At 47.0% G+C, this 72,089-nt stretch overlaps 2 long non-coding RNA genes across 2 annotated transcripts; both read right to left on the bottom strand.

Annotated features, from left to right (window-relative positions):
• Window positions 1–6,495: 6,495 nt before the first annotated feature.
• On the bottom strand, window positions 6,496–13,238 carry LOC135008231 (uncharacterized). Its single transcript, XR_010208046.1, has 6 exons — window positions 11,575–13,238; window positions 10,883–11,407; window positions 10,260–10,802; window positions 10,051–10,173; window positions 7,355–9,976; window positions 6,496–6,718 (listed from the first exon to the last, which is right to left on the bottom strand). It is a non-coding gene; the product is annotated as an uncharacterized LOC135008231 (long non-coding RNA).
• A 4,402-nt stretch (window positions 13,239–17,640) lies between these two features.
• Window positions 17,641–42,131, bottom strand: LOC135008242 (uncharacterized). The gene is made up of 3 exons (XR_010208057.1): window positions 41,414–42,131; window positions 20,462–20,569; window positions 17,641–18,400 (listed from the first exon to the last, which is right to left on the bottom strand). It is a non-coding gene; the product is annotated as an uncharacterized LOC135008242 (long non-coding RNA).
• Between the last annotated feature and the right edge of the window lie 29,958 nt (window positions 42,132–72,089).

The raw sequence follows: 72,089 nt of genomic DNA on the forward strand, positions 1-72,089 counted from the left end.
AATGGTCAAAATGCGGCTTTTCGACAAAAGTATATTCAATTGAAGAATGTCGATTCGACAACAGTGCTTTCTCCGACGTCCTAGTGGATGCTGGGACTCCGTCAGGACCATGGGGAATAGCGGCTCCGCAGGAGACAGGGCACAAAAGTAAAAGCTTTAGGATCAGGTGGTGTGCACTGGCTCCTCCCCCTATGACCCTCCTCCAAGCCTCAGTTAGGTTTTTGTGCCTGTCCGAGCAGGGTGCAATCTAGGTGGCTCTCATAAAGAGCTGCTTAGAGTAAAAGTTTTGATAGGTTTCTTATTTTCTGTGAGTCCTGCTGGCAACAGGCTCACTGCAACGAGGGACCTAGGGGAGAAGAAGTGAACTCACCTGCGTGCAGGATGGATTTGCTTCTTAGGCTACTGGACACTAGCTCCAGAGGGACGATCACAGGTACAGCCTGGATGGGTCACCGGAGCCGCGCCGCCGACCCCCTTGCAGATGCCGAAGTATGAAGAGGTCCAGAAACCGGCGGCTGAAGGCTTTTCAGTCTTCATGAGGTAGCGCACAGCACTGCAGCTGTGCGCCATTGCTCTCAGCACACTTCACACCAACGGTCACTGAGGGTGCAGGGCGCTGGGGGGGGCGCCCTGGGCAGCAATGTTAATACCTTTTTTGGCTAAAAAGAATACATCACATATAGTCCCTGAGGCTATATGGATGTATTTCACCCCTGCCAGGTCTCAGAAAAACCGGGAGAAGAGCCCGCCGGAATAGGGGGCGGGGCCTATCTCCTCAGCACACAGCGCCATTTTCCCTCACAGAACTGCTGGTGGGAAGGCTCCCAGGCTCTCCCCTGCACTGCACTACAGAAACAGGGTTAAAACAGAGAGGGGGGGCACTTATTTGGCGATATGATTATATATTAAGATGCTATAAGGGAAAACACTTATATAAAGGTTGTCCCTGTATAATTATAGCGTTTTGGTGTGTGCTGGCAAACTCTCCCTCTGTCTCCCCAAAGGGCTAGTGGGGTCCTGTCCTCTATCAGAGCATTCCCTGTGTGTGTGCTGTGTGTCGGTACGTGTGTGTCGACATGTATGAGGACGATGTTGGTGAGGAGGCGGAGCAATTGCCTGTAATGGTGATGTCACTCTCTAGGGAGTCGACACCGGAACGGATGGCTTATTTAAGGAATTACGTGATAATGTCAACACGCTTCAAGGTCGGTTGACGACATGAGACGGCCGGCAAACAAATTAGTACCTGTCCAGGCGTCTCAAACACCGTCAGGGGCTTTAAAACGCCCATTTACCTCAGTCGGTCGACATAGACACAGACACGGACACTGACTCCAGTGTCGACGGTGAAGAAACAAACGTATTTTCCTTTAGGGCCACACGTTACATGTTAAGGGCAATGAAGGAGGTGTTACATATTTCTGATACTACAAGTACCACAAAAAAGGGTATTATGTGGGTGTGAAAAAACTACATGTAGTTTTTCCTGAATCAGATAAATTAAATGAAGTGTGTGATGATGCGTGGGTTTCCCCCGATAGAAAATTATTGGCGGTATACCCTTTCCCGCCAGAAGTTAGGGCGCGTTGGGAAACACCCCTTAGGGTGGATAAGGCACTCACACGCTTATCAAAACAAGTGGCGTTACCGTCTCCAGATACGGCCGCCCTCAAGGAGCCAGCTGATAGGAGGCTGGAAAATATCCTAAAAAGTATATACACACATACTGGTGTTATACTGCGACCAGCTATCGCCTCAGCCTGGATGTGCAGCGCTGGGGTGGCTTGGTCGGATTCCCTGACTGAAAATATTGATACCCTTGACAGGGACAGTATTTTATTGACTATAGAGCACAGAGAGATATTTGCACTCTGGCATCAAGAGTAAGTGCGATGTCCATATCTGCCAAAAGATGTTTATGGACACGACAGTGGTCAGGTGATGCAGATTCCAAACGGCACATGGAAGTATTGCCGTATAAAGGGGAGGAGTTATTTGGGGTCGGTCCATCGGACCTGGTGGCCACGGCAACAGCTGGAAAATCCACCTTTTTTACCCTAAGTCACATCTCAGCAGAAAAAGACACCGTCTTTTCAGCCTCAGTTCTTTCGTCCCCATAAGGGCAAGCGGGCAAAAGGCCAGTCATATCTGCCCAGGGATAGAGGAAAGGGAAGAAGACTGCAGCAGGCAGCCCATTCCCAGGAACAGAAGCCTTCCACCGCTTCTGCCAAGTCCTCAGCATGACGCTGGGGCCGTACAGGACCCCTGGATCCTACAAGTAGTATCCCAGGGGTAAAGATTGGAAATTCGAGACGTCTCCCCCTCGCAGGTTCCTGAAGTCTGCTTTACCAACGTTTCCCTCCGACAGGGAGGCAGTATTGGAAACAATTCACAAGCTGTATTCCCAGCAGGTGATAATCAAAGTACTCCTCCTACAACAAGGAAAGGGGTATTATTCCACACTATATTGTGGTACTGAAGCCAGACGGCTCGGTGAGACCTATTCTAAATCTGAAATATTTGAACACTTACATACAAAGGTTCAAATCAAGATGGAGTCACTCAGAGCAGTGATAGCGAACCAGGAAGAAGGGGACTATATGGTGTCCCGGGACATCAGGGATGCTTCCTTCATGTCCCAATTTGCCCTTCTCACTAAGGGTACCTCAGGTTCGTGGTACAGAACTGTCACTATCAGTTTCAGACGATGCCGGTTGGATTGTCCACGGCACCCCGGGTCTTTACCAAGGTAATGGCCGAAATGATGATTCTTCTTCAAAGAAAATGGACGATATCCTGATAAGGGCAAGGTCCAGAGAACAGTTGGAGGTCGGAGTAGCACTATCTCAAGTAGTTCTACGACAGCATGGGTGGATTCTAAATACTCCAAAACCGCAGCTGTTTCCGACGACAATTTGCTGTTCCTAGGGATGATTCTGGACACAGTCCAGAAAAGGGTGTTTCTCCCGGAGAAGAAAGCAAGGGAGTTATCCGAGCTAGTCAGGAACCTCCTAAAACCAGGAAAAGTGTCAGTGCATCATTGCACAAGGGTCCTGGGAAAAATGGTGGCTTCTTACGAAGCGATTCCATTCGGCAGATTTCACGCAAGAACTTTTCAGTGGGATCTGCTGGAAAAATGGTCCGGATCGCATCTTCAGATGCATCAGCGGATAACCCTGTCTCCAAGGACAAGGGTGTTTCTTCTGCGGTGGCTGCAGAGTGCTCATCTACTAAAGGGCCGCAGATTCGGCATTCAGGACTGGGTCCTGGTGACCACGGATGCCAGCCGGAGAGGCTGGGGAGCAGTCACACAGGGAAAAAATTTCCAGGGAGTGTGATCAAGTCTGGAGACTTCTCTCCACATAAAACAATGCTCTAAGCTTAGCAAGACCTCTGCTTCAAGGTCAGCCGGTATTGATCCAGTGGGACAACATCACGGCAGTCGCCCACGTAAACAGACAGGGCGGCACAAGAAGCAAGAGGGAAATGGCAGAAACTGCAAAGATTCTTCGCTGGGCGGAAAATCATGGGATAACACTGTCAGCAGTGTTCATTCCGGGAGTGGACAACTGGGAAGCAGACTTCCTCAGCAGGCACGACCTCCACCCGGGAGAGTGGGGACTTCATCGGGAAGTCTTCCACATGATTGTGAACCGTTGGGAAAGACCAAAGGTGGACATGATGGCGTCCCGCCTGAACACAAGAGACCCTCAGGCAATAGCTGTGGACGTTCTGGTAACACAGTGGGTGTACCAGTCGGTGTATGTGTTCCCTCCTCTGCTTATCATACCCAAGGTACTGAGAATTATAAGACGTAGAGGAGTAAGAACTATACTCGTGGCTCCGGATTGGCCAAGAAGGACTTGGTACCCGGAACTTCAAGAAATGCTCACAGAGGACTAATGGCCTCTGCCGCTAAGAAGGGACTTGCTTCAGCAAGTACCATGTCTGTTCCAAGACTTACCGCGGCTGCGTTTGACGGCATGGCGGTTGAACGCCGGATCCTAAGGGAAAAAGGCATTCCGGAAGAGGTCATTCCTACCCTGGTCAAAGCCAGGAAGGAGGTGACCGCACAACATTATCACCACATGTGGCAAAAATATGTTGCGTGGGGTGAGGCCAGGAAGGCCCCACGAAGAAATTTCAACTCGGTCGATTCCTGCATTTCCTGCAAACAGGAGTGTCTATGGGCCTCAAATTGGGGTCCATTAAGGTTCAAATTTCGGCCCTGTCAATTTTCTTCCAGAAAGAATTGGCTTCACTTCCTGAAGTCCAGAAGTTTGTCAATGGAGTACTGCATATACAACCCCCTTTTGTGCCTCCAGTGGCACTGTGGGATCTCAACGTAGTTCTGGGATTCCTCAAATCACATTTTAAACCGCTCGAATCTGTGGATTTGAAATATCTCACATGAAAAGTGACCATGCGGTTGGCCCTGGCCTCGGCCAGGCGAGTGTCAGAATTGGTGGCTTTGTCTCACAAAAGCCCATATCTGATTGTCCATTCGGACAGGGCAGAGCTGCGGACTCGTCCCCAGTTTCTCCCTAAGGTGGTGTCAGCGTTTCACCTGAACCAGTTTATTGTGGTACCTGCGGCTATTAGGGACTTGGAGGACTCCAAGTTGCTAGATGTTGTCAGGGCCCTGAAAATATAGGTTTCCAGGACGGCTGGAGTCAGGAAAACTGACTTGCTGTTATCCTGTATGCACCCAACAAACTGGGTGCTCTTGCTTCTAAGCAGACGATTGCTAGTTGGATGTGTAGTACACTTCAGCTTGCACATTCTGTGGCAGGCCTGCCACAGCCAAAATATGTAAATGCCCATTTCACAAGGAAGGTGGGCTCATCTTGGGCGGCTGCCCGAGGGGTCTCTGCTTTACAACTTTGCCGAGCTGCTACTTGGTCAGGAGCAAAACACGTTTGCAAAATTCTACAAATTTGATACCCTGGCTGAGGAGGACCTGGAGTTCTCTCATTCGGTGCTGCAGAGTCATCCGCACTCTCCCGCCCGTTTGGGAGCTTTGGTATAATCCCCATGGTCCTGACGGAGTCCCAGCATCCACTAGGACGTCAGAGAAAATAAGAATTTACTTACCGATAATTCTATTTCTCGTAGTCCGTAGTGGATGCTGGGCGCCCATCCCAAGTGCGGATTGTCTGCAATACTTGTACATAGTTATTGTTACAAAAATCGGGTTATTATTGTTGTGAGCCATCTTTTCAGAGGCTCCGCTGTTATCATGCTGTTAACTGGGTTCAGATCACAGGTTGTACAGTGTGATTGGTGTGGCTGGTATGAGTCTTACCCGGGATTCAAAATCCTTCCTTATTGTGTACGCTCGTCCGGGCACAGTATCCTAACTGAGGCTTGGAGGAGGGTCATAGGGGGAGGAGCCAGTGCACACCACCTGATCCTAAAGCTTTTACTTTTGTGCCCTGTCTCCTGCGGAGCCGCTATTCCCCATGGTCCTGACGGAGTCCCAGCATCCACTACGGACTACGAGAAATAGAATTATCGGTAAGTAAATTCTTATTTTTCGACAGTAATTTCGTCAATTTCATTCCGCATCACTTTGCTGGCGGAATCTAATAAAAAAAATTAAAAACATGTTTTTTTGTGTGTTTGTTTATTGCTAATAGCATATCTATTTTTATTAAAAGGGATTATGCACTTGGTTTGTCTATTTTTGACCCACAAGTATTTTTTAATAGATTTTTAAAAAGAATATTTTTTTTTATCACTCTGCTGAGGGGAATGTACCCATGCTTCAACAGTTTTACCCAGGATACACTTCTGCAAAACCACTCCAGTATTGGACCAGTTTACCCCACTCTACCATGGACGTCCTACTTGTGATGTGGACCTGAACCACTGCCATCACCCTTTCAGGTGAGATGTATTGGCCAAAACTCCCATCTTGTCTGAGTAACCTGTGTATATGCGCAGTGTTGCTGGGACCTTTTGTTCTTTCCCAGGGTGGAGGAAACACTCTCAAATTACCTCCTTATTGTCTTCCGCAGGTCTTGTGGAGTATCCTTCCCGATTTGCAGGAACCAGCCTGGATTTGAAGGGACCGGACAGTTCCCCTGCTGTACCATGGGTGACCTACTAGTGATGTGGACCTGAACCTCCGCCATGTTGCAGACAACCCCTCTCAGGTGAGATGTACAAAACTCCCTCTTGTCCAAGTCACCCCGGCATGTCTAAGGTGCAGCCCTCCAGCATTTGCAAAACTGCACATCCAATCATGCCCTGATACACCAATGCTTACGCTGTGTCAGGGAATGTTTGGATGTGTACTTTCTCAAGTGCCGGAGGGTTGCATTTGGGACAAAGGCCGCTGTTACCTGCTTGTGTCAAAGTGTTGCTTGTACCTTTTCTTTTCCTAGAAGGGTGACACTATTACCAATACCTGGAACCTCATACTATTCTCTTCCACAGGTCTTGCGGAGTATCCTTCCCAAGTTGCGTGGATGTGAAGAGACACGACATTTCCCCTGATGTACCATGGGCGACCTAACACAATACCACTGCATCTCTGAAATACCATATTTTACATTTTATTTGCTATTAATTTAAATAAAAACACACAAAACTTCTCATTTTAAAATTTCTTGAAGAAATATATTTGTATTTAATTTTGGATTAAAAAATAAAATGTAATAAAACAAAAAAAGTAATGTTTGTTCTTCTTTACATTCTTTTCTTGTGTAGATATCTGTGAAAAAACAACAACCATATTAAGTAAAGACACTAATGATGTCATGTTCATTCCTTTCCCAAGAACATTTGTGGAACCACACAGCCCAGCATGACCCATTGCTGGACTGTGTTGTCCCCCAAGTGCAGGCGGTCCAAAGTGGCAGAGTGGTGTCAGTGGTCAGCACTTTGACACGCCTGCATTTGGGGAACCACACAGCCCAGCATGACCCATTGCTGGACTGTGTTGTCCCCCAAGTGCAGGCAGTCCAAAGTGGCAGAGTGGTGTCAGTGGTCAGCACTTTGACACGCCTGCACTTGGGGAACCACACAGCCCAGCATGACCCATTGCTGGACTGTGTTGTTCCCCAAGTGCAGGCGGTCCAAAGTGGCAGAGTGGTGTCAGTGGTCAGCACTTTGATACGCCTGCACTTGGGGAACCACACAGCCCAGCATGACCCATTGCTGGACTGTGTTGTTCCCCAAGTGCAGGCGGTCCAAAGTGGCAGAGTGGTGTCAGTGGTCAGCACTTTGACACGCCTGCACTTGGGGAACCACACAGCCCAGCATGACCCATTGCTGGACTGTGTTGTCCCCCAAGTGCACGCGGTCCAAAGTTTCTTGAATATATACATTGAAACATGGCTTTACTCACCTTGGTACGCACAACACGAACTACGCCGTCCACTTCAATTTTCCAACCAATCCTATGAAGAAGCCAAAAATAAACACTAGTGAATAGTAAATTCATACAACAGTGAAAGCCTATTTTACACCAATACAAAAAGGATTTTGTTTAAAAAAAAAAAAGTGGTGTCAGAATACCTCTTTGGCCCATCATACATGTAACCACAAGGAGCTTTCATCAGTCACCACACGCGCCCGCATACATGCCCGCGCATGTATGCCTAGACCAGTGACGTGCGGTGATGTCAGGGGCTGGGGAGGCACTGCAGCTAAACCCCCCCCCCGGAAAAAAAAAAGTGCAGTCCCCCCACACCACTGAAACCAGCACCAGGCAGAACCAGCCGGGGGGGATAATGCCATAGCAGGGGAGACACTCAGTGTGGGGTCCCCCTGCCATGCCATTAAACAGCCCCAAACCAGTCAGCCCAGGGCTGGAATTCCTCGGAAAGTGGGGCCCCCAAAAAATCAAAATGGGGTCCCCCCTCCCAAGCAACAACCAGCACTGGGCTGATAGCCCAGTGCTATGCCCCACACCCCTGGTGGCGGTGGGTGCGGGGTTCATTGTATGCTAATACTGTTCTTTACAGGTGGCCTACAGATCCCAGCAAGCCTGCCCCAGCACGCTGGCACTTGGAGAAGCACAAGTGCCAGCATGCCCGGACATAAATGGCCCACTGGCACCTGTAGTCAACCTGCAAAGAATAGTAATATTGTTCTTTACATGTGGCCTACAGGTCCCAGCAAGCCTGCCCCAGCATGCTGGCACTTGGAGAACCACAAGTGCCAGCATGCCCGGACATAAAGGGCCCGCTGGTACCTGTAGTCCACCTGTAAAGAAAATATAAAAAAAAAACACTACACATTCTTTAAAAAAAACTTTATTAAACTGGGTCTTCACCTGGGGGCGGCGGCCTTTAAGCTCTTTTGCGTGGCCGCCGCCTTCCCAGGGCTTCCGGCGTCTTCACCTGGGGGGGCGCCACCTCCCCAGGGCTTCTGGCGTCTTCCTCCGGCGTCTTCACCTGGTGGGCGGCGGCTGCTAAGCTCTTTTGCATAGCCGCCGCCCATCCAGGACTTCCACGACGTATTCGATCTTCAGGAGCTCCTCTCTGCTCCTCCTCCGCCGTCGGACTGACAGCCGCTGCCTCGCGCTGACTTATATAAATCAGCGGGAGGGGGCGGGGCGATGACGCGGCGAGCCATGATTGGCTCGCGGCGGCCATCTTGAATTTAAAAAATGACGCTGAGGCGCCATTTTTGAAATGGGTACTGCTTCCGCTGCCAAACTCTGCACAGTGCACAATGGGCCTGAATGCCGCGTCCCGCCGCCGCCCGCATCTCCGCCGCCCGGCCCGCCGCATCCCGCACCTCCGCCGCCCACACAGTGATTGACAGCGAATCCAGTGACGGATCCGCTGGCCAATCACTGTGGCCTCACTCACAGGGACGTGCTTTCATAGGTTGAAAGCACGTCCCTGTAGGAAAGCGGCACCTCTAATGGTGCCGCTTTCCCATGTTATTTCAATTAGCTTTTCCTGCCCATTGCTAGGCCCCGCCCGCGCCCACCTCCCGCTCCCATATCTTTCCCCAATCACTACGGGAGGCACCACGATCGGTGCCTCCCAAACTGATTAGGAACACTTTAATGATGAGCAAAATAATAAAGAAGATACTTATGTGTCATAAGTATCTTCTTTGTATTATTTTACTCATTAATGACAGGGGAGGCACTGCCTCCCCTGACTGCACGCCCCTGGCCTAGACATAGCTCCTTGGTAGTATCCGGTCACGGGTGGGGGAGCCCAACACAAAAATTAAAACAATAGTATGGAAAAAAACAAACTAATGGGAGGGGGAGAAAGGGAAACATGAAAAACATAAATAGTATATAATAAAACAATACGACCGGGCTTATGGTGGTTGTCCATCTGGATCCTCTTCTTCCTCCTGATGGGGCGTCGATCGCCTGGGCGGCTGTGGAGTTCGTTGACTTGGCCTCGGTGGCCGTGCGGGTGTAGATGATGCGGTGTTGGAGGCATCTGGTGGGTGGGGTACATCCCTGTATATCCTTGGTACAGATGTGACCGTCCATACCAGGATGGTGGTGGAGGAAGGGCAGGAGGCGTCCATGTGGCATGTGATGGCGGATGTGGTGGTTCGCCAGCGTGTTGACGAGCTGGCTCTGGGAGCATATCGTACATCATCTGCAGTGTGGTTGCGATGATCTGGTGGCTGGATGCCGAATGACGTTGGCTCTCCGACATGTTGTCAACGCTGTGTGCCAGGCATGATGTGTTATCCACCAGCCGGTTGATGGATGTGGCCAGAACTTGAAGGATGTCCATAGTCTCCCTGTGATCTTCTCGTCTGGTCTTTTGCGTTTCTGCCGTGCTGTCGGCAAGAGCCTTTTGCATTTCAACCAGACCGTTTGCCATCTTCTCCATTGTCTTCTCAATGGCGTCCAGTCTGGTTTCAACGACATTCGTGTAGGTATCCTGGCGGGTGGTCATCTCTGCTGCCAGGGAGTGTACCCTCTGAACATTTGAGGGATCCTGCCCTTCCTGTACGTCTGCCACCAATTGCATTTGTGCAGCTGAAAAGAAAATTAGAAATTAGTATACACATTCATACATTTGTTTGAAGGCTCACAATTTGATAATTACTCACACAGGGATGTAGAAACAGCGGGCTGCTGCACTTCCACCTCGTCGTCCGACGAATCCTGTAGGAGATCCGGCCTGAAGAAGGGACCAATCCCCGACGCAAGTCAGCTGCTGGTCCGTGGCACCTCTGTTTGCAAAAGAAAAAAATAAAATAAAGTGAATAAACTATACAAAAATGTCGCCCCCCCAAACCCCCCCCCCCCAAATAAAAACCTTCTCCATCCTGTGGTGCCGCTGCTCCAGGAGCTTCACTTGTCCTCAATTCTGGAGACTTTTCAAGGGTATGACTGGATACGTCTGCACGGCTGTCTTCAAACCCAAGAAAAGTCTCGTCCGTTAACCCTGTAAACTCAAACAGTTCGGGTGATGGGTCCACAAGGGTAGTGTCTTGTTGAGGCTCTTCAGTCACTGTCCCAGTGCTCCTGGAGAGATGACGAGCTGGTGATGGCCTGCGCGCAGGAGATGTAGTTTGGTGCCCAGCTGGTGGTGTGGTCGCCGACGGTGTCTGGCCCGCAGGTGACGTTCTGCGCGCTGATGTCTGGCACGCAGGTGATGGTCTGCGCGCTGGCAATGTCTGGCGCGCAGGTGACTTTCTGCGTGCTGCCGATATGTGGTGCGCAAGTGATGATCTGCGCGCTCCTGATGCTTGCTGCGCAGGTGATGGTCCGCGCGCTGCTGCCGATGCCTGCTGCGCAGGTGATGGTCCGCGCGCTGCCGATGTCCTGCACGCAGGTGATGTCCTCTGGGCAGGCGTGTCTGGGGAAAAAGAACAAACACATTAGCAAATAAAAAATAAAAAAAAGATTTAAGTACAGCTCATCTGAATGTATTCTTACCATCAGGCCTCCTTTTGGACTGCTTGTCTCCCGCCGTCTTCCGTCTTCTGGGCGGTTCTTCCTCCTCGGGAAAGCCAGCAGGACGGCTAGAGTCCACACCTCCGCGAACTCCTTGGACCATAACAGGGTTCATGCGCCTTCTAATAACATTCTCCCAGGGTAGCTACTTCAGATTGAGAGCCGGACCACCTCCCGTAGCTGTCTCATGTCGGCGCTGAATCCCCATCTTCTTCTTGGTCTGTCTGCGGCAATCACTGTACCGCTTCATGCAGTTTCTGGTGCTCCGGCGGTTTCCAGATACTGCAGTGACTTGTCTCGCGATGGCATCCCAGATGTTTCGCTTGGTCTTAGCTGCTGTGGTCTGTGCCCTTGGTCCATACAGAATGTTGTAGGATCTGTCGACGCCATCCACTAGGGCATCGTTTTCCGCCTCAGTGTACAGTATCTGGGTCCACGCGGCTTCTTCTGTCCTGCATCTTCACCAGAGGCTTCCTCCTCCGACTGATCCTATGGCTGGCTTCTTGCCTTTAGGGATAAAAAAAACCATGCATTTAATAAGATCGGTATGTACCTATGAGTGAGTCAGTATCCCTGGCAGTGCGCAAAGATACCTGTAGGTGTGCATGGCAGTGCGCAAACTAGGGTGTGTCAAGTTGGATGCTATTGTGTCTACAGGTGTTGTCAGTATTTACCTGTCTAGGCCTTTTCTTTTTTTTTTTTGCTTCTGTCTTTGGTCCCTTGACGACCGCTGCTGGTCACTGCATGCCTGGTCGGTCGTATCCTCCTCCTGGGTCGGCTCCCACTCCTCATTGCTGTGCAGGGAAAATGCTTCTAAGGGGTGGGGGGAAGGGGGGGGGGATCGGGGCCGCTTGTCCCTGGACATCTCTGTTGAAAAAAGAAAAAAATATATTTTTACAAATTTAACACACATTACATAATTACATGCAACCACACATCATGCTGCTGGGACCCCAGTGCTCAAGCAGGACCAAACACAACAAAAATAAAATTGAAAACTTGAAAAAACCTCAGCCAAACAAGCCAAAACCACCGTGCAAGCATCCCTGCATATGCTGGAGGTCAACCAGTGCTAAAGTAGGAGCAAAAAACATGTTTTGGAAACAATCTACACCGCATGTCGGCCGCATGGCAGATACCGACACAGTCAAAGTCAGCCCATACAAGCCAATAATTAACTACAGCATGTGCAGGGATGCACCAGTGCTAAAATAGGAGCAAAAAAACATATTTTGGGAACAAACGACACATGTCGGCCACATGGCAGATACCGACACACTCTAAAATCACCCCAAACAAGCCAAAAACCATCCCTGCACATGCTGGAGGTCAACCAGTGCTAAAGTAGGAGCAAAAAACATGTTTTGCAAACAAACGACATCACATGTCGACCACATGGCTGATACAAACACAATGAAAATCACCCCAAACAAGCCAAAAAGTACCTCCAGCATGTGCAGGGATACACCAGTGCTAAAATAGGAGCAAAAAAACCATCTTTTGGAAACAAACCACATCACCTGTCGACCACATGGTGGATACCGACACGGTCTAAAATCACCCAAAACAAGCCAAAAATCATTCCTGCACATGCTGGAGGTACAGCAATGCAAAAGCATGACCCAAAAAACATTTTATGGGAAAAAAAAACGTGAAAAACTAGTCCCAAACACAAAACTCCCCCCCAAAAATGCAGCAATACAAGCAGGAGCTATATACACATACCTGCACACATATACATACCCCAAACACCCCAAAGCAACGCCACATGTACACCTCATGGCACCCCCCCACTACACAAACACATACAAGCAACGCCAGACCACATGTGGTACTTACCTAGAAATGTAGAAATAGCTCCAAAAACGACTCTCCTCCGGGGTAACAGGTATCCTCCTGTCCGTCCTGGATTAAAGCCTGCTGGGTGTACAAACGAAACCACAGCAAACAACCAATTTGCTAGCTCTGCACCTCCACACACCTCTCTGCAGGTTCACAAAATGGCTGCTGAGCACGCAGCAAACAAGCCCTATAAAGTCGACGATTGGTCCGTTATTCGACAAGGGGAGTGTCGAATGCGTTTTGTATTGAATATGTCGAATTCATGGTCCCGGGTGGAGGGTTTCGGCTGTCGAGAACAGTCGAATCCTAAAACGGTCGAAAAAAAGACGCAATTCGGCCAGAATTGCATATACCCCTTAAACTTTAGCCAATTTTGTTTTTTAAATTAACCTGTTGCCTGGGGTGGTCGCATCAGATGTGACCATGTCAGCAGGGCCGGTGCAAGGTTTCATGGCACCCTAGGCAAAACTTCTGCCTACTGCCCCTACCCCCTACCTACCCTTCAGATTAAAGGCGTGCTGCGGCTCTCCCCCACCCCCAGTTTGTTGCATTGCTGCTCTCTTCTCCCCATCTCCCCAGTCTGTGTGGGTGCCTGCTACTCTCACCCCCCCCCCCCCCCCCAACACTGTTAAAAGTCTGCTGTCCTATCCCCCCCACCAACTGTATGCAAGCTGCTGCTCATCCCCCCCAAACTGTGTGCATGCCTGCTGCTCATCTCCTTCCCCCCCGCCCCTCAGTGGACTCAAATGCAGAGAGTACACTGTGCAGCCACTACCTGCAGGCTGCGATGCAGAGTTGGGACTGAGTAGTCTGTGAAAGAGCCTGGAATGAAGAGCAGTGCTGCATGTCACCCCCAGCCAGGACTCCAGGAGCTGTCACAGTTACTGCCTGTGCCTTGTGGAGTTGGAGCTGGAGGCTGCAATACAGGAGCTTAGCAGTCATGGCTACTGTAAGATACGAGTCCTCGGAGGATTGCAGCGGCTGTGAAAGATAGGACCACGCTACCTTTTTCAGGCAGCTGTAGCAGGCCGCCCCCTCAGGTCCTGGTGCCCCTAGGCAGCTGCCTAAAGCTGCCTAGTGGAAGCTCCGGCCCTGCATGTCAGAGTTGCCCGCAGGGGCTGCTGGTAGGTATTCTTGAAGCTCTCGCTAGGCATCAGCCTTCCCCAAGCCTTCTCCTTGTGGCTGGGCTACAGAAGGGCATTCCTACTGGAGGCTGCTGGAAGGAAGGCAATCAACTTGCCAGCTGTTGGGATTCCGGCGGTCAGGATACCGACGCCAGAATCCCAACACCCGGTGAAATGTCAGCAGTTGGAATCCCAACCGCCGCCCAGATCCCCCACTTGGGTAGTGGTCCACGTCACCACCTAAGGGGCAATAGATTAGTGTGGTGACTAAAGGTCACCACCGGGCCCGAAGCGTGGCGAGTGCAGGGCACACGGTCCACTCACCGCCGGGATTCTGGTTGATGGAATATCATACTGATTCCTTTTGGAAGACAGTCCAAAGCAGCAAGAAGATAGTCTTCCTGCAGCCTGGGCTCAGGGGGATCAGTGAAGCAGCCACAGTTCCCCTGTTCTCTCCCCCTCCCAGTCAGCAGTGAGCCATGGGCGGTCCTTAGATCACCCACCCGCTGCTCCTTGCTGCTTATCTAGCAGGATCTTAAAGTTCTGCAAGGAGTGTAGGTAAACTATTTTCTGCAGCGGGGCACACTGGGGTTCCACAGGGAATAACATCGGGGGGTGGGGGGGGGTGTAGAGTAGGATCTTGATCAGAGGCACCAACAGGCTAAAAGCTTTGACTGTTCCCAAGATGCTCAGTGCTGCCTCCTATATAACCCTGCCTCCGTGCACAGGAGCTCAGTTTGTAAGTTGGTGCCCTGCAGGCAGGACACTAACAGGCAGGGCTGCTCCGGCAGCCCTGAAAAGATCTTTTTTAAAAGAAGATAGAAGACTTCAAGGGCTGCAGCAGAGGCACTCTTAGTGCTAGATGTCATTCTGACATCTCCTGCTGCAGCTCCATCACCTCCCCCGGAGGGGCTGTATACTCCCGCATCCCTGGTTGCCGGATACTTACAGCGGGGGCTTCAGGTCTTCACCTAGGGCACACACACTTGCCGCAGCCCTCCAGGAACACGTGGCCGCATCAAGGGAGGAGGTAAGAGGGTTCCCCAGGCGGAACCCGCTGAAAATCGCGATCCGGCGCGGCCATTAGAAGGCGGGCCGCATGCACTGGCGTGGACACTGCGTTGGTACAGGGACCCCACTAGACCACCAGGGCAGGGGCACAGGTCGGTTATATATAAAACCGTTTTATTATGGCCCACAGTACCCGGTGGTGAAGTCCAGCAAGGGGATAAGGCTCTGACCTGTAGCCCCAGCCCCTGGGCGCCATTTAGAGCAAATGTTCCCGCCCTGGAGCTGTATCTCTCTGTCTCCCTCACTCCCTGTCAGCGTTCGGGCGCCATTACACACAACGCTGACTCTGGGACTGGTGGGCAATGCCTCATCTGTAATGCCGCCTGCATCATCAGGACACTTAGGTATTCTACATGTCATCTAGACAGTGTTAGTTAAGAACAAGTGCATACATTCAGGGTTATTTAGCACAAGCACCCCGTGATATACAACCAGTCACTTCCATACACAGCCAAAATCCTCCAGGGCATTTTACCAAAACACCGACATATGACTGTCAGCACTCCTAAGGGGAACTATAACCAAGAGCTCCCACAGGGGGCCTTATAAAGGATTAATTATAATTATCTTTAAGGTAGTTTGTAAAAACACTGATATAGGACTGCCAGCATTCCTAAGAGGAACCACCAATTAAGATCCCATTAGGAGCTTGATAAGAGATTTAATTATCCTTATATTTAAGGTTATGGTCTTCCATATATAAACCTAGTGATGGCAAATAAGCCTGTCTTTTATATTTGTTACCCCTGATGAAGTCGATAAGACGAAACGCGTTGGGTTTTTCAGTCAGAAGTCCTCAACCTAGTTTGTGAAGATACTCCCTCTCGAGCTTGCACCTTGTAAAAGGTGAGGGAGTATCTAGAGTTAATATCATATAACAAATGTACTGGTTGTATTTTATTGACATTATTTTAGACACATTTCTTGTGAACATTACATGATGAACTATGTGTAAAATTCCATTTGTACAAATGTATGCTATTAAAATAATTTTTTACTAATTGGCCTTGGGCCTCTTGTTTGGGTGACTATTTGGTGAGGGGTGTCTGTTACAGGTCCCCAGATACAAACATTCTCCAGTATACAATCCATACCTATGAAAATAATGCTGGAAGAACCATTGTAAATACGCCTTATTTAGCGCACTTGGGAAATTGTTTTTATTATATATATATATATATATGTGTATGTATATGTATATATATATATATATATACATAGCTTTACTCAGTGGTATATTAGTTACTTAGTATTGCTGGTCCAGTGCAGTTTTATTGTTGGTAATAATCTCTGCATTGTATATGTGACTGAGTGTGTGCCAATGGCTGATGTGTGGTCTCTATTTCGTGTATCTCACACATATGGCTATCCCTATATTCTGTACCCTGAGGGGGCTCCATGCATCAGGGTTATTAGATAATATAGGTATTTCACAGGATATACGTATTTTGTATTTTTCTCTGTGTTTTTCAGTCACATTTTAACTCACATTTTACCTCAGAAATTCTCTGTTTGTGCTCTGCCTTGCAGTCACACCATACAGGGGATTTTTGTCAGGTAGTTTGCTTATCTTGTACTGTTACACCCTAGGGTTACGCTTACATGTCATGTCTACTACACAGGGTGGTAAATCCATGGCTGATCCTGCACCATGCAGTGTTGATGCCACGGATTTCTTGGAGGAAAACGTAGCAGCTGAGGGTTCAGGTACTGGGGGTTCTATATCCTATGGTCAGTCTGCAGCAACGGGGGCAAATCAAGACCCACCTTAGGCTGTTTTCTCTAATTTACTGACTACGCTAGTAATTAGACTTGCGACCCCTGTGGGACCTCCTGTGCCATTACAGTCACATATTGTCCCTGCAGTTAATCCGCCATGGGCAGATACTCTGTTCTCTCGGTTACAGCAATTACATCAGTCACTAGATAAGCAAAATCCTGACTCTCGCCCGCCTAAGACCAGGGGGTCATCTAAATGGGCCATTACTTCCTCACAATCCACACAGGTTTCGGATACCTCATCCAATGTAGATGGCACTTTCACTGACCCTTCAGAGTCTGATGCAGATGCTTCTGATGGGGAATTTCTGACACAGGTGGATGTTCCTGACCGCTGATAGGCTGATACTTCAAATCAATGATGATGAAGGGCTTCCAGCTACCTCTGCGAAACCAGATAAGTTTAAACGTCAGAAGGTTACTAAGTTGGTTTTACCTCATTCTGACCACTTGGTTGATATCAGCCAGGAATCCTGGGAAAACTGGGTAAGAAGTTTTCCTTGTCTATGAAGATGCTAGCTCTTTATCCCCTCGCAGCAGAGTTAAGTAACAATTAGGAAACACCGCCGCTGGTGGACTCACAAGTTGCGTGTCTGCTGGTCTCATCTGCTCTGCCTGTCACTACCGTCACCTCCCTGAGGGGACCGACAGATACGCGCGTGGAGGGTTGCTCGATGTCTATTTACACTCTTGCCTGAGTTATGGATAGAATTTTAAAAAAACAAATCAGGACAGAAGTCACCAATTGCTAAAATAGTGAATATTTCAATATAGGTAAGTGTTTATCAGCAGCTGAGTAAAAGCAACTTGCCAAGTTGCAAACAAATGGGAACTATTAGAGAAAAAATACTCTGCGCTAGAAATCACGGTATCAAACAAAAAGTGTGCAGTCTGTCATAGGGAGAAATTGACTCAGTGAGACTTGAATATAAATAAATCAATTTATATAATATCTGTTAAGAACAACATATATAACACACATTCAACATGCAGTTAATAGCAAATTGCTCATTCTAACACAGGAGCTGTGGTTAGTAGGGTAATAAGTAACATGTAACATGCAATTAAAACTGATTAATATAGGCTCTTTCAGATGGTGGCAATAAGAGTCAGAACACTGGCGTCCCAGTGTGTTAGCGTATAAATATCCCGCCATGAATAATCACAGTCTCATTTTGTGCAACAGTAGAAAGGTGCAACCTGTAATAGTTACCCACGTGCTGGTTCCTGTAATAAGATGCAGTCAGGGTCCTTTATGATGATGAAATACACGTGGTGTAGAAATAAATCGTCATATAACTGTTTAAGTAGCACTGAATGTATGCCGCTTTATTGAAAGATGATGCACCTCTCTGAAAGTGTAGTGAGCGCTGGTCACTGGCGGTGAGTGTGGCCGCCGGAGACCTTTCTCTTAATGACTGATGTTAGACCTCACAGCGGAGGTCAGGCGGAGTTCACCCGGCAAGTAGCAGAGATATCATGCGGCAATGAGTTGTAGCTATGAAAAGCTGTGAACTGTGCTGGTTTAGCGGGTAACACCAAATGGGGAGCCGAATAACAGAGAGTGGGCGTCAACGCGAAACGGAGACTTCCTCAAGACGGATACTCCCCCTCTCCGCGATCCAGAATGTATACCTGTCTAATGACTTGAATCAAGTCAGCCGTGTCTGCTTATTGATTCATGCTGTTATAACCATACATAAACAGATTTAACATCACTAAATATATTACAAAAGTAACAGTTCATTAAAACAACAATATTAATGCTTATAAAGTGTAGGATACAATGATCAAAAATGAAAGTATTGATTTAATTGGGACCAATTTAATTACAGAGTGATACATAATATTTCTTATGTTAAGCCCTTCTAAGTATTTTTATTACTTTGTTGCTAAATGCTATAAGGCAATTTGTTTCTAATCCAGGGCTTATAATTTAAAGTATTATACTCGTTCTTATTTTATTCCATTTGTTAATAAAGCAAACTATTGTATTTTTTATTAAAGGTTTTTTACTTTATAGAAAGATGACTATAACGATATCCTTCCATATATAAAATAAATGGATAAATATACAAAACAGAAAAACGAAGAGCTATAAATCTCCATCTGTTTGGCAAATCACAGCAGATATAAGAATATTATTATAGCAGAAAAACGGAAATTATATAAAAATAATTAGAATAAAAATATTAATAGTAACGATATTGCTAACAGAAAGAATAAATTCATATAAATATATATAATGCAAAGATCAAATTGATGTTTGGCATGAAAGAGATATTTGATCACAGAGAAATATATAATGATAAAAATGCAGATACTAATTATAATAATAATAATAATAATAATAATAATACTAACAATCACATAAATGCTAAACATATGCACTAGAGATAGACAAAATAATTTGACTTCCATGGTCAGAGGATTCTATCTATTAACCTTTATCTAATTAGTGACCATTCTTCAAGCTAATCTAAAAATCTAAACATTATTTTGATATACCCTACATGTATTTATACTATGCAAGCATGCATATTATTATGAACATAGATACATAAACACGCATAAGGCTCTCTATACTATGTAAATAATAACGTGCTAAACTGTGTATATTTAGTCTAAACATGAATAATCTAAGGCTTCGTTGAGACCATTAGGGTAAAGGGTATCTAACTTAAAAATCTATGAGGATTCCCCTATGCAGAGTTTCCGGAACCTATCTCCTCCTCTTTTTGTACTAGAAAATTGCTCTAAGCCTAGAATGGAAAGAGATGATGGGTCACCATTGTGTACCCTGGAGAAATGGCGGGATACACTATGAGTTTGGAGTTTCTTAATGATATTAAGTCTATGTTCTCTGAACCTTGATTTTATCGATCTGGTGGTTCTCCCTATGTATTGAAGGGAACAAGAGCATTGTAATAAGTAAACACAATATTCTGAATCGCAATTGATAAATTTTTTAATCTGAAATTTAATGCCATTAACTTTAGAATTAACACATGATACTTTGTTTTTAATATATTTACATGTTAAGCAGACCTGTTTATTACATCGGAAACTTCCTGATGGTTTCTTTGGTAACCAGGTGGAATTGGTGTCCATATCCATTGGTTTAAGGTAGCTGGGAGCTAACATCTCTTTTAAGTTGGTATTTCTTCTAAAAATAATCATAGGTTTATCTGATAGACTCTTATTCAAAATAGGGTCTTGTTTAATTAGCTATAGTTAGTTTGGACAATCTTTTTTATGTCACTTGATTTATTATTAAATTTAGAAATACATTTAATAGAGTCTACTGTAGGTGCATTGATTGCTTTAATTTTGGACTTTTGGATTCCAAAATTGGGATCCTTAGTTTTATTTGACATGTCAGAATTATTTTCTAAAAGTGAATTAGCGAACAGCTGAGAATCTTCTAATAAATGGGGTGGGTAACCCCTTTCACCGAACTGTTCCAAAAGGACCTTAATTTGAGAGAGAAATGCTGAGTCTTCAGAACAATTACGTCTAATTCTTATAATTTGATTCTTTGGGATGTTTTTTATCCACGGTCTATAGTGTCCACTTGAGTAATGGAGATAGTTACCAGCACCTACTGGTTTGATATAGTTAGTTGATATAATCCTATTATTACAAATTGAGAACGTGATTTCTAGAAAATGAGTAGTTAGTAGATCAAAATTATAAGTGGACTTTAAATTATAAGTCAAAAAATCAAATACTTATGATAAAATACCGTGCGCCAATAATGGCTGCCTCTGATTTCAGGAAATGGACAAAGAAGTGTCACCCCACACTCCAGAAATCGTTGTGGTCAAAAGAATGCCATTAGAATCCAGAGGCGCTAAAAAAAAAAACATAAACAAACATTCATAGTGCATTACGTATATATGTGTATGGAAAATTCAATTAATTTAAATTCTTTTGGTTGGTCTTGTACCTAAAGATAAATGATGGAGAGGAGTGATGGAGACAGGACAGACCTGGAAGAGGAGACAGGCCATAAGGGTAAATGGGACCCCTACTGCAGGCTAATACCCCTTTTCCACTAGCTTTAAAAACACAGGTAAATGCGCGCGGGCGCGCATTTACCCGTGTTTTTTCCTAGTGGAAACGGCCCCCCCTGCAAATTCCCGGATCAAGTGATCCGGGAATCCAACCCAGGTAGCTTGCCGGGTTGAACACCTGTTCAACCTGGTAAGCTGTGTAGTGTGAACAGAAGCCGTGTCGATGCGAGTGTATCACAGTGTATGGAAGGGCGGCACTGGGAGATTATGAGGAGCGAATTGCGGCAGTGCACAGTGGCGGGTTAAGCCGGTGGCTCTAGCTGCCTACCGCTGCTCTAGCTGCTTTCCGCGATTGGAGCTTTCAGCTCCGATCGGGTGACAGCGCATACATATGAACTGGCAGCTGCAAGAGCCGGCCCCTGGACATTGTGCGGAGGCAGCAGTGAGGGAAAGACTGCGTGGGGCAAGCGGCGGGTGGCATTATATGCACGCTGAGCCAAGCACAAAGTAGGGATGGACCTGTAGTGCCCAGACACGGTCCTCGCGCTATAACTGTATTCAGCCAGCAGCCAGCCACACATCTGAGGGCACAGGAGGGTTGATAGCAGGACCTGACCCTGACGTCATTCATCGGCTGCAGGACACATAGGGGCTTGTTCTCTCCTGGCCTCCTTCATCATACCCTGGCACTGGTGAGTCTACATTCTGAGCCACCTGATGTGAATAAGGTGAATATGGTGTAGTGTCATGTGAATAATGAGTGATACGTTGTCTCTCTCTCCCTGGCACTGTGTCTTTCCCTCTTTCTCTCTCCGTTATGTGTAAAAAGTAGTGATGAGCGGGTTCGGTTTCTCGGAAACCGAACACCCCCGAACTTCACCCTTTTTACACGGGTCCGAGCCATACTCGGATTCTCCCGTATGGCTCGGGTAACCCGAGCGCGCCCGAACGTCATCATCCCGCTGTCGGATTCTCGCGAGATTCGGATTCTATATAAGCAGCCGTGCGTCGCCGCCAGTTTCACTCGTGCATTGGAAATGTTAGGGAGAGGACGTGGCTGGCATCCTCTCCGTTATTGTTGAACTTGATTGTGCTGTGCACTATTGCTTAATTGTGGGGAGGGCTGGGGAGCAGCTGTATATAGGAGGAGTACAGTGCAGAGTTTTGCTGATCAGTGACCACCAGTTATCCGTTCTCTGCCTGAAAAAAACGCTCCATATCTGTGCTCACAGTGTGCTGGATATATCTGTGCTCACACTGCTTAATTGTGGGGACTGGGGAGCAGCTGTATTATATAGCAGGAGTACAGTGCAGAGTTTTGCTGACAGTGACCACCAGTATACGTTGTCTGCCTGAAAAACACTCCATATCTGTGCTCAGTGTGCTGCTGTATTGTGGGGACTGGGGACCACCAGTATAATATTATATAGGAGGAGTACAGTGCAGAGTTTTGCTGACCAGTGACCACCAGTATATAATATATAGCATTACGGTACAGTAGGCCACTGCTGTACCTACCTCTGTGTCGTCATTCATTAAGTATACTATCCATCTACATTCTATACCTGTGGTGCATTTTAGTTTTGCAGTTTGCTGACACAGTGACCACCAGTATACTATATATAGCAGTACGGTACGGAAGGCCACTGCTGTACCTACCTCTGTGTCGTCATTCATTAAGTATACTATCCATCTACATTCTATACCTGTGGTGCATTTTAGTTTTGCAGTTTGCTGACACAGTGACCACCAGTATACTATATATAGCAGTACGGAAGGCTACTGCTGTACCTACCTCTGTGTCGTCATTCATTAAGTATACTATCCATCTACATTCTATACCTGTGGTGCATTTTAGTTTTGCAGTTTGCTGACACAGTGACCACCAGTATACTATATATAGCAGTACGGAAGGCCACTGCTGTACCTAACTCTGTGTCGTCATTCATTAAGTATACTATCCATCTACATTCTATACCTGTGGTGCATGTTAGTTTTGCAGTTTGCTGACACAGTGACCACCAGTATACTATATATAGCAGTACGGAAGGCCACTGCTGCACCTACCTCTGTGTCATCATTCATTAAGTATACTATCCATCTACATTCTATACCTGTGGGGCATTTTACTTTTGCAGTTTGCTGATACAGTGACCACCAGTATACTATATATATAGCAGTACGGAAGGCCACTGCTGTACCTACCTCTGTGTCATCATTCATTAAGTATACTATCCATCTACATTCTATACCTGTGGTGCATTTTAGTTTTGCAGTTTGCTGACACAGTGACCACCAGTATACTATATATAGCAGTACAGAAGGCCACTGCTGTACCTACCTCTGTGTCGTCATTCATTAAGTATACTATCCATCTACATTCTATACCTGTGGTGCATTTTAGTTTTGCAGTTTGCTGATACAGTGACCACCAGTATACTATATATATAGCAGTACGGAAGGCCACTGCTGTACCTACCTCTGTGTCATCATTCATTAAGTATACTATCCATCTACATTCTATACCTGTGGTGCATTTTAGTTTTGCAGTTTGCTGACACAGTGACCACCAGTATACTATATATAGCAGTACGGAAGGCCACTGCTGTACCTACCTCTGTGTCGTCATTCATTAAGTATACTATCCATCTACATTCTATACCTGTGGTGCATTTTAGTTTTGCAGTTTGCTGACACAGTGACCACCAGTATATATAGCAGTACGGTACGGAAGGCCACTGCTGTACCTACCTCTGTGTCGTCATTCATTAAGTATACTAGCCATCTACATTCTATACCTGTGGTGCATTTTAGTTTTGCAGTTTGCTGACACAGTGACCACCAGTATACTATATATAGCAGTACGGTACGGAAGGCCACTGCTGTACCTACCTCTGTGTCGTCAAGTATACTATCCATCTATACCTGTGGTGCATTTCAGTTGTGCGCAGTAAATATAGTAGTAGGCCATTGCTATTGATACTGGCATATAATTCCACACATTAAAAAATGGAGAACAAAAATGTGGAGGTTAAAATAGGGAAAGATCAAGATCCACTTCCACCTCGTGCTGAAGCTGCTGCCACTAGTCATGGCCGAGAAGATGAAAAACCATCAACGTCGTCTGCCAAGGCCGATGCCCAATGTCATAGCAGAGAGCATGTAAAATAAAAAATAAAAAAGTTCAGTAAAATGACCCAAAAATCAAAATTGAAAGCATCTGATGAGAAGCGTAAACTTGCCAATATGCCATTTACGACACGGAGTGGCAAGGAACGGCTGAGGCCCTGGCCTATGTTCATGGCTAGTGGTTCAGATTCACTTGAGGATGGAAGCACTCATCCTCTCGCTAGAAAAATGAAAAGACTTAAGCTGGCAAAAGCACAGCAAAGAACTGTGCGTTCTTCTAAATCACAAATACCCAAGGAGAGTCCAATTGTGTCGTTTGCGATGCCTGACCTCGCCAACACTGGACGGGAAGAGCTTGCGCCTTCCACCATTTGCACGCCCCCTGCAAGTGCTGGAAGGAGCACCCGCAGTCCAGTTCCTGATAGTCAAATTGAAGATGTCACTGTTGAAGTACACCAGGATGAGGATATGGGTGTTGCTGGCGCTGGGGAGGAAATTGACAAGGAGGATTCTGATGGTGAGGTGGTTTGTTTAAGTCAGGCACCCGGGGAGACACCTGTTGTCCGTGGGACGAATATGGCCATTGACATGCCTGGTCAAAATACAAAAAAAAATCACCTCTTTGGTGTGGAATTATTTCAACACAAATGCGGACAACAGGTGTAAAGCCATGTGTTGCCTTTGTCAAGCTGTAATAAGTAGGGGTAAGGACGTTAACCACCTCGGAACATCCTCAATTAAACGTCACCTGCAGCGTATTCATCATAAGTCAGTGACAAGTTCAAAAACTTTGGGTGACAGCGGAAGCAGTCCACTGACTACTAAATCCCTTCCTCTTGTAACCAAGCTCCTGCAAACCACACCACCAACTCCCTCAGTGTCAATATCCTCCTTACCCAGGAAAGCCAATAGTCCTCCAGGCCATGTCACTGGCAAGTCTGACGAGTGCTCTCCTGCCTGGGATTCCTCCGATGCATCCTTGAGTGTAACGCCTACTGCTGCTGGTGCTGCTGTTGTAGCTGCTGGGAGTCGATCGTCATCCTAGAGGGGAAGTCGTAAGACCACTTGTACTACTTCCAGTAAGCAATTGACTGTCCAACAGTCCTTTGCGAGGAAGATGAAATATCACAGCAGTCATCCTGCTGCAAAGCAGATAACTCAGGCCTTGGCAGCCTGGGCGGTGATAAACGTGGTTCCGGTATCCACCGTTAATTCAGAGCCAACTAGAGACTTGATTGAGGTACTGTGTCCCCGGTACCAAATAACATCTAGGTTCCATTTCTCTAGGCAGGCGATACCGAAAATGTACACAGACCTCAGAAAAAGACTCACCAGTGTCCTAAAAAATGCAGTTGTACCCAATGTCCACTTAACCACGGACATGTGGACAAGTGGAGCAGGGCAGACTCAGGACTATATGACTGTGACAGCCCACTGGGTAGATGTATTGCCTACTGCAGCAAGAACAGCAGCGGCGGCACCAGTAGCAGCATCTCGCAAACGCCAACTCGTTCCTAGGCAGGCTACGCTTTGTATCACCGCTTTCCAGAATAGGCACACAGCTGACAACCTCTTACGGCAACTGAGGAAGATCATCGCAGAATGGCTTACCCCAATTGGACTCTCCTGGGGATTTATGACATCGGACAACGCCAGCAATATTGTGCATGCATTACATCTGGGCAAATTCCAGCACGTCCCATGTTTTGCACATACATTGAATTTGGTGGTGCAGAATTATTTAAAAAACGACAGGGGCGTGCAAGAGATGCTGTCGGTGGCCCGAAGAATTGCGGGCCACTTTCGGCATTCAGCCACCGCGTACAGAAGACTGGAGCACCACCAAACATTCCTGAACCTGCCCTGCCATCATCTGAAGCAAGAGGTGGTAACGAGGTGGAATTCAACCCTCTATATGCTTCAGAGGATGGAGGAGCAGCAAAAGGCCATTCAAGCCCATGATATAGGCAAAGGAGGGGGAATGCACCTGACTCAAGCGCAGTGGAGAATGATTTCAACGTTGTGCAAGGTTCTGCAACCCTTTGAACTTGCCACACGTGAAGTCAGTTCAGACACTGCCAGCCTGAGTCAGGTCATTCCCCTCATCAGGCTTTTGCAGAAGAAGCTGGAGACATTGAAGGAGGAGCTAAAACAGAGCGATTCCACTAGGCATGTGGGACTTGTGGATGGAGACCTTAATTCGCTTAACCAGGATTCACGGGTGGTCAATCTGTTGAAATCAGAGCACTACATTTTGGCCACCGTGCTCGATCCTAGATTTAAAACCTACGTTGTATCTCTCTTTCCGGCAGACACAAGTCTGCAGAGGTTCAAAGACCTGCTGGTGAGAAAATTGTTCAGTCAAGCGGAACGTGACCCGTCAACATCTCCTCCTTCACATTCTCCCGCAACTGGGGGTGCGAGGAAAAGGCTAAGAATTCCGAGCCCACCCGCTGGCGGTGATGCAGGGCAGTCTGGAGCGAGTGCTGACATCTGGTCCGGACTGAAGGACCTGCCAACGATTACTGACATGTCGTCTACTGTCACTGCATATGATTCTCTCACCATTGAAAGAATGGTGGAGGATTATATGAGTGATCGCATCCAAGTAGGCACGTCAGACAGTCCGTACGTATACTGGCAGGAAAAAGAGGCAATTTGGAGGCCCTTGCAGAAACTGGCTTTATTCTACCTAAGTTGCCCTCCCTCCAGTGTGTACTCCGAAAGAGTGTTTAGTGCAGCCGCTCACCTTGTCAGCAATCGGCGTACGAGGTTACTTCCAGAAACTGTGGAGAAGATGATGTTCATCAAAATGAATTATAATCAATTCCTCCGTGGAGACATTCACCAGCAGCAATTGCCTCCACAAAGTACACAGGGACCTGAGATGGTGGATTCCAGTGGGGACGAATTAATAATCTGTGAGGAGGGGGATGTACACAGTGAAAGGGGTGAGGAAACGGAGGATGATGATGAGGTGGACATCTTGCCTCTGTAGAGCCAGTTTGTGCAAGGAGAGATTGATTGCTTCTTTTTTTGGTGGGGGCCCAAACCAACCAGTCATTTCAGTCACAGTCATGTGGCAGACCCTGTCGCTGAAATGATGGGTTCGTTAAAGGGTGCATGTCCTGTTTATACAACATAAGGGTGGGTGGGAGGGCCCAAGGACAATTCCATCTCGCACCTCTTTTTTCTTTCATTTTTCTTTGCATCATGTGCTGTTTGGGGACTATTTTTTTGAAGTGCCATCCTGCCTGACACTGCAGTGCCACTCCTAGATGGGCCAGGTGTTTGTGTCGGCCACTTGTGTCGCTTAGCTTAGTCACACAGCGACCTTGGTGCGCCTCTTTTTTTCTTTGCATCATGTGCTGTTTGGGGACAATTTTTTTAAAGTGCCATCCTGCCTGACACTGCAGTGCCACTCCTAGATGGGCCAGGTGTTTGTGTCGGCCACTTGTGTCGCTTAGCTTAGTCACACAGCGACCTTGGTGCGCCTCTTTTTTTCTTTGCATAATGTGCTGTTTGGGGACAATTTTTTTGAACTGCCATCTTGCCTGACACTGCAGTGCCACTCCTAGATGGGCCAGGTGTTTGCGTCGGCCACTTGTGTCGCTTAGCTTAGCCATCCAGCGACCTCAGTGCAAATTTTAGGACTAAAAATAATATTGTGAGGTGTGAGGTGTTCAGAATAGACTGGAAATGAGTGGAGATTATGGTTATTGAGGTTAATAAAACTATGGGATCAAAATGACCCCCAAATTCTATGATTTAAGCTGTTTTCTAGGGTTTTTTGTAAAAAACACCCGAATCCAAAACACACCCGAATCCGACAAAAAATTTTTGGTGAGGTTTTGCCAAAACGCGTCCGAATCCAAAACACGGCCGCGGAACCGAATCCAAAACCAAAACACAAAACCCGAAAAATTTCCGGTGCACATCACTAGTAAAAAGGGGACGCTGTCTGCCGTTACGGTTAAAAAGGGGATGCTGTCTGCCGTAATGTGTAATAAGGGGGACGCTGTCTGCCGTAATGTGTAATAAGGGGGACGCTGTCTGCCGTAATGTGTAAAAAGGGGGGCGTTGTCTGCCATTATGTGTAAAAAGGAGGACGCTGTCTGCCGTAATGTGGAAAAAGGGGGACGCTGTCTGCCGTAATGTGTAAAAAGGGGACGCAGTCTGCCCTAATGTGTAAAAAGGGGATGCTGTCTGCCGTTATGTGTAAAAAGAGGGACACTGTCTGCCGTAATGTGTAAAAAGGGGGACGCTGTCTGCCGTTATGTGTAAAAACAGGGCGCTGACTGGCGTAATGTGTCAAAAGGGGACTCTGTCTGCCGTAATGTGTAAAAGGGGCTCTACCTGGTGTAGTGGCGCTACTGTGCTGCGTAATTTGAATAATGGAGACTACAGTGCACCGTTATATGAATTGGTATTATTTTGTGGCCACACCCTTACCCCACAAAGCCATGCCCCTATATTTTTTGAGCGCGCCTACGGCGCGCACTGTCCCATTTTACATGGAGGGGGGGCTCTGATGTTGTTTCTCGCACACAGCGCTAAAATGTCTAGCTACGGCACTGTTGCTAGGTATCCATTTTCCTGGCCCTGAGCAGGTCCCTCCTCACCAGATCCTCTCCAGGGGTGAGGGGGTGGACTTGGATGGAAAGGGGAGGGGGGGCCCAAAGCATTTTGTCGCACCTGGGCCCACCGCTCGCTAGTTCCGCCACTGAGCTGCAGGGTTCTGCTGGTGGGGGAGGGAGCAGATGCATTGGCGGGGGCAGCGGCAGTAGCGGCTATAGGATTCATCGGCGGTACTCGAAGAAAAATGCGGGCGTGGCTGGCCGAACGCAGGGCGTGTTTGTGACGTCAAAACAGGAACTAAATAGTCTGAAGTGATTGCAAGCTAGGAGTTGCTCTGGAGCTACTCAGAAACTGCTCGGAAATATTTTGTTGCCGTTCTACGATCCTTTCGTTCGCATTTCTGCTAAGCTAAGATACACTTCCAGAGGGCGGCGGCTTAGCGTTTGCACGGCTGCTAAAAGCAGCTAGCGAACGAACAACTCAGAATGAGGGCCATGGGTTTTTTCTTTGCCCTTTCTGTAACACTGTTTATTGTTTAAATTGGCTAGCTTGCCACATACAGTGTGTATCCTTAATTACATCTTGTGATGGCCCCATGCAATTTATGGATCTGACTCACTGTTAGGTGTGGTGGCAGATCCAAAACTGCGGAATTCACTATTGTGGGCCCTATAAGTGTTGATTCCGCTGTTATTAGTAGTTTTACATTGGCATGTTTGACCAGGCAGCGTTACTTTGCATTTGTTAAGTGAGGGCATAATTTCAATAAGGATCGCTATTAAGGCTGAAATAGCGACTGTCTCAAAACTGCTACTGCCAAAAATCACATGTGAAGTGCCATCCAGAAAGGAAAAAGATGCCTGCCGCTGAATTCGCAAACTTGCATATGCAGACGTATAACCGTGATCAGTGGTGTAACTAGAAATTTTTCTCCCCCAAGCCAAAAAATTATCCGGCGCCCCCCATCCCCCATAATTGCCACTAGTAAAGGGATGAACATGCGCGCGCCACAAAAAAGGGTGTGGCTTCGTTGAAATGGGCGTGGCTTCGCATAAAGGGGTGTGGCATTGCAGGAAAAGACTACCTTATACCCCAGTGTTGCAACCTGCACGCCCAGACGTTGGCCACCACAGGAAAGAAAAATAATCCTGATTCATGCCCCTTACATTAGTTGTCATTTTTCTGCCTTATAGTAATGCCCAGTATACATTATGCCACACACCGCAATGCCCGTTATACATTATGCCACACATTGCAATGCCCCTGAGACATTATACCACATACCACAATGCCCGTGATATAGTATACCACACACCGTAATGCCTGTGACACATTATGACACACACCGCAATGTCCGTGATACATTATGCCACACACCGCAATGCCCATTACACATTAAGTCCTACAGTAAGGCTTCTAATTACTTTTAAATTACTTGCTCGTTGCCAGGGGTTTCATGCTCTTGGTTCCATGCATGGTGCCAGAGGTTTTCATGCTCAGGGTGTCATGCTCGTTGCCAGGGGTTTCATGCGGTAGGTGTTATGCTTTTTGCCAGAGGTAGCATGTGCTGGGTTTCAAGCTTGTTGCCAGGGGGTAATATTCATTGCCAGGGTTTTCATGCACTGGGTGTCATGCTCGTTGCTAGGGGGTAATGCTTGTTGCCAGGGATTTCATAAGCTGGGTGCTGTGCTTGTAACCAGGGGGTAATGCTTGTTGCTAGGACTGTTCTCCCAGTGCCACATATGCCCCTAGTGCCAGATATTCCCCCACAGTGCCAGATACACATATGCCCCCAGTGCCCCATATGCCCCCCCCCCTAGTGCCAGCTACACACATACCCCCAGTGCTAAATATGCTCCCCCAGTGCCTGGTACACATATGCCAAATGTGCCCCCCCCAGTGCCAAATATGCCCCCCCCAGTGCCAAACATGCTTCCCCAGTGCCAGGTACACATATACCCTCAGTGCCAAACATACCTCCCCAGTGCCAGGTACATATATACCCCTAATGCCAAACATGCCCCCCCCAGTGCCAGGTAAAAACCCCCAGTGCCAAACATGCCTCCCCCCGCAGTGCCAGGTACAAACCCCCAGTGTCAAACATGCCCCCCGTGTCAGGTACAACCCCCCCAGTACCAAACATGCCCCCAGTGCTCCTCCCCCCTTCCCTTCCCCCGGGCTCCCCCACTGCTGTGCGTTTTGGGAAGGAGCCAATCAGAGCTCACGAACGGGCACTTCATTTAACAGACACGCCGCTGCCGCCAGAGACCCAGGTGGGACACACAGGAGAGGCGCTCGCTGTGCCCCCCATGTCCTCCTTCCCAAAACAGCCGCACTAGGGGGGCCGCAGACATTGTGGTCGCTTGGAGGTGCAGGGTGGTGCCCCCCACAGCCCTGCGCCTCCAAGCAACCGCAGTGGCTGCGGCCCCCTAGTTACGCCAGTGGATCGGTGGAGAGAGTATAGATACAATGAAACCAATTACTCTCATAACTATGGGAATACACATAAATGGATAAAAAATACTCAGAAGGATAGAGCCACATATAGAGGACGAGAGATCCAACATGAGGATGAAGGGAGACATAATGAACAAAACCATTTTCATACACCACAATATTATAGGAATAAGGCTATACAAGAAGTAGAGAAGAAAAGCCCACATTCATCTACTACCGTAATAGAGAGAACATCAATTTGAGAGACGATAATGTTAGACCGGATACCCCAAGACCAAATAGCAGAAGAGCCACAATAAGAAATTGTGACGATAGAGGGCGTTTTTTTAGGAAAGTAGTGGATGACCAGTTAAAAAAAAACTGGAACCCTAAAACAAGGGGGAAAAGGTGGGGGGCATCCACTTAAAACTTTCCAGTAAAAAATGAATTAAATTAAGAAAGAACAAGGAAGGTATTACGCAAGAAACCAATGTAGAAAAGAAAGAACAGGAAAGAAAAGATGGTAGAACTAGGATATACAATCTCAGTAATTACACCCTGACAGAGGATGAGAAAGATATTTTAGAAAGTGGTCTAAAGTTTGCGCCCTCTAGCAAAGTCGATAGCTTTGAGACCTTTGTGTTATGCACACCAGTGCCTGCAGGAAAGTACTGGTGTCAGGACTGTTATGCACTCCAGTGCCTGCAGGAATGTACTGGTGTTTGAACTGTTATGCAAAACACATGGACTCACAGACAGACTAGGGAATATGACATAACGTACACAGAAGGTGGAAGGGTAACAAAATACACACAACGTGAACAGAGAAGCCCAGAGGCTAAGGAACAGGGTATCTCCCTTGTATTAGAACTGCTCAGATGTGAAAAGCAAGATGTTGTGTTTTTAATACATAGAAAACCCGAAATGCTGTTGCTAAGGGCAACAGCAAAACCCTAAAGGGTTACCAACGGGTGTGGCAGTAAACTCCTTTGTCAGAGATGGAATGATAGACACAAGGAGATTCTCCACAATCCTAATTCTCACTTGCAGTGCACAGGTTCGGTTTACTGCCACTAAACTGACCCCTGACACCTAGCACAGTGAGACAGGATTAGACAGGCAAGTCTTAGAATACAGCCGCAAACTTGCTAAGTTCACAGAGTAGTAACAGAACCCCAGCAAGCTGAACGACTGACTCCAGTCTTACTGCTAGGTCTGGATTGGCAGAGTGTAATACCAAATCCCCAGGCCTATTTGCAGTAAGCAACAAACAAATACAAAGCTACACAGTACTGGCTAACTTTCAGAAACTGACTAACCAACAAAGATTCAGCAGCATCTGCTTACCCTGAAAAGAGGCCTTATAAAGCAGGTGCTGTCCACGCCCCACTCAGACCTCACAGACTGTGAGCACAAAAACCAGCACCGGATCCCCTGCCATGCACAGAGCCTATAACCACTGCACAGCAAAAGACCCGAACCGGAGTATCAGCTGCGCTCAGGTTACTCCGCTAGCACTTGTCTCCCGGTTGCCATGACGACGTGGCAGCACAGGGCAGGAGACCCTAACACTTTGTGGATCTTCAGAAATGTATTAGGAAGCTCACTTTGAAAAAGTTTTTCTCAGAACAATCCACTGAGAATAATGATATTTATGATCCCTCAGTCAAAGTATTTAAGAAAAAGTCTACCTTCTTTCCCCACCATAAAAAGGGGTGTTTCATAGACTCCTTTAAGAAATTAGTAAAAGAAGACCTTGAAAGGACGGTATTTAAACCTTGTAGGAATGTGAACTTGAATAAAAAACAAAGAGAGGCAATTAAAACGCTTAAAAATAATGATCAAATAATCATTAAACTGGCTGGTAAGGGGGAGGGGTAGTCATCTTAAATAGAGATGACTACCATATGGAAATAATGAACCAACTTGCAGATCTCAATACCTATAAGAGATTGCGAGGTGACCCCAGCAAAAGCGTATTAAGAAATTATAGGTTTTTTTAATATATATATACTACTAATAATGCCATCACTGAGGATATAGCATCATATATAAAAATAAATAATTCTTCCATACCGGTATTGTATGTATTAAGGTGCACAAAAGTCTAAGTAATCCCCGTGGGCGCCTGATAGTGGCAACAGTGAATTCCATCACCTCAAATTTGTCATATTATATTGACCACCAGTTACAACCCCTGGTGACAGGCACAAGATCCTATCTGAAGGATACTATATCCATTATTAATAAATTATCCAATATTAAGTGGGAGTCCAACTATTGGATACTAACAGCTGATGTAGCGGCATTATATACCAACATCCAACATGATCAGGGTTTAGAAGGTACAGAATTTTATTTGGAAAAGAGTGACTATACCATTCCATATAGACAGTTCATACTTGAAGGTATTTCAATGATTTTGAGAAATAACTTTTTTTGGTACAATGGTGACTTTTACCTACAGTGTAATGGCACGGTGATGAGCACCAGGCTGGCACCCAGTTACGCCAATTTAATTATGGCTCACTGGGAGGAGTTGGCAGGACCAATAAGCAAGTGCCAGTCTGGTGCTATATAGCCGGTATATAGATGACATTATATTCATCTGGAAGGGTGATAGACCTTCCTTGGACCTATTTTGTCAATGGTTAAATAACTAACAATAATCGTAATATACAACTTACCTTTCAGATCAGTGATGTTAGTGTACATTTTTTAGACTTGACAATATATGTGCATACCCAATAGTCAATTTCAAAGGCTACGCCATAATTGTACGGATATAGAGGTTTTTGATATCCAAGCAGTAGAAATGCAACAGCAATTCAGAAATAAGGGATACAATAAGCATCAAGTAGATCATACAATTGTTAAGCGTTGAAAAATGGATAGGTTGAATATACTTACAGCTAAAATGCCTGTTAGTGAAAGTAAACATGATATCCCCTTTATTACTCGGTATACCAACCAGGGACTGGGGAGTTCTATATGCGGAGCTTTGCTTAAACGAATTTATTTCTGGAACCCCGTGTTTTGTACACTGCTCAAAAAAATAAAGGGAGCACTTAAACAACACAATGTAGCTCCAAGTCAATCACACTTCTGTGAAATCAAACTGTCCACTTAGGAAGCAACACTGATTGACAATCAATTTCACATGCTGTTGTGAAAATGGAATAGACAACAGGTGGAAATTATAGGCAATTAGCAAGACACCCCCAATAAAGGAGTTGTTCTGCAGGTGGTGACCACAGACCACTTCTCAGCTCCTATGCTTTCTGGCTGATGTTTTCATCACTTTTGAAAGCTGGCGGTGCTTTCACTCTAGTGGTAGCATGAGATGGAGTCTACAACCCACACAAGTGGCTCAGGTAGTGCAGCTCATCCAGGATGGCACATCAATGCGAGCTGTGGCAAGTAGGTTTGCTGTGTCTGTCAGCGTAGTGTCTAGAGCATGGAGGCGCTACCAGGAGACAGGCCAGTACATCAGGAGATGTGGAGGAGGCCATAGGAGGGCAACAACCCAGCAGCAGGACCGCTACCTCCGCCTTTGTGCAAGGAGGAACAGGAGGAGCACTGCCAGAGCCCTGCAAAATGACCTCCAGCAGGCCACAAATGTGCATGTGTCTACTCAAACAATCAGAAACAGACTCCATGAGGGTGGTATGAGGGCACAACGTCCACAGGTGGGGGTTGTGCTTACAGCCCAACACCGTGCAGGACGTTTGGCATTTGCCAGAGAACACCAAGATTGGCAAATTCGCCACTGGCGCCATGTGCTCTTCACAGATGAAAGCAGGTTCTCACTGAGCACATGTGACAGACGTGACAGAGTCTGGAGACGCCAAGGAGAACGTTCTGCTGCCTGCAACATCCTCCAGCATGACCGGTTTGGCAGTGGGTCAGTAATGGTGCGGGGTAGCATTTCTTTGGGAGGCTGCACAGCCCTCCGTGTGCTCACCAAAGGTAGCCAGACTGCCATTAGGTACCGAGATGAGATCCTCAGACCCCTTGAGACCATAAGCTGGTGCGGTTGGCCCCCTTAACCCTTGCACACCCTTGTGGCATGCAGTATTTTTATTATATGGAGTATTACCTCCAATCATAATTGTGTGAGTGGTTAAGTATTGGACGGACAAAGGGTGTGCAATGGTTAAGGGGTCGAAGCCCCTTGCAACGGCATAAACAGCGCACACAGGGCCTGATGAATCACCTAGTAGGTGCTTAGGTTGGGGGAGTGGCGGGTGCGGGGAAGACGTGGATGGGATCGGGAGGTGCCGTGGGAGGGGGAGGGGGTGGTGCCGCGGGTGGGGGAGGGTCCGCGGGTGGGCGAGGAGCAGTTGCGGGGTGCCCCGGGTGGAGGAGGGGCAGATGCGGTGGTGTGGTGGGTGGGGGCGGGGCGGATGCGGGGGTGCTGCGGGTGGGGGAGGGGGTCCGGAGCTACCGCGGGTGCTGGAGGGTGTGTGTAGGAGTGACGCGGTTGGGGCCCGAGGTACTGCGAGTGGGGGAGGGGCGGGTAATGCTTCTCCTGCTTCTCCTCCTTTAAGCAGCTAAGCTGCTGTACTCCTTTTGGCAGTGGCTCTCCCAGAGGCTTGCACAGCAGCCAAGTAGCCAGTCACTATTGTTAGCCCCGGTGTCCCAACGTGCTGCATTACAGGAAAGAAGATGCATTCAATAAACTACAGCTCCCAGCAGCCCTAAGGGCCAGAATGCTTCGGTGCTAAGGGCTGCTTGGAGCTGTAGTTTATTTAGTGCGTCTACTTCCCTGTAATGCGGCGCGTTGGGTCACTGGTGCTAACAATAGTGACTGGTTGGCAGAAGTGACTGGCTGAATAAATGTAAAAGGTGCTGTGCAGTTTCAGGGACACTGCGCACAGGCCCGGCGCTAGGCGCTCAGCAAACGGATGCAGTGCAGGGAGGCGCCAGGAAGGAGAGGCGTTCTCCCTGCTCTGCATCACTGTGCTGAGCTGCTGCTGCTATCCCTGCTGCTGCCGGCTGCTGTCACACATGCAGCGGCGCCCGCAGCACAAAACCTCCTCTCCCCCTCGGTGCCGGCAGCACAAAGCCTCCTCTCCCCTGTGTGACATTCAGTGGCGGGTCGGGAGCCAAGGGGGGTGGAGCTAGATGGGAATAAGGGGCGGAGCTATACAGGACCATGCTGCAGCAGGAGGATGAGCTGCTACAGCTTCGGCCAGCCAGACTTCATTAGGTAAGTGTCTGGAAAGAGAGTGTGTGTGTGTGTGTGTGTGTGTGTGTGTGTGTGTGTATATACAGTGTCTGTGTATACTGTATATTTGTGTGACTGTGTATGTGTGTAATGTATACAGTATGTATGTGTGTGTGTTTGTTTGTGTGTGTATATATATATATATATATATATGTTGTGTATTTGTGTGTATGTGTGACTGCGGCATAATGTGTGTAAGCGGCACTGGTACAGTGGGCGTTACGTGTAAGCGTCACTGGTACAGGGGGCGTTACGCATGTAATCGTCACTGGTACAAGGGGCATTACGTGTGTAAGCGTCACTGGTACAGGGGGCATTACGTGTCTAAGCGGCACTGGTACAGGGGCGTTACGTGTCTAAGCGGCACTGGTACAGAGAGCATTACGTGTCTAATCAGGTACAGAGGGCGTTACGTGTGTAAGCGTCATTGCACCAGGGGGCATTATGTGTGTAAGCGGCACTGGTACAGGGGGCTTACGTGTCTAAGCGTCACTGGTACATGGGGCGTTATGTGTGTGTCACTTGTACAGTGGGGTGTTACGTGTGTAAGCGTCACTGGTACAGGGGGGCGTTATATGTGTAAGCGTCACTGGTTCAGGGTGCGTTACGTGTGGAAGCGTCTCTGGTACAGGGGCGTTACATGTGTAAGTGTCTCTACTACAGGGGGTATTATGTGCGCTGTCCCTTTGTAAAGTATGTGAGGGTGCAAATTTATAGTTTGCAGGGGGGCGCCAAACACCCTAGCACCGGCCCTGACTGCACACCCACTGCACTGCACAGCACTGTCACCTTTTACATTGATTTAGCGTCCATACATTACCCTTTGCAATATCACCCTCTCTATCCGTTACATTAGCCATCTCGGGGTTTCCAGGCCGGCAACCCAGGTGCTGTGTTGCGGAGTCAGGGCCTCTGGGGATCTGGGTGCGGCTGTGGCGGGGAGGCACTTCTGTGACATCACGCGCAGAGGTGGCTCTGGGGCTCAGAGAGTATGCGGTGCAGGGAGGGCTATGAAAGCCTTCCGCTGCGCTGCTTTCATACACATCTATGCCGGTGGCCGCAGCAGCTTTTGTTCCACCTGCGCTGCGGCTAGGGAGTGGATATTGTTGATGCTGGAGGGGGCAGGTGGACTGGCAGCAGGACATAGGATGTTGCAGTAAAAGTTTTTTTTTTCCCCTATCTACAGCGCAGAGACTTGCTGCAGATGCAGTGGCATACCCTCCAGCTGTACCTTTTTGACAGGTACAGGGCCTTTTTTTATGGTCTGTACCGATTTTTGACTCTCCAAACTTCCATTGAAAGTATAGGAAAAGGGGCGTGGCCACGCTGTTGTACCCGTGGCCAAGCCCCCTTTTCGAATTTGTAGCTATTTTTATGTGTAAATTGTTGGAGGGTATGTTGCTGCAGATGCAGTGGGCCTATTTTGGGGTGTGGGGCTGGAGCTGCAGCTCCATCAGTCCCATTGTTAATCCTGCTCTGGGAAAACACAGCAGCCAAAGGGCAGAGCCTCCCATTGGATGTAACCTGTGTGGGAGGGCATTTCTTGCCCAATCAGCTGTGGACTGGGTGTGATAGACCTGCCACTAACCCAATGAGAGCTCCTAGCCACGCCCAGCGTTAGAGACACAGGCACAGAGTCACAGATCTGGGCTATTATATAGGAGATATATTTTAGAATGTCAATGTGGTAAGCAATATATCGGAGGTACAATACGTCCATTAAAAGAAAGATTAGCAGAGCATGTGAGAAACATTAAGCGGGGTTATGAAAACCATAATGTCTCTATGAACTTTAAAAGTACACATAATTGTGACCCAAATTTTATTACATTTTTTGCTGGTATTAAAAAAGTCGAACCTAATTGGAGAACTAATCATAGGGCAGAAAAACTTGCCAAACTTGAGATGAGAACCATCTTTGAGATGAAAACATTGATGGCTGACAGGTTAAATAAAGATTTCGAGACCAAATGGTCACTTCCATGTTTGACACCTTTTGCGGCTCCTGCAAAAAAAATGGGCGTGGCTTCACGGGTGCCGTCAGAAGGGTGTGGCTTTGCGAGATGGGGGCGTGGTTGCGTTGCACATGAGCGTGGCTACGCTTCCAGACCCCCGTTTCCGTGACTAAGGGGGTGCGGGAGGTTCTGGCTGACCCCGGAGACTGCAGTGTCAGCTTCTTCACAGTGACTGAAGCCGAGCACTGCACGTAATGTTACAGTGCAGTACCCGACTCCTGTCACTTTTTTCTCTTTTTTTTCCAAAACCTTTCCATCATGGTGGCTGAATGAATGAATGTATGGACATTTGTATAACATTGAATGACTGTTCATTTAAGAATAGACTGTAGCCTGGTAGCATTCATTTGTGTCATATTGTACAACCATGTGTTTGTATTAATATATACATTGTCTCAGTGGCGTCAGAACGCTTTTTGGTTGGGGGGGCAAGATATAATTTCAGTTTGGCGCCCCTAAATATCTAAATGTCGCCCCCTCTGTTATACCTCATAACAAAAATGGAGAGAGAGATGTAGAGAGAGACATGGAGAGAAAGAGAGACCTGGAGACAGAGACACATGGAGAGAGAGAGATGGGGAGAGAGACACATGGATGAAGAGAGAGAGAGAGAGAGGTATATCATCAGCAGAATGTGTGCCCAGGAGAGTAGTTACCTGGAGGTCTTCGGGAGGAGGTTGCAAGGTCTCTCCGGCCAGGCAGAGGTTCTGCAGGGGCTCTGGCGGGCTCTGGCGGGCTCTCAGGGCGTCACTCACTTGTAGGCAGTGGTCCAGCAAAAATTTGGTGGCCGTGGGGGGAAGGGGGGGATGTAGGGAGGAGGAGGGGAGGATAGGCAGTGACAAAGCGGACGATGCAGGATGGTGTAAGGCAGGGCGTAATTACAACTTTGTGGTTTCCATAGAAAAATCTTGACAGGGTCTCTCCTACCCCCCGCCGTTGTCACTTCAATGCCCCTTAGGGGAGCAAGAGAGAGAGCGCGAGAGAGAAAGACAAAGCAGGTATCAGTGGTAGAGAGAAAGAGAGGTGCGAGAAAGAGAGGGAGGTCAGGGAGGGAGGGAGAGAGAGAGAGAGAGGGTTTCACGGAAAAGAGGGAATGAGCGAGAGAGAGGAGCGAGAAAGAGAGGGTGTAAAGGCAGGTACACACTAGGTGACGGGGAAATGCTGGCGATGAACAATATAGCGATCAACGATATAGTGCGTATACACTGATCATTATCGTTCAACGATAATGATCAGTGTCGTCACCGCCGGCATTCCCGACCATGCAGATCAGCCCAACATTGACAGGTTAAGCTACATGTCAGCTCAATATTGGTGATCGCTGAACGGTGTGCGGGAGCGCGCATCATTCATCGGTCACCGATATTGCCCACATAAACATTGGACGATATAAGTCTAAAAATAAACGATTAAGACTTTTATGTCGTTGTCGTTTATTTTTTAGGCTAAAATCATCTAGTGTGTACCCCCCTTAAGGGAGAAAGAAAGTGTCAGGGACAGAGAGAGAGAGTGTGTGTCAGAGGGAGAGCGGGTCAGAAAGAGCGACAGACGGAGGTAGAGAGAGAGACTGTCAGGGGGAGAGACAGTGTTAGGGAGTGAGGAAGAGACAGTGGCAAAAAGAGAGAGACCGAGAGACAGTGCCAGTAGGGAGAGAGAGAGAGCTAGACAGCATCAGGGAGGGACATTGTCACAGAGTGATAGAGTGCCAGGGAGAGAGAGACAGTGTCAGGATGAAAGTGAGGGAGACAGAGAGTGTGTGTCAGGAAGAGAATGAGGGAGATGATGTCAAAGAGAGAGAGAGTGTAGGGAGGGGACAGAGAGACAGTGTCAGGGAGAGAGTTGAGAGGGAGAGGGATGTAGGGAGAGCTAGAGAGGTGGGGCAGCCTGAGACACTACCTTTTTAGTCTACCGCACAGCACAGTTCTCTTATGGGGGCTGGCACTTCACGGCATTAGGCCCCGCTCCCTAAATACCAGCAAATTGCGGCACTGCCACCGGGAGCCTGCCAGAGCAGGTAGGTTAGTGGCAGAGTAGACCGTGCCAGGCTGGTCCCCCCCTCTCCCGTTACATACTCCATGGCTGCAGGCAGGACCGGCCCGAGCCTACTTTTTTTGGCAAGCAAAAATATATTTTGGTGCTCCTTAGTGGAATTTATAGGAGCGTGGTTTCATGGGGAAGAGACGTGGCCACAGAATAGTACCAATTCACATTTCACCTCACAGTAGCGTCAATTACGCATGTTACACCTCACAGCAGCGTCTGCTAGTCACATTACACCTCACAGCAGTGTCCGCTAGTCACATTACACAGCACAGCGGCGTCCGCTAGTCACATTACACAGCACAGCGGCCCCCGCTAGTCACATTACACAGCAAAGCGGCGTCCGCTAGTCACATTACACAGCACAGCGGCGTCCGCTAGTCATATTACAACTCACAGCAGCATCCGCTAGTCACATTACACAGCACAGCGGCATCCGCTAGTCACATTACTTAGCACAGCGCCGTCCGCTAGTCACATTACAACTCACAGCAGCATCCGCTAGTCACATTACACAGCACAGCAGCATCCGCTAGTCACATTACACAGCACAGCGGCGTCCGCTAGTCACATTACACAGCACAGCGGCATCCGCTAGTCACATTACACCTCACAGCAGCATCCGCTAGTCACATTACACCTCACAGCAGCATCCGCTAGTCACATTACACCTCACAGCAGTGTCCGCTAGTCACATTACACAGCACAGCGGCGTCCGCTAGTCACATTACACAGCACAGCGGCATCCGCTAGTCACATTACACCTCACAGCAGCATCCGCTAGTCACATTACACCTCACAGCAGCATCCGCTAGTCACATTACACCTCACAGCAGTGTCCGCTAGTCACATTACACAGCACAGCGGCGTCCGCTAGTCACATTACACAGCACAGCGGCGTCCGCTAGTCACATTACACAGCACAGCAGCATCCGCTAGTCACATTACACAGCACAGCGGCGTCCGCTAGTCACATTACACAGCACAGCGGCGTCCGCTAGTCACATTACACAGCACAGCAGCATCCGCTAGTCACATTACACCTCACAGCAGCATCCGCTAGTCACATTACACAGCACAGCGGCGTCCGCTAGTCACATTACACAGCACAGCGGCGTCCGCTAGTCACATTACACAGCACAGCAGCATCCGCTAGTCACATTACACCTCACAGCAGCATCCGCTAGTCACATTACACAGCACAGCGGCCCCCGCTAGTCACATTACACAGCACAGCGGCGTCCGTTACTCACATGGGAGAGAGAGCAGCCTGTATCCAAGGCGGGCGGCAGTGGCGCTGTACAGCGAGTGACGGTGATTCACTCACTGTCAGCAGCGGCAGGGATTTGGTGAAACCCGGAATGGACAAGTTTCTGGAGCACCTGACCGGATCAGCTCCCTGCAGTGACCTCTGCCGCTGGGGAGCATAAACAGTGGGTATGGGGTCACTTATTAATTATTAATTTATTTATGCATTAAAAACATTTGCCCCGTCCTATGCAGCCAGATTTATATAGATAGATAACTGCAGCACCAGCAGCTATCTCAGTGCTCACACTCCCTCTGTCTGGGAGCAGCAGCAGGGTAGGTAGGAGGCTGTCAGCCCTGCACAGTGTCACTCTGCCCGGGGGTAGCGGCAGCAGGATAGGTAGGAGGGCTGACAGTGCGGGAGCAGCAGCTTCGAGCTGGCAATTATCTCTCCCTCCCCGCTGACAGCCCGCCGCGTACACTCCCCTGGACACTTACATAGCTCCCCAGTGGCAGCGCTCGATACAGTGAGCTGATCCTGTCTGGCGCTCTACGTGGACGCCGTAGCCCGCAGCGTGTATGTGTCGGGCCGGCGCTGGCTGCAGAGGGTTTCAAGGTGGAGCCACTGTAGGGGAGGAGGTGGCACAATGGAGGTGTCCGTGACCGCCACGCTGAGGACGCCTGAGGAAGCAGGAAGTGCGGTAGCGGTATTTCACCTGACCGTCTGCCGCTCCTCTGCTGCAATTGCTAGGCGCCTCGCACATTGCCCCCCCCCCCATTCCGACGCCCCTGCATTGTCTGTATAATCCCGGATGACTGTTTATTTTAGAGCGGACTTAAAAAGCTTGGTAGCAATTTGTTGTAGTATAATGCACTGCATAGTTACGTGGATTTCTTTATACATATGATGTTTTATATATATTTATTTATCTTAGGAATCATTATGTAGTTATTTTTAGTAGATTCCTACATTTTGATTATAAAGATAGACACACTGTATGTGAATGGAGTAGCATGATTGAGGAGAGACACCTGTAGATCACCATCAAACCAATCATAGATTAGGAATGGGTATTTATATGGAAGACTGAATCAGCTGCAACAAATCTTGAGAAAGGAGGTGGACCCCCGAAACGCGTTGACGTTGCAAGACTTGGATTAGGATGGGACGTGAGGAGAACACTGCCAGCTCGTATGTCTGAGGCTGTTACCAGAACAGCATGCTGAGAAATTCCGGACATTCTCAGCTGGAGCGCACAGCCTCAACCAGGAGCGGGTACGATCTCCCCTATCCGCTGTTACTTTTTAACAAAGTTTGTTACTTTTTAACAAAATGATGTTTTAACATTATTAAAAACATTTTTAATGTTATTAAAATCCCTGGTGGGAACTGTTTTCATTTTCCATTCTCGTATGGTATCTGTATTGCTGCTGATATGATGAGCCGGGTCTTCACTGTGAAAGCATAATTGAAAAACCAGGGGAATTGAAAAGATACCTTTTGATGAACGTTACAAGTGGTTTAAAAGTGTCAGTTCATAGGGAAAGAGAAAGGCACTTTCATTTGCTAGGAACAACCTGAGGCTATTCACTCCCGATATTACGGAGATTGTAACATATTTTTAATGCTTGAAAACTAGAGCACTTTATTCCTATTGTAAAGTTCAGCGCTATGAGCGTAACCTCATTTGTTCTATTGTATATGTGGTTAATTGGTGCAGGTGTACACCACGAGGAAGGGACAAGCTGCTGACTTACAGGCGCTGTGAAAGGGGATACCTTTTGTATATACCTCCAGGAGCATGTCCAGTAGATCCGCGTACCAAGCCCATCTTGGCAAGTCCGGAGCAATGAGAATTGCTTGAACCCTTTCCCTTTTTATTCTTTTGAGAACTTTTGGGATCAATGGCAGTGGCGGAAACACATACACCATCTGGTTGATCCATGGGGACGCCAAAGCGTCCACCGCCACTGCCTGTGGGTCCCTCGAACAATACCACTGGAGCTTCTTGTTTAGACGAGAGGCCATCATGTCATTTTGAGGAATGCCCCACCGACGTGTCAAGCACCCGAACACCTCCAGATGGATGCCCCACTTTCTTGGGTGGAGGTTGTGTCTATTGAGGCAGTCTGCATCCCAGTTGTCTACTCCCACCACCGTGTGTCTTTCTGACCAGAGGAGAATTCTTGTCGCCTCAGACATTGCTGCTCTGCTCTGTAAAGTTCAAATTATTTCTAAATAAACATTTTAAATGCCTTTAATGCTAAATGCATTAATATATGCTGCGGATGCATGGCGCATCTCATTACCATATATGATAAAAGTGAACTGTACGTCGCAAACACTATATCCCCTAAGGGAAAGCAAGCAGTAGCATACATTGTAGGTTGAGGTCCAATGCTCAGAGATGTATATATTTGATATTAAAAGGGTATGCATACAATATAACATATGTACAGTATACCATTAAGTTATAATATGTATATATATATGGTTACAGAGTTACAATTACACAAGAAGCAGTTGTAGTTACATAAGGATCAGTTACAGCCAGCATACTTAACCCTATTTGCTCAATGCACAGTCCTCTCCATCTTTGAATCTGCACCAACAGCAACAAAACAGAGCTTCATGGGTGAGGGGAAATACCTATATACTGTGTATTGGGGGAGGTACATGTCTGGGACTGAGTCTTCTGTTATTGGTCCAGGGGAGGGAGATCTATCATTCATGATGTGTTATTGGTCAGTTCATATGCAAGCAACGTCCAGGTTTGAAGATGCCATTATAGGGATTAGCCATGCTGTCTTTCAGGAAGTTCTTTTGTTCACTTTAGAATGTGGCTTCTTATTCATACATTTAATCATAACAAATCGTTGCAATGTGCTACAATCTACCCATAGCTATCAAATTAACACACACATTCTCCTGATCATTTTGACACTAAGCATGATATGTTTATCTTGTTCCGTTGCAATAATACATATATATCTGGTTTTACACTCTCTTATATAAATACATTATAATGTCTGGTGCTTGACATGTTTAATTTATGTGTTGTATGAAATATGTGTTGAATATATCTTTGTGGCTTGTCTGTGTGAATGCGTCTGCTACCATATATCGCTGTGCACGCTGCATGTATGCGCACGCACAGACCCATCTGTTTGGAGTTTGTATTTGGTGTGTATGTAATTTTTTTGACTTTGACAGTCCACCCTTTGACAGTAGACAATAACTGTCATAACAGTCACACTAAACATAATTACAAAAAATATTTCAAACACATAACCAGTGACCTAGACACACGTATGTATTAATTTCACAAATAAGACATTGACTATATTTGGGGAAGACAGGGAGGAGTACAAGACATCCTCTATATGCACTCGGCGGTCACGGGACCACTGGTTGTGTGTGGGATGACATTCAACCTATAGAGTATGCTGGGACAGTGCTATGGCCTATGATGTCTGATTCAAATGAACGTTGCACACATACATGTACCTACGTCTTTGCACACTGATGTTCGGATTCGATAGAGGTTTTGGTGGGTAGAGGGAGAAAACACAAACAAATCGCGAGAGAGACATATCAAATTTTCATGGTATATATTCCTATCACTCCCTGAACATTGTTTCCATTCCTGGATCGTATGCTAGGTCTGTTTCATCATTGAACAAGGATTATTATTTCAGGTAGTGTCCTTCCTAGATAACATAAATCTTTGAACTTTTCTTCCACATATAATAATGAACTTTTTTATCTGCTATGTGTGAATAGGCCATTGTCTGCTTGTTCCCGATTGCCTCCCAATTTCCTGAAATTGGTGAGATTTAAACATACCAGGGATTTATCTATGGTACTGGTGGATCTTAAGACTAGGGGGTCTAGTTATATTATATTCCTTGTCCACCTGTCCCCCCCCCCCCCCTTTCCGTGTCATTCAAGTACCTCAGCTAACTCTAAAGAATATGGCACTAGTCCTGCATTATTTTGTCTTACAGGTACCTGTGAGCACATCCAACATTCCGTTTGGTTTAAGACCTTACCCACTAGTGAGTGGTGATCACTCAAGGGATGTCTGTCAAATGCTGCCTTATTGCTAGACTAACATCTCTGGATGCACTCATCTTCAATTATATGGTCCCAATAACTACAAAATACAGTATTCCTCAGAAAATAGCCTATCACGTTACCTCCGAACTCTGTAACTACTAGACCTTTGAATTTCTCTGGCTTTAACAAAGTGATAGGCTGCTCCTGGGATCCTATAAAGACATCACTCCTATCTTCAGAACCAGTTCCAGTCCCACACTCGACTCCTCATGAAAACCTCACAAAAATAGTATGTCCTGAAAAAAATGTTTTTGTCAATGGGAAAAAAGAAAGATAGAACAAAACAAATCTTGCTTATAGCAAATCCGATACTACGACTGGTCTTTCTGTAATCCTTTAGTACGCTCAGGTAGTGTTCAACAGTGCCGTCTCACAGTCTTCACGGAACAGACTCTCGGGTGATACTTCTGCGATCTCACTCCATTTACTAGTTCCTTCCGGACTACCGACTTTCCTGCAATGGGAATCGTGGACCCAAGTCTCTATCTCGGCTACTTTCACTGAAATCGTGCTGTCAACAAAACTTGGTACGGTCCTTCCCACCCAGGGCCGGCTCCAGGCATGTTCCAATAGAGTGGCCGTGCAGGGCACCACCCTTAATGGGCGCCGCATGCTGACACCGCCATATTGGAGCCTGGAACCTGGTCCTGTGTCTGTGTGTGGTTCCAGCAGCATCCGTCCGTCCCCGGCCCGCCTCCGAGTCCCACTCCCAGCCAGCAGTCAGTGGCTGACTCTGTGCTGGGGGCAGGACTATGCAAAACTACTCAGTGCGCATAGTGCGCACTGAGTTTGTTTAGTTTAGTGCGCCCAGCCACTCATCCGCCAGAGACTTAGGGGAAGGAGAGGCACACGCTGCGCTCTCCTCATCCTCACAGCAGGAGCAGCAGCAGCTGCCTCCTCCCCGCCCAAGAGGACCATCGGCAGCAGCAGCGCGGTGAGCAGCACTGGGGGGACATGTGTTTCTGGGACGGGGGTATATCTGGCACTGTGGGGCATGTGTATCTGGCACTGTGGGGCTACCGTCTTCCCCAGAAGTCGAATGCAGAGATGCACCGATATCTGGGTTGGTATCAAGACATCCCGCACCATCGACTGGATTACCAATGCCTTTTCCAGTGGAAGGAATACCTTCTGTGCCTCCGTATTTAGTATCATCCCCAGGAACGGAAGCCTCCGTGTTGGTTCCAAGTGAGATTTTGGTAGGTTCAGAATCCACCTGTGATGCCGTAGTCGAGTTGAGAGGGCAATGTTGTCCAACAACCTCTCCCTGGATGGTGCCTTGATCAGCAGGTCGTCCAGGTATGGAATTATGTTCACTCCCTGTTTGCGGAGGAGAAACATCATCTCTGCCATTACCTTGGTGAACACCCTCAGTGCTGTGGACAGGCCAAATGACAATGCCTGGAACTGGCAGTGACAGTCCTGTGATGCAAATGACAGATAAGCCTGATGAGGCGGCCAGATTGGAATATGAAGGTACGCATCCTTGATATCCAGAGACACCAAGAATTCCCCTTTCTCCAGACCTGAGATCACCGCTCTCAGAGACTGCATCTTGAATTTGAACACCCATAAATACGGGTTCAATGACTTGAGGTTTAAAATGGGTCTCACCAAACCGTCCGGCTTTGGTACCACAAACAGGTTGGAATAATAACCTTTGCTCTGCAGCTGAAATGGAACTGGAACAATGACCTGAGTCTGTAATAGTTTTTGGATTGCATCCTTGAAAATTATACCTGTCTCTGGAGAAGCTGATAAGCCTGATTTGAAGAATCTGTGAGGTGGGATTTCCTGAAACTGTAGTCTGTAACCCTGGGTGATAAGCTCTATGACCCAGGGATCCTGGCATAATGTCACCCAGATGTGACTGAAATCTCTTAAACAGGCTCCCACCTGCCTGTCTTTCAAGCAGTGCGGCTCACCGTCATGCTGAAGGCTTAGAGGAAGCATAACCTGAGTGCTGTTCCTGTGAACCTGCAGTTGCTGGTTTCTTGGGTTTACTTCTATAACCTTCGAAGGTTGTAGAAGAATCTTTGGTCTTATTTTTAAATTTTGCTGTCCAAAAGAACTGCAGAGTAGGAGCCGAGTAGGCCTTCCTAGGTGGAGGAGCTGTGGAAGGAAGGTATGTAGACTTACCTGCCGTAGCCTTGGATATCCACGAATCCAGTTAATCTCCAAACAAGGCCTCACCTGTAAATGGTAGGCTTTCCACACCTTTTCTGGAATCCGCAGTCCACTGACGTAGTCATAAGCCCCTGCATGCTGACACTGCCATGGCCGTGGTGTGTCCATTTAGCAAGCCTATCTCTTTTATGGCCTCAACCATGCAGAGTTATGTATATAGTGTAAGAGTAAAAGAATCTCCTCCTTGGGTAAGGAATCTAAACCCTCCAGTATGTTACCTGAACATTTTGCAATGGCTCTTGTGATCCAACCACAAGCTATATTAGGTCTCTGGGCTACTCCCGCAGCTGTGTACATAGATTTGACAGTGGTCTCAATCTTGTGGTCAGCCGCGTCTTTTAAGGAGGCTGCCCCCGGCACAGGCAACACTAACTTGCGTGACAATCTAGATACCGATGCATCAACAATCGGTGGGTTTTCCCATTTTTTCCTATCAGCCTGAGGAAAAGGGAAGGATGTAATTAACCTTTTAGGGATCTGAAACTTCTTGTCTGGATTATCCCAAGTTTCTTCAAATAGGGAATTTAATTCCTGAGATGCAGGGAAAGTAACAGAGGATTTCTATCTCACATTAAAATAAGATTCCTCATCCTCTCCTGTCACTGTGTCATCCTTGATCTGCATGACAATGTCTGGGAAAATGTCGATGTTGATTTCTTTGGACCATTATACAATGGTAAATACGTACTAGTGGCTGTGGATGAATATTCAAGAAATCCTGTTCTTGAAATAATATCTTCAACGTCTGCCACATCTGTCTTACCAGCGTTGGATAGAATATTTACTACTTATGGAATTCCAGGAACAATAAAGACTGATAATGGTCCGCCATTTCAAGGTGATGATTTCAGCAAATTCAAGAAACATTTTGGAATTCGACATCAAAAAATCACTCCCCTGTGGCCACAGGCTAATAGTCTTGTTGAACGTTTCATGCGTAATCTGGGAAAGCAAATAAAGATTTGTAAAGTATCCCGAATTCCAATTCAACAATCTCTAAATCAATTTCTCAGACAATATCGCTCAGTGCCTCATTCCACAACAAATGTCCCTCCTCAGAAATTAATGTTTCAAAGTAATCAGATCCACTCTTCCAGAAATCCATTTGATTCCTACATCTAGAGATCATCAGGTTAGACAGAAGGACTCTGCCAATAAACAAAAGGCTAAACAATATGCAGACCGGAAAAGGAAAGCTATTGTTTCGGACTTACAAGAAGGAGATCGTGTTCTGGTGAAACAAAAAGTAGTACGTAAGGACATGACTGCTTTTCACCCAAGTCCACTGACTGTAGTGAAAAGGAAAGTAACAATGGTTGTTGCAGGAAATGACCATCACACTGTGACAAGGAATGTGTCCCACTTCAAGAAGATATTCCCATCCTTATCTTCTGATGCACCAAGTCAAGATGATGTCAACATATCACCTATAACATCCTCAGCACCAAGTGATTCTATTGTGTCTGTTCCTTTGAGTGAAGGATCATATACTCAGACGAAAGCAGGCAGAGTCATTAAACCTCCTACAAGGCTTATTGAGCAGATATGACTTTCATCTTAAAGCTCATAATTTGTTGTTCAAAAATCTTTTCCAGTTTAATGTGTATTGTATATTGTGGGTTAATGTTCATGCTCAAATTCAGTCAACATATTGTTACTTTAAGAATCTGGCTGCACAGATGAACATGTGATCAGGAAGTAGAAGGAAGTAGGAAGTAGAAGGAGAGTAAGGAGAAGGAGAGCAGCATGTGGAGTTGATGTCTATCTGTAACCATTCAAGTACTACTTACCAATAAGAAATAAAATACATAATCTTCATAATGCATGATTCATTGAAGTAAAGATATGTACATCAGAACATAACAGGGTACTAGTATTCCTATACTGCTCCCCCCCTGCTATGACCCCCTGGTACCGCTGAGGTAATCTTCTGGAGGAGCTGCGTGTCTCTATCAGGCTGTTCAATGAGAGCTACAGAGGGAAAATTTCTCTGGTGAGCCGCTGGATCCTCTCAAAGTGAAGCCCCGTCCCCGTAATGGCGCCCGGTCTTCCCAGTTTTATACTGGCTGTGGTTATATGTGTAGTTTACAGTGGGCTAGAACCCCTGTGTCAGTGTGGGTATAGTTGTGGCTTCAGCGCACCCATAACAACGGAACATGTTATGTCTCTGAAGCCGCTGCCTGTCAGCGCTGCGCTCCTACCCTCATGCCACCATTATCGACGGCAACCCACTAACCAGGACACCCGCCATCTACTCACTACTCTTCTTAATTCTGGCTCTGTTAATAGTTGCGGCGCGGTGCGGGACTGTACAGTCGCCGTGGTGGGGCTTCAGAATAGGTCCCTCAGGAGCTATGCCCTGTCAGCGGGGATGGGACCATTAACCCTAAAGGAGGCTGGGCCGTCCCCCCCCACTAATTCTCACGAAGCAGGCAGTCTGATGCCAACCAGACCTTTCTGAAAACAACAAAAAGAAAATAAATGCAGAAAACTCTTCAGGAGCTTCCCTAAGCGTGACCGGCTCCTCCGGGCACATTTTATAAACTGAGTGTGATAGAAGGGGCATAGAGGGAGGAGCCAGCGCACACTATTAATTTCTTAAAGTGCCCAAGGCTCCTAGTGGACCCTTCAATACCCCCTATGGTACTAATGTGGACCCCAGTATCCTCTAGGACGTAAGAGAAAGAAATATATGTATAAACAGATATAACAATGCACAGTAGATACTGGATGTATATCTCAAAACACTTGTACTAAAATGTTCAGGCAGAAGCACGCTTGTTCTTAACTAACACTGTCTAAAATGACATATAGAATACTTACTTAAGTGACTGTAAAATCACAGCGCTGATGAGGTAGGTGGATTTACAGAGGAGACCTAGACCAGCAGTCACGGAGACCAGACGCAGCTATGTGAGAAAATGGCATCGAAATCTCTGTCAGGGAGTGAGGGAGAGTGAAATACAGCTCCAGGGCAGGAACACCAGCAGTAGATGGCACCTGGAGCTGGTCCTCACTACCGGGTACTGTGGAGCCTATGTAAAATGGATTTCTTAAAATCCGACCTGCACTCCCTGCCTTTGTGGATATAGTGGATTCCCTGTGCAGTACAGTGTCCATGCCAGCGTCGCGGCCCATCTCCTGGGACCGCGACCGGAACACGATTTACCGGCGGGTCCCGCCTGAGGAACCCTCTTACCTCCTCCCTAATGTGCCTATGAACCGGTGCGTCTTCACTGCAAGTACCCAGGAACCGGCCGCGGGAGTATGCAGCGCTGCAGGGGAGGTGATGGAGCCACGGCACAGCATGTCAAAATGACATAGGAAGTGCTGCGGCCCTTGAAGTCTTCTAAAAAGCTAATTTCAGGGCTGCCTAGCGCAGCCCCCGTTAGGTGGCCTGCTTTGCAGGCACCAACTTACAAACTCAGCTCCAGTGTCAGGAGGCAGGGTTATAGAGGAGGCGGTGCAAGGCATCCTGGGAACAGTCAAAGCTTTAGCCTGTTGGATCCTCAGATCAAGATCCAACTCTACACCCCAATGTATTCCCTGTGGAACACAGTGTACCCGCTGCAGAAATCCAGTGATACTGCCGTATATGTCCAGGGGTACTGCCGTATAAATCCAGTGATACTGCTGTATATATGTCCAGTGGTACTGCAATATAATTCCAGTGATACTGCCGTATATGTCCAGTGGTACTGCCATATAATTCCAGTGATACTGCCGCATAAGTCCAGTGATACTGCTGTATATGTCCAGTGATACTGCCGTATATGTCCAGTGATACAGCCGTATATGTCCAGTGGTAATGGTGTATACATCCACTCCAGTGGTACTGCCGTATAAGTCCAGTCCAGTGGTGCTGCCATATAAGTTCAGTGGTGCTGTCTATTATTTACTCCAAATAAAGGGGTTATTAATATTTTATACAAATAATTTTTACAGGGTTTGCCCTGTGTGGTGTAGAGGTACGCTCTCCTTTGCTGCATTTTGTTACAAAATAAAAAGGATACAAGGATAAAATAGGGAAAGATCAAGAACCACTTTCTTCTACTGCTGCTGCTGCCGCTGCTGCTGGGAGTCGATCGTCATTCCAGAGGGGAAGTCGGTAGACCACTTGTACTACTTCAACTAAGCAAATGACTATCCAACAGTCCTTTTCGAGGAAGATGAAATATGACAGCGGTCATCCTGTTGCAAAGCGGATAACTGATGCCTTGAAAGCTATGTTGGTGTTAGACGTGTGTCCAGTATCCGCCATTAGTGCAGTGGGACTGCAGTGCCAACCCTAGATGGGCCAGGTGTGCCGCACACTTGTGTCGCTTAGCTTAGTCATACAGCTACCTCATTGCACCTCTTTTACTTCTTTGCATGATGTGAAGTTTGGGGACTATTTTTTTTTAAGTGTCATCCTGTCTGCCACTGCAGTGCATTCCTAGATGGGCCAGGTGTTTGTGCCGTACACTTGTGTCGCTTAGCTTAGCCATCCAGCGACCTTGGTGCACCTCTTTTTTCTTTGCATCATGTACTGTTGGGGACTAGTTTTTTAAGTGCCATCCTGTCTGCCACTGCAGTGCCACTCCTAGATGGGCCAGGTGTTTGTGCCACACACTTGTGTCGCTTAGCTTAGTCATACAGCTACCTCATTGCACCTATTTTTCTTCTTTTCATGATGTGCTGTTTGGGGCCTATTTTTTTTTTTTAATTGTTTATTTAATTTTCAAGTTATACAAGGTTACATTAGCCCCCCACAACAGGTGGGGAGGGTATATCCGTAAAACACCATTATTTTTATAGCAGAGATATAATCTAAAAACAGAGATCATGGGGTTCCCATATTGAAGAAAGAAAAAAAAACATTGTGTTGATAATAAAGGAAATAGAGATAAAGTATACATCAAAAGCGACCAAAGCACTTTGATTAATTAGGAACCAAAAAAGAAAAGAAAAAGAAAAACAATCTCGTGGCTGTGTCAGTAGGGAGAAGAAGAATAAAGAGAAAGCGAGAAAAGAAGAGAAAGGAAAGACGAGGAAAGTATAGAGTAGGAAGAAAAGAAACAGAGTCGCAGGGACCGCCGGCGTGTGTCTATATACAGCAAATACCGCTCGGAGCGCCAGTGTAAAATAAGAGGCAATACTTAAGGTACACGAAAAGGTGGTATTAAGGACGGTCACACACCTACTCTATGGGAGGCGAAGCTACTAAGATCACAGTAGAAGTGCCGCGGAGCCCCCGGAGGCACGCGTTCTATGTGCTGGAGCTTGAGAGTCAAACCATAATTCCCAAACCACAAGAAACTGGAAAGATCTGTTATGGAGGTATGCAGTGATTTTTTCCATGCTTGCGAAGTACCATACTTTATCAATGACCATCTTAATAGGGGGGGCCTCCTTCTTTTTCCAATGGAGAGCAATTGAGCAGCGAGCAGCATTTCAAATCTGTGTCAGTAATTTACCGGTATTTGGAGGTGTGTTAATAACGGGAAGGCCCAGCAGAAAAGACCAAGGGTCTTTAGATATCTGGGATTGGAGCACTGTACTTATCAAGTGTGCGACTGAGTCCCAAAATAACATGATCTTGGGGCACGTCCACCAAATGTGGAGGAAGGAGCCATGACCGCCGCAACCCCTCCAGCACGTGGGCGAAGAGGAAGGAAACATCTTGTGGAGTCTAGAGGGGACAAAGTACCACCTATATAATATTTTGTAAGCATTTTCCTTCACTAGCGTTGAGATGGAGGATTGTGCGGCAGCCGTGAAGACATCCGACCAATCATGGTCAGCAGGCGGCGGACCAAGATCTCGCTCCCACTGGAGAACAAAAGCTGGGGTCGTCGGCTGCCCTCCAATCTGGAGAAGGGAGTATAGTAGGGAGATGATTCCTCGAGCAAGCGGTTTATGATAGCTATATGACTCCAGAGTGGATAAAGGTTGGAACGGGGAAGAATTCGATATAGAAGTGACAAAGTGTCTTATCTGGAAATAGGTAAAAGGGTTTGCTTCCGGGAAATTATATTTTGTTATGATGTCCGATAGGGGCGCGCACGTACCCCCAGCTAGAACATCTTGTACAAAGCGGATGTTCTTTTCCGACCATGGGCGAGATCGAGTCAGAGATTGACCCGGGGTGAAAGAAGGGTTATCCCATAAAAGGGTAAGCGTAGAGGGAGATGACAGGAGGTGAAAGCGCTGAGTACAGTAGTCCCAGATCTGGCAGGAGAATTCCAGCACAGGGTGCAGTTGCAAATGGGGGGATCTAGCTTTGGGGGAGGATAAGAGTAAAGACGACAAAGACGTAATATGGCCCAGTGCAGATTCTAGCTGAAGCCATCGAATGTTCTGAGCAGGGGCGAACCAAGCGACAGCTTGGCTAAGATGAGTGGCCAGAGAGTAAAGGCGAATATCTGGGAAGCCTCTTCCACCCTCTTGTACAGGTTTACGTAAGGTGGAGAAACCTATCCTAGGGACCTTATTTTTCCAAACAAAGCGGAGAAACCAAGAGTGAACTTGCGCCAGGACAGAGTCCGGGACTTTCACAGGCAGCATCTGAAACAGATAAAGTAGACGGGGGATTATATTCATTTTCAGAGCTATGATTCGTCCCAACCAGGATATAATCAGAGACTGCCATTTATGGAGATCGGCTTTAATGTTGACAAGCAAGGGGGCAAAGTTTGCCTTTTAAAGGTCACCATAGCGGCGCGTGATATAGATCCCCAGGTAACGAATTTTAGAAACACACCAAGAAAATTTAAAGTTGGATTGCATGCGAGCTAGGTGGGCAGAAGAGATATGGAGGGGGAGAGCTTCAGTTTTGGACCAATTGACCTTATATCCCGATACATGCCCGTACTCCGATAGAAGATGGAGAAGGTTCGGCAATGAGGTGTGCGGTGAGGAGAGCGAAAGGAGGACATCGTCCGCAAACAGGGAAATCTTGTAGACTGAGCTCCCCACCTCTAACCCCCCAATGTCGGTCGAAGTCCGGATGCGTGCAGCCAGCGGTTCTATTACTAGAGCAAATATCAGGGGTGAGAGTGGGCAGCCCTGTCTGGTGCCGTTGGAGATACCCAAAGGGTCCGACAGCACTCCATTCACGGAGACCCGTGCAGACGGAACCGAGTACAGAGCCTGGATCCCCTTGAGAAATTCCCCCTGAAAGCCAAAGTGAGCAAGAGTTTCGAACATAAAGGGCCATCCTATCCTGTCAAATGCTTTCTCCGCGTCCAGAGAAAGCAAAAGAGCAGGGGTACGGGTAAGGTTGATATGGTGAGCAAGGCTGATGACCCGTCTCGTATTGTCGCGGGCTTGACGGCATTGGATGAATCCCACCTGGTCATTATGGACAAGGTGGGGCAATACGCTGTTCAATCGGAGGGCCAAGATTTTCGCATATATCTTAATATCAGAGTTAAGCAGCGATATAGGTCTATAGTTAGCGCAGTTGGATGCATCTTTGCCTTCCTTGGGAATAACTATAATCTTGGCCTCCAGAGCCGATTTAGAAAAAGAGGCACCCTGCAGGACAGCATTAAATAGGGTTGAAAGGTGAGGCATGAGCTGGGGCAGAAAAGTCTTATAGTAGACGGCTGAGAAGCCATCCGGGCTAGGAGCCTTGTTAGGTTTTGAACCTTTAACGGCGGTGGCGATTTCTTCATCGGAGATCCTAGCGTTTAGTTCCGCGGATACCGTTGGGGACAGGCAAGGCAGATGGCACTGGGACAGAAAGGCACGCACGTCCGCAAGAAAATCCGGGCTAGAATGTGAGCATTATATAGCTTCTTGTAGAAGCGAGAGAAAGTCTCCGTGATACGTTTAGGCTCACAAGTTTTCTTACCAGGGGAAGACTGAATAGACAGAACGTTGTTCCTTGCCAGCTTAGTCCGAAGCCTAGAAGCTAGCAGCCGATCAGCCTTATCCCCCTTTTCGTAAAAAGACTGGCTGAGCCATTTCAAGCTAGTTTCCACCTTAGCCGTCAAGAGCATGTTCAATTCGCCCTTGGCAGAGGACAAAGCAGAAAGATCCGCTTCTGACCCTGACGCTTTGTGTTTCAGCGAAAGGGATGTGACCAAGTCCGATAGCTCCCAGGTACGGTTGGTTCTAGCCTTCTTGTTATAAGAGGAGGCGCTAATCAGGCATCCTCGTAAAACCGCCTTGTGGGCATCCCACAGTAACATAGGAGCGATAGTCGGGGATGTGTTTGTATGAAAGTAATGAGAGATTTCGGCGGCTATGTGGGCTTTTGTTTGGGGATTAAGAAGGATTCTGTCGTTCAACCGCCACGTGGGATGGCGAGTGGGAGGGTGTGGACCCGGGACGTCCACCGTGACTGGGCCATGGTCTGACCACGTGCTAGGGTAAATGGAGGCATCTAGGATGCATTGGGCAGGCTCTGTACTCAAAAAGAGCATGTCCAGTCTTGTGTAGACATCATAAATAGAGGAGTAGTAAGTGTAATCCCGAGCAGTCGACTCTTTCACTCTCCATGCATCGAAGAGAAGGTGTCGGGATAGCAAGAGATTCAAAGCAGCTGCGTAACGTGAATGAGAGGAGCGCATTGATCTGGGTAGAGGATTAGATCTGTCCAGGGCGCTATCCAGGGTCACATTAAAATCCCCACCTAAAACCACATTACCGCGTCTGTGCAGAGCTAGGAGGCTATTCAGGGAATGGAAAAAAGGGGCCTGAAGTTGGTTTGGAGCATAAACATTCAGGAACGTGTAGGGGATCCCATTCAGCAGTCCCACTAACAATAGATATCTACCCTCAGGGTCTCTTATTATATCGGAGGGGGTGAAAGCAAGGTGGTTAGCAAAGAGTATAGAGACCCCCTTCTTTTTGCGTATAGGATCGCAAGCATGGAAAGTGTGCGGGAAGGTTTTAGACCTAAGTTCAGGGTGTGATGCGCCCGAAAAGTGGGTCTCTTGTAAGAATATAACATCGCCTCTGAGTTGTTTGAGGGACTGAAATAGAAGAGAGCGTTTGTGTGGACTGTTCAGTCCTTTCGTGTTCAGGGAAACTATTCTAAGAACCATGGAATAAAAGTGGAGCACCACTCAGACTGAAGCGCACCGGCGGGACCCCCGAAGAGAGAGGGGGAAAAGAAGGGAAGAAGACCTGAGAAGGAAGAAGATAGGTGGAAAGAGAACAGAGAAGAAACAGGTTTATGGTAGTGGTTGCTATCAACAAACATATAAAATCTATTCTCGCAGGTCGGACCCAGGGAAAGAACAGGCCTATGGGCCTAATTCGTCCGACGTCGACCGTAAGGGTCGAATGGGGGATGGGTGAACCCAGCCGCTCAGAGGAGAGGGTTGTGAGGACCGGGTCCCGTGTGTGGGCAAAACCCATGCGGGGTGCAAATTGTAGTCAGTAGGCTGAAGGAGCTAAAGGGGAGGAGAGGGGGGGGAGGCAAGAAGGGAGAGCAAATCTAAAAGAGCAGGGAGTAAACATGGTGTGACATCCACCCGACCCTAGAAAAGATAGAGGTCAGAGGAATCGGCATATAATCGCAGGGGAGGGAGAAAAACAAAAAACAAAAACATAACAGTAACATTAAAGCTATTTAGGAACACAAAAAAGAGAGCGTGATCCGGTCGGGTCACCCGGGGCCGGGGACCGCGCGGCCAACCGCGGAGGTCCCCGGACCCAGGACCTAAACAGGTCCAACCCCCACAAACATAGAAATGCAAAAAAAAACAGCAAACATTAACTCAACATAGGGCCCTGCAGAATGTGTAGACACTGATGGAGCATCAAAAGACATCCGGAGATCCCGTGATGGCCATTGCGGGGATGAGGCCCGCTCAAGGGCAGCACCAGATGTTGAGTCATGTAACCTTAGAAGTATTGGAGGCAGAACCAACAGTGTTCCAGTCGGGGGATGGAGCCTTGAGGGAAGGAGAGGCGTTGACTGGGGGGAGTGCATTGAGAGGTAGTCAGGGGGCCAGAGAGGTTCAAGTGGCGGAGTAGTTGAAGGGCCTCATCGGGGGATCTAGCAGAGAGGACTTTACCATCAGATCGGACTTGTAGGGCAAATGGGAAGCCCCATCTGTATCTAACTTTGTTGTCTCTCAGGGTTTTAGTTATGTCCTTTAATTCTCTTCGTCTGTTCAACGTAACCGGTGACAAGTCCTGGAAGATTAGGAGATCAGAGCCCTCGAAAGATATGGTTGGAGACATCCGCGCTTTGGCGTAGACTTGGTCCTTGACCGCAAATTAATGAAAACGTAGGATTACATCCCTCGGCGTTTTAGCATCTTGAGATCTAGGACGTAGGGCCCTGTGTGCCCTATCTAGAAGTAGCATATCGTCAGGAACTGAGGGAGCGAGTGAGCGGAACAGGCGGAGCAGGTAATCAGTGAGGTAGGTCTGTTCTACCGTCTCGGGGACGTTGCGGATTCGAAGATTGTTCCGGCGGCCCCTGTTATCTAAATCCTCTTGCTTATCCGCTAATAGCATGACATCTGTACGCATTTGAGCTATCTCCTGTTCAGATTCTTGTTGGAAGGCGATAAGCTCCTCTTGTTTCCTCTCCACAGCGTCAACTCTGGTTCCCAAGCTGTCCATGTCCGTTTTCAGACCAGAAATAGCCTCCTGCACGTCCGCACGGATTGACTTCTTTATATTGCGCATTTCGGATAGGAGTAGAGCGACATCCGCTTTAGTGGCAGGAGAGGAGGAAGCATCGTCATCTGAGTCACGGTCGGATGGAGCCGACGTGGGTGGAGGTGATGATGATTTCCGAGTAGAGGACGGGGTGGAATTCTTGAAGTAGCCCACCAAGATATGGGCATTGGACTTTTTCCCCCCTTTAGGCATAGTGACGGAGAGGGATGAGGTAAATCGGTAGTCAACACCTGGTCAGGGACGGGAAAGCTCCTATAGCATGAGAATCACCCACTGGACCGGGTGTATCACATATTGAGATCACATCATAGGCAATTCACAGAGTATGGCCGGAGTAGCCCAGCCGGGTGCAATGTAATGCGTGAGTGCTGATAAATCAGAATATAAAGCAGCACCGCAACAGGGGTGAGAGCATCCACCGTGAAGGTATGAAATTAAGAATGGTCAATGCTTCCCGTCCTCCAGGCCTCCTTCAAAGCTTGGGAGGTGCGAGCAGTGAGAGCGGTCGCCAACCCCCTCCGGGCTCCCCGGGGGATATTAACAAATATACAGTCTCCGGTAGAGGCAGTAAGATCGCGGGTAGCGGGGTTAGAGTGACGGGTACGTGTAACACAGTGGAGGGGGACCACCACACCCACCGTGCGTCTCCGGCTGGTAGGAGCTGCCGTTAAAGGTTGCAGTGCTGAGGCTAAGGAGGGTCGCAGGCCAGCCAAGTTGCCAGCTATGCATGTAGCTATGGAGGGCCACAAAAGGGTGAGGGCGCCAGTACACTGATGAGGTGAGAGGCAGGCTGGTGGAGATATTGGGGAGCAAGGGCCACAGAGCAAAGGTCTGATGGAGGGCAGGCCCTGCTACTTACAGTTCAGGTGTCCCAAGATGGCTGCCAACTGGAGCAAACGCAGGGGGATTCCACGAAGTGTAGATGCTGTGGAGGGAGGCAGAGAAGAAGCCCCCCTTCTCCTATTGATGTCCGAGGGTCACAGACAGGTAGGAGCTGGCCAGAGAGGCAGTTCAGGCGGCGGGGGAGACCTCTACCAGTCCTATTCCGGCCGCGACTCGGCTTCGGATCCCGTTTGCGGGGAGGCGCCAAACCCGAGGTCCCGGCTTCAGTGCTGGATGTAGGCCTCAAATGGAAAATCACCTCCAAACTTCAGCCCCAGGATCCCGAGCGGGGCGGACGGGGCCGCAGCAGCCCGGCGCTGGAGGGAGCCACACGATCTCCCCGAACTGCCCAGCAAGTCGTCCACAGCCGCAGACGAATTCCCGCAGGGACGGGAGAGCCGCAGTACCGGGCCTCCTGGCGCCCAGGGGGTGCCCGCGGGAGGCAAGCTTCAGAAGCAGCTCAGTTTATTCCCCTACTGGGACGACGGCTCCCCTCCGCGGCAGTGCGTGCTCCAGGTTCAGGATCAGGAGAGCCCTCCTCGGCAGTGGAGGCCGCAGGGCAGGAGCCACCGCCCGGGCAACGTGTTGTAGCGAGCAGCGGGAGGGAGACGCGGCAGCCGCCATCAGTCTCCTCCGCAGCGTAGCGGTCCGGCACCAGCACTCCCGCTCCCGCCACAGCGAGATGTATCAGCGGCTAGCAGCGGGACGTTGCGGTGGGTCTTCTGGAGCCGTTAAGGGGCACATCAGGAGGGCGAAGGCTGGTTGAAGGTCCGAGTGGTCGGCGGGCCGGCGCCCAAATCGAGGTCCCGGCTGCACCGTGGAGACCAGGCCGCAATCCGCGGGAGCTTCCACGCTGCTCCCCGACTCCGCAGCTCAGGTCAGATGGTAGATGGGTGGTAGAGGAAGGTATGATAAGTGGGGGTGACGAGAAGGAACGGGTCTGGACATACCAGGTGGGCAAATTAGATATTCCTCAAGCAGGAGCACAACCAGGCTGCGACTGCTCTCCTCCGGTGCCAGGCCACGCCCCCGGGGCCTATTTTTTAAATCTGCCATCCTGTCTGACACTGCAGTGCCACTCCTAGATGGCGATATTGTATCTGCACACACACAATTTCTCATTTAATGAAAACTTGGAACTTAGGTTCCATAGAAACCCTTATTAAATTACTGGTATTTACCATTCGTTATGGGGGTGCTACCAACTACAGCTATGGTAAGTACAAAAAAAAGGAGAGAAAACGCTGTATTGTCGATGCACATAAGGGAGAGTGACCTAATTGTCACGTCCACTGGTGTATTTATAAAATGTAACTTTTATTAATGTCTCTTTAAAATAGTGTGAAAATAACTAGCACACAAACTACGAGTATAAACGAAACATAGAGGTTAAAATTTTGACACATACAAAACAATCAAAAGTGCAATAAAGTAATAAATGTGATTAAAGATTAAAAATGTGTATCCGTGTGTTTATTCTAATGCCCTAATAAATGTACATTGTTCTTGATTTGAGCCAGTGTCATTATTTGTCTAATTGTCAGTAATTCCTCTCTAATATGTGTCTTTTAGCCACTAATAGTATATTGGGTACCGTAATCCCAACACTCCTATGATGGTGCTGTTGGCTATTAATATCATCTGCACTTATCTGGTCACCAATAGTACATTGACTGCCGTGATTCCAATATTCTTATGGTGGTACTGTTGGCACGATAATATAGTCTGCACTTATCCACACTGTGTGTATCATATACTGTCAACGGTATTTGTCTCTCTTCAGTCACCAGTGTCCACTTATTATGATTTGGTGTATGTATTATTATCGCATACGCCAAAAAATCATTGTGATTAGTAATAAGTGGCTCCTACTGGGTTTGATCTACTTTTGTCTGGATGGATGATATTATTTGGGGGGATGATATCCTTTAGTACACAGTAAATCCATCAGTAATTCAATATTTAATACATCCTCCCTCCACATCCTGAGAGACATTCTCATAGACCGGTATTTCCCATATACAACACAGTTATAGACAGTGCAGATTCAAGGTGCAGGGATCTATTCCTCTACCTTGAAAGTGTTGTATTAATCTTAATAGTTAATACTAGTATATTTACTACAACTATAGATAGTGCAGATCCATTGTGTTGTTATATCTCAGAAATATAAATTATAATTGCTGACCTTAATGTGTTTATTATTTATTTATTAACTCAGTTTTCTATTTCGTCCTAGAGGATGTTGGGCCGCTCAAAGAACCATGGGGTATAGACGGGATCCGCAGGAGACATGGGCACTTTAAGACTTTCAAAGGGGGCGTGACCTGGCTCCTCCCTCTATATCCCCCACCAGACTCAGTTTTAGAAATGTGCCCGGACGAGACACAGGGCACTAGGAGGAGCTCCTAGAGTTTCTCAGAAAGACTTAATGTTAGGTTTTTTATTTTGGGGAGATCTGCTGGCTACAGACTCCCTGCTTCGTGCGCAAGAGGGGAGAGCAGTCTAGACCCACTTCTGATGAGTTCCAGGGCTCTGCTGCTGCTGACAGGATGCCTTCAGCTCCTGAGGGGAGACGAACGCTGGGCTCTCCTGGATGCTCCCTCCCACAGCTTGCCGTCCCCCCTCTTCAAGCCAAAAGTCAGAAGACAGGTGAGTATAAGAAGAAAGAAGACTTCTCTTCATCTTTCAAGACGGTGATAACGCCGGTTATCTTACAGGAAAGAAAGCAATACCTTATACACACTTAGAATACACTTTACCATGGAGCCGCTGCGGCAGCTAACCTTAGTACACAGGCTACGTGCTTTATACACTGTATCACTGTACGGACTTTGCGTACATGGGGGTACAAAGTACACACAGCGCGCGCACACCCAGCGATACACTTTAACCCTTTACAGTAATGCAATGTAATGATAAAACACTTTAAACCTTAGCAGTAATGTAATGCAATGATAAAACACTTTAAACCTTAGCAGTAATGTAATGCAATGATAAAACACTTTAAACCTTAGCAGGGCAATGAGGACACGACACCAATTGTGATTTTACCGCTGGGTTCCGACACCACAGTGGATTATTGCTGAAAGGGGGTTTACAATACAAATCATGCACTACAATACAAGACAATATAACAGAATAATGGCTACAGTCAATGTACATACGTGATTGGAATCGCTTGCGCAACCCGGCCGGTCCCCGTTCATCTGATAGATAACTTTGTGTCAGGCCAGGCTGCAGCAGGCTTTATTTATACAATTCTTCCAAAAGCAATACAATGGATACTGTAATCCCTTTGTCCATTGGACACAGGAATGCACTTTTACAGTACAGGAGAGGTCATAGGTCGATTTGAAAAGGTAGGCGATGTCTTTCTCAACTGCTCTTGTGGGTGGTCTCCTCTGGATTCCCGCTGCATACATAATATACAGTAAATACAGTTTATATCTAAATTCTGCTTCTGCACATAACTATACGCAGGAACATGCGATCTTCCTCAAACCAACACCGGAATGTTACCCTTAAAATACCCTACAGCTGGATGCCAGACACCACCTTATAACCTTAGTCTGTCCCCTCTTATCCTGTAAAGGTGAATCCCTTTGTTCTGTAACCATTTTAAACAGCTATTACTTTCTGATGTGGTGCAGGGAGGCTATGTGTACATTGTGCACTATTTGGATTAAATATGTAATGTGTTTTGGTGGCTCTCCATGCGTTCACAAACTCTGCCGTAAATACCCATACCACGCGCCGATGCGCAGGACCGTGGGAGCGACCATACGCAAATTGCAGAACAAGTGCACGTGCAGTGGGCATGTGTGTGTAGTTTGTACGTGATGTGTGTTCTGCAATATTTTCCGACTTTGACAGTCCACCCTTTGGCAGTCACCAATAACTGCCACTATCTAATCACTAAACAGAAAATATCTTCACAATATCTACAGAAGTTTTGGATGGTCGGGGGAGAGTGGTAGGTAGGAAATGTATGACCTAGTGGGATAGTAAAAAGTATGTATGTATGATTCCATGTCTGAGGGGCATGTATCATCGTGCCGTATATGTTCTAAATAAGCTTTGAGGTATTGCGAAGTATACATTACATCCTTCTCATCCCGTATTAAGGGTCTGTAAGTGGGCCAACAAACACTACCGAGCTCTTTTCGGCTTCTTGTTCCAACAAATGGGGTGCACATTTAGTTGATGATACATGGAGGGGGAACATATGTGAGTGCTAGTATATGTGGATATCACCTGTCGACTATGTGTGTCATTAACTGAAGGTTGTAGAGATGAAGATAAGACACATATCTAAAATACATTCACATAACATTTTCTTAAACATTCTTGGGTAGGGATGATGTCTTTTCCGGATGGGTGTATCTGGGCAGAGGGGGAGACAAAGGAAAAACGGGTGAAAGAAACAGGCCATGGAATTCATTTGCAATCCTTATCATAACACTGTCTCTAAGGATGGGTCGTAAATTAAATCTGCTGCTATAACAATGCCATCGCTCCTTAGACTCATCAAATTTGTGCCGTGCTTGCGCCGTATCAGAATTCGAACACACCTAAATATCAAGCCAATAATTATGACGACTCCCAGGATACAAATGAGAAACTTCCCTACACTCATAATAACATTTTGAGCCCACTCTCCTAATCCTGAGAACCAATTTCGTGGGTTCAACCATGAGACCCAGCCGGTCAGCTCATTACCCACAGCCGTCAGGGTAAGGTTGTGTCTCCTCCGGAACTCCCACTTCAACTGCAAGATATCGTCCATCTTTTGATCGATAATCTCTGTGGGGTCGTCAGTGCTGTTCGTGATATATGTACAGCACTTCACACCATATTGAGTTGCCAGAGTAACACAGTACCCACCCATCACGGCTGTGATATAATTTAGGACCATCCTGTGCTGAATCAGTTCCTTCTTGTAAGCTTGTAACTCCCTTCCCGTATACCTGAAGGTGTCGTCATACATCTCAGTGATATTATCTATCAAGTTCGCTAGCGCATGGATATACCTATAATTTATAATTCCTCTGGCAGTACGGGTGATGTCTAATGCGAGAAGGAATTGAATCCCGGTGGATTCGTGGATCAAATCAGAGGCTACGTGCTCTGTCCTCTCTATGAGGTGTCTGTTGATGATGTGTTCATAGTGAGTATGAGTGTAAGGAGCCTGAGCACTGCGGTGAACATCTTTCATCTTATCATGGGTTATGGTCATGACCTCTGGCAACACTCTTCCAATATAACACAATCCCTCTGAGCTCGGGGCAAGCCACTTGTACGCCTTCCTCCCACATATGAAATAGGCATCATCGGGGAGAACATAGGGGACAAAATATGACATCACCATATTACAAACTTTCCAAGTGAAAAACCCAATCCCTAGTTCTCCCATTTGCTCAGTACAAGTATCGGGCTGGATGATATGAGCACAATACCCTGGCGATACTTTTCCAACCCACACGGTCTTGCTTCCACGAGTATACCTATACCGAAAATACCTTCCACTATTGGCTATTTGGCGTACAAGTTCAGAGTCTATGGGTATCCTATCAGGTCTGTGTGGAAAGGTCATTGTCTGGTTATTCCACGTCACTTCCCAATTTCCCGGTTTTCGGTAATTGGAAATATTGAAACATAATAAGGATCTATCTACATGATACTGGTGGAGCTTCAAACTAGGGGGCCTAGAAATATTGAATTTCTTGTCCACCGGTCTCCCACCCCGCAATTTGAGTACCTCATCTATTGCTAAAGGGTACGGTACTAATCCTGACTTGCTCTGACCTTGAGGTACCTGTGAGCACACCCAGCATTCTGTCTGGTTTAAGACCTTACCCACTAGTGAGTGGTAATCACTCAACGGATGACGGTCCATGTCGATATTAAGGTTGGACTGACATCTCTGGATGCACCCATCCTCGACTATGTTCTCACAGTTCCTACAAATGCAATTTTCCTCAGACAATAACCCTTCACAGTGCCTCCGAGCTCTCTGACTACCAAAGCGCTTTCTGATACCCGCCTTTGCTCGAGTGATGTGTTGCTCTTGAGATTCTACAAATCCATCACCGCCATCAGAACCCATTCCAGATCCTTTCTCGACCTCTCTGGGACCCTCACCGAAACAGACTGTCCTGGTCAACAACAGGATTAACAGGAAAACCCGAAACGCAGTCTCTAGGGGTAGATCCATCTTGTTAAGGGAAGAGAAGGGAAACAAGAAGGGGGAGAAAGAGAAGGAGAGAAGGAGGGTAGTGGGAGATGGAGAAAAATAAAAATAAAAACTGGTGCGACAACCGCCTCTGGTCTTGTTGTTCTCCGCGCTCAGGTGCCGTCTCAGCAGTTCTGCCTCTCAACCTTCCCGGAACAGACACTCCAGTGATACGATGTTCTCTACACTCTGCTCTTTGTCACGGTTTCTCTCCGGGTCAGCGACCTTTCTGTAGGGAACATAAATCTTGCATTTCAATGTGTTTAACTGTTGTGTATTATCAGTTGTGTGAAGTAAACCATCTGTGGAAAGTGAAAAGCGAGGGGAAATAATAAAAAGAAAATTTGTCAGATTTGCGTTCACCATCAGGCTGTCACACCATCATGTATATCGGTATCTATGCACAGTCTCCCTTCACCAGTATTCCCATTCTCCACCCTTTGTGCATGACCAGGCACACTGATACTGGTGTCCCTATGCTGGTGAGATATACTGGGTTTGGGCAGAACTCTGAAAAGACCGAGTAGGCATGTGACGTTTGAACTGTAATAATGTCGGTGAACGTAAGAGGATGAAGACGAAACTTTGAAGGCAAATCACAGAGTTTAGTAACAGATAAGTTTGTAGAGGCAAAGAAGATTTTACAAAGTTTGACATCTGGATTGGGCACTACGGGGAATGATTCCCTAATCGGTCTGTTACCCTAAAAAAAATTCTATGTGTGTTATATCTCTACTGGGACTATCCCAGCCATCAATCCAGTGTCTTGTCCATTCTAAGTTCATAGGGAACCCGGTATCTTTGAGATAATTTCCTCTACCTGTGATGGACATGCATCTAGAACAGTGAAATGCAACATTAGTCTTCGTGGGTATCTAACATATTTTGTGCTTCCTGGGTGGGAGCACTCTATATATATACCATCTCTAACAAAACTCCTGTTAAGTTACTTAGAGGTCACTTCTGCTAGAGAGAGAAGCAGAAGTTTAGAGGCCTCCTCCTAACCCCAGCAAGTTCTGTCAAAAGGGTAAAGTTGCATTTATTCTGTTCTTCCCAGTAACCAAATCTGTGTTCTCTATATGGCTCGTGATTCCTTACTATATGGCCCTTGATCCCGTCTATGTGTTTAATAACGTGGCTTGTTTTCTCTGTCTAGGGGTCTATATTGGCTATGTGTTCTACTATACCTACAATCTCTGGCAAAATGCCCTTCCTTCCTACAAGTGTAGCATATCCTAGGTCCTTTCTTACTATCCGTGTTTTGGGGTTTAGGTTGATGAGACTTTGGTGTAAGAGCCTGTATTCTTTCAATCCTCAGCCTCTCCACCTGTTGTTCTCTGCGCCTAACACTATTCTTGTGATGTTTAATAGCACACTAAGATTAGCTACTGTGACCTTTCCAATGTTGCAAAGAAGTCTGCACCCTGACACTCAATGCCTTATTGAGCCCGTCCATTTGCACAGAGACAGCCACTTCCCTATAATTCGCATTGTTCCCTGTATCTGATACCCCCATGTATCTATCCATTATTTGCAGGGCCCGATGGAAATATTCAGATGTCATTTCATTTTCCCTCTGTTTTATGGAGAAAATTCTTCTCCACTCAGTGGGGAAACACAACTCTAGTTGCCTATTAATTTGTTCTATATTTTCCTGGTTGTTTCTGTCAGTCATAAGACTATCCGACTCTAGCACACAATCAGTGATACATTTTTGGGTGTCAATATTAGGGGGTAGGCACGCTTTCAAAAATATCCGCCAGTGTGTGTTTGTCGGTTCATACGCATTACCCAGATCTCTGATAAATTTCTGACATCTGGCTAAATGCTTCCGAGGGTCAGGGAATTCTGAAATGATTGATCGCAGCTCATCTCTGGGCCACGGGCAATATATTGCATTATTCCTGGTGAGGATTACTCCCTGACTATCGGTTCCCCCATTGGGAGTTACTATTTCCAAGACAGGGTGTAATCCTACCGTTCCGTTCCTAATCTGTTTACTGTGAGGTGTTGTTGTCTCTGTGCAATGAACTGTCTCACACTTACCGGTAGCTGTGACCTCCCCAGTTCTTTCATTGGGGAATACTGTTACTGCTCTACCTGGTTGGACAGGCCCCACCTGAGTTTCCTGCAAAGTGACTGCTTGGAGGAGAGCTGGAATTTGGCTGGATCCTTCATCTTCTTGTGACCTATAACCTTGAAAAGACTTCAAAACAGGATACATCTTGCAAAAATTAGGGTTAATACATTGTTTTTGCATACTACTATCATTTACGGATATACATTGACTGTAGCCATCTCTTCCCCTTCGACCTGTGTCGACAATGGTGTGTTTTTGTTCCCATTCCCGCTAGGTTTTGAACCTGTTTTGCGAATTTGTTCTCTTTGCATATCCCCCTCCTGTTGCCATAATTTTAAACAATCATTATGTTTAATCCTTTGTTTCTTGGATTTAAGAAGACATATTTTACTGCTTACATTGTGCAGTACCTCTGGTTCAAAGCTGCCCACCCTAGGGAATGGTTCCCTATCATTGTTAGTCATACATATCCACTCATTGCATAAGACTTCGGTGTGTGAACCATGGCCCTCATTCCGAGTTGTTCGCTCGGTATTTTTCATCGCATCGCAGTGAAAATCCGCTTAGTACGCATGCGCAATGTTCGCACTGCGACTGCGCCAAGTAACTTTACTATGAAGAAAGTATTTTTACTCACGGCTTTTTCTTCGCTCCGGCGATCGTAATGTGATTGACAGGAAATGGGTGTTACTGGGCGGAAACACGGCGTTTCAGGGGCGTGTGGCTGAAAACGCTACCGTTTCTGGAAAAAACGCAGGAGTGGCCGGAGAAACGGTGGGAGTGCCTGGGCGAACGCTGGGTGTGTTTGTGACGTCAACCAGGAACGACAAGCACTGAAATGATCGCACAGGCAGAGTAAGTCTGGAGCTACTCTGAAACTGCTAAGTAGTTAGTAATCGCATTATTGCGAATACATCGGTCGCAATTTTAAGAAGCTAAGATTCACTCCCAGTAGGCGGCGGCTTAGCGTGTGTAACTCTGCTAAATTCGCCTTGCGACCGATCAACTCGGAATGAGGGCCCATATTTTTCACACATGATAAACCTTGCTGAGCCTTTTGGCCACAATTCTGCCTGAACCCTGTCTAAACGTCTCTTACTTGAGCAACTGGCTCCCATATTTGTGGGTCTCTTCCAATATCTTTAAAAAATTCCCACAAACACCAAAATACTCAATATAAGTAGACAGTGGAAGTATACCTGAGCGCCTTCCACTCGCTCGCGCCCAGGCTGGCCAGTACTACCATACACTGTTGATAGCGAAGGCAATGTACCCAACTTAGGGCTCCTATCAGACCTTACAACACCGTAATTTATTTCGGTGGAAGTTCTGTTTGGAATATTTTCCTGAGAGAGGCAGTGAAAATTTCCTTTTCGGTATCTTTCAACTGGAATTGTTTGTAGGGTGAAAAACAGAGAAATTAGATAACTATCTTTCACCCTTTCCAGTGAAGCCCACCAGGGAGATTTCCCGAAGTCATCAAAGAAAAACCCCTTTGTCTATACAATCACGTCTGCGTATGCTCTTCCACAGCGCATATGACGCGATAATATCACGTTGCTCTGTGCAGAACAAACGGAATGTGATGCAATAGCACAGCCTATAGATACTAGCTATCTATATGCCCTACGATTGCTGTAGACCACCTAGCAGACCACCTAGAGTTGTATGGGATACCACTCAGTCCACCAAGACCACCTAGTTTTTTTTTAACGCAGGGTTACGAACCTTACGCCACCGGGCCTCTACTAACCCAGTGTGTCCACCTAGACCACCTAGCTTCGTCCACCTAGACCACCTAGCTTCGTCCACCTAGACCACCTAGTTATTGGGTTCAGTATCCACTCAGTCCTGCATTCGCTCACTCAAATACACGTTATTTTTCTTTTCTGTACAGAAAATTAGGATTCATTCAAGTTGGCAGCTTTACCCCCAGAGGCAATTTAAAAAAATTATTTATATTACATTTTGTTTTTATACTAAATTTCTTTAGAAACCGGGTAGTTTGGTGCTATTGAACAAATCCCCTCTTGCGCTATAAATGATATGGTATGGCTCAAAGTTCAATAAAAACAAACTGATAATTTCATAAATTCTATATTTTTTAATACATAAATTTTTTTTTTATATATATATATATATATATACATATATATTTTACAAATAAACTAATCGACCGGTCAATAAAATCACTAACAATATATTTTCATATATAAAGGAGGTGGATCTAGGTAAACTCTGTGCACAGAGAAGTATAATTTTTAAAAATAAAACTCAGTCCATATATTAGAATAAAAAATCAAATACCAGCTGTGATTTGAGCCCATGTAATAAATAACATCTTTGCAAGTTGCTTTGTACTGGAATTCTTCAATATGCTGCCACTCAGCAAAGAAAGATGATATTGTGCAGAATAACCGCTCCACACTGGAGCCTTACGTGTGGCTTGCACTAGAGATGAGCGGGTTCGGTTTCTTTGAATCCGAACCCGCACGAACTTCACTTTTTTTTTCACGGGTCCGAGCGACTCGGATCTTCCCGCCTTGCTCGGTTAACCCGAGCGCGCCCGAACGTCATCATGACGCTGTCGGATTCTCGCGAGGCTCGGATTCTATCGCGAGACTCGGATTCTATATAAGGAGCCGCGCGTCGCCGCCATTTTCACACGTGCATTGAGATTGATAGGGAGAGGACGTGGCTGGCGTCCTCTCCATTTAGATTAGATTTAGAAGAGAGAGAGAGAGAGAGATTGCTGTGATACTGTAGATTAGAAGAGAGTGCAGAGTGCAGACAGAGTTTAGTGACTGACGACCACAGTGACCAGTGACCACCAGAGACAGTGCAGTTGTTTGTTTTATTTAATATATCCGTTCTCTGCCTGAAAAAAACGATACACAGTCACACAGTGACTCAGTCTGTGTGCACTGCTCAGCCCAGTGTGCTGCACATCAATGTATTGTATATAAAGCTTATAATTGTGGGGGAGACTGGGGAGCACTGCAGGTTGTTATAGCAGGAGCCAGGAGTACATGATAAATAATATTATATTAAAATTAAACAGTGCACACTTTTGCTGCAGGAGTGCCACTGCCAGTGTGACTAGTGGTGACCAGTGCCTGACCACCAGTATATTAGTAGTATTGTATACTATCTCTTTATCAACCAGTCTATATTAGCAGCAGACACAGTACAGTGCGGTAGTTCACGGCTGTGGCTACCTCTGTGTCGGCACTCGGCAGGCAGTCCGTCCATCCATAATTGTATTATATACCACCTAACCGTGGTTTTTTTTTTCTTTCTTTATACCGTCGTCATAGTCATACTAGTTGTTACGAGTATACTACTATCTCTTTATCAACCAGTGTACAGTGCGGTAGTTCACGGCTGTGGCTACCTCTGTGTCGGAACTCGGCAGGCAGTCCGTCCATCCATAATTGTATTATAATATATACCACCTAACCGTGGTTTTTTTTTCGTTCTTTATACCGTCGTCATACTAGTTGTTACGAGTATACTACTATCTCTTTATCAACCAGTGTACAGTGCGGTAGTTCACGGCTGTGGCTACCTCTGTGTCGGAACTCGGCAGGCAGTCCGTCCATCCATAATTGTATTATAATATATACCACCTAACCGTGGTTTTTTTTTCGTTCTTTATACCGTCGTCATACTAGTTGTTACGAGTATACTACTATCTCTTTATCAACCAGTGTACAGTGCGGTAGTTCACGGCTGTGGCTACCTCTGTGTCGGCACTCGGCAGGCAGTCCGTCCAACCATAATTGTATTATATACCACCTAACCGTGGTTTTTTTTTCATTCTTTATACCGTCGTCATACTAGTTGTTACGAGTATACTACTATCTCTTTATCAACCAGTGTACAGTGCGGTAGTTCACGGCTGTGGCTACCTCTGTGTCGGCACTCGGCAGGCAGTCCGTCCAACCATAATTGTATTATATACCACCTAACCGTGGTTTTTTTTTCATTCTTTATACCGTCGTCATACTAGTTGTTACGAGTATACTACTATCTCTTTATCAACCAGTGTACAGTGCGGTAGTTCACGGCTGTGGCTACCTCTGTGTCGGCACTCGGCAGCCCGTCCATAATTGTATATACCAGTGACCTAACCGTGGTTTTTTTTTCTTTCTTTATACATACATACTAGTTACGAGTATACTATCTCTTTATCAACCAGTCTATATATTAGCAGCAGACACAGTACAGTGCGGTAGTTCACGGCTGTGGCTACCTCTGTGTCGGCACTCGGCAGCCCGTCCATAATTGTATATACCACCTAACCGTGGTTTTTTTTTCTTTCTTTATACATACATACTAGTTACGAGTATACTATCTCTTTATCAACCAGTCTATATATTAGCAGCAGACACAGTACAGTGCGGTAGTTCACGGCTGTGGCTACCTCTGTGTCGGCACTCCGCAGCCCGTCCATAATTGTATATACCAGTGACCTAACCGTGGTTTTTTTTTCTTTCTTTATACATACATACTAGTTACGAGTATACTATCTCTTTATCAACCAGT

The sequence above is a fragment of the Pseudophryne corroboree genome, chromosome 2, assembly GCF_028390025.1.
Source record: "Pseudophryne corroboree isolate aPseCor3 chromosome 2, aPseCor3.hap2, whole genome shotgun sequence".
NCBI lineage: Eukaryota > Metazoa > Chordata > Amphibia > Anura > Myobatrachidae > Pseudophryne > Pseudophryne corroboree.